This window comes from Thermobia domestica, chromosome 1, assembly GCF_964235325.1.
Source record: "Thermobia domestica chromosome 1, izTheDome1.hap1.1, whole genome shotgun sequence".
NCBI lineage: Eukaryota > Metazoa > Arthropoda > Insecta > Zygentoma > Lepismatidae > Thermobia > Thermobia domestica.
In genome coordinates this window covers 16,219,712-16,291,800 of record NC_137454.1, presented here as the reverse complement: position 1 = coordinate 16,291,800, position 72,089 = coordinate 16,219,712, and the positions used below count along the sequence as shown (strand labels likewise).

The following is a 72,089-nucleotide window of genomic DNA, read 5'->3' as shown; positions in this document are numbered from 1 at the left end:
TCTATTCCAGGCAAAACAGTAGGGTCGTTGCTGTCAGTGTCTCCTACTGATATAGTTACAGCCGTAGATATACTACATCCAGGTGCAACATCCAGTCTTTACTTCTTTCTGGGTAGTTTGCTTGATGTACCGGTACCGAATCGCTGCACTGTGAGCAGAATGGTTTAAGCATCTTCGACACCATGGATGGGATCTTCTGCAGCATGTTGTTCTCTGGGCAATCTGTTAAACACTTGTTCATGATCAATGGGATATATCCTACACGTTCGGAAACTATTGATCAAATTTCTCTTGATTGCTGATGTCATGTTGCAGTTGTGATCATGAGTACGTGTGGCACGTGTTACTACTGCTTCCATCTTCAGGGTTTCCGCCAATACAGTAGAGACCATGTTCTTTGGAACTGAGCTTAATCCTGTATTCTATACTTTGAAATCAGTGAGACATGCGCGCCAGGTTTCCTTCATGGATCTGAAAAATGAAACATCCAGCTGCTGTGGCAGATATGTGGAGTTAGGAACCAGGTAAATAAAATCAATGTTTTGTTTTTCAGGGCAGATTGACAACCCCTCAACATACAAATACCATGAAAAATTATTACTAATTAGGACCTTTCCATCTTCTAAACGTTTCGCGTGTAATAGAAAGATGGTTTTGAACCAGTCACGGAATGTAGCTCCATCTATTCATCCCATCACTTGATCAATGTTACCCCTATTGTGTGATCAAAGTTATCCCTTCAATTTTAATCTTTTCTACAACATACATGAGTACACACATTTTGCATTCATTTTTTTTCTGTGCTCCCAGAGCTACCAAACACAAGTTATACTCAGTTAAATTGATATATATATATTACACTTAACTTTGTAGGTGGAAAGTTTTGCAACGTCCGTGAACTTGCCTCCCCCACTTTGAGAACTAACGATAAAATTAGTGTCAATCGTTACTGCATCGGTAGTGCTTCTTAGTGCACCAACCCCTAACGTTAGTGCTTAATTAGTGTAGGAGTTACAAGTAAAAAACCTTTGGGGGGGCCAAGTTCACGCTGCCCCCCCCCCACTTCAAGCAATAACGAAAAGAATAGTGCCGTTTGTTAGTGCATCGATAGTGCTTCTAGAGGATACTAAAAGTTTCGTTAGTGCCTCACTATTAGGGTAAATATAGACAATTATAAGTCACGAAACTCCCATAAGAAATGAATGGGGAATTTTTCATTGCGTCAAATTACTGCCAAATTTAAAAGCACTATTGACTTCTTCTAGAGCAATCGTTAGTGCATCGTTAGTGCTTCTTACTGCAAAAACCCTGAAACAAAGGAATGAAAATAACGTATCAATGTAGTCAACATAAATTTAGAAACATCCATACTGCCTAACAAGAATAATGACCTGTATTAAGTACTGTTTGGAAACGTAATACCACTCTAAATAACTCGAAAGGTGGATTCTTGTGTGAATTCAAATGAATACATCAAGAAACCAATCAAATTGAATATAAATTCCTTTGATGCTGCAGGTAAATAGCTCCAGGCAAGTGGTTACCGATCTGAACCCAGATATACACATGGTCAATACCGTGCAATGTTTGGTTTATGTTGAATTTTGAATCGGATACCATTGAGTGCCCACATGCAAATTTGTAGTGTTTTAGTACACATATGAGACTACAATCTGGACAATTTTGAACAAATTCAGAGTGACATTTCTATGCGAAATTCAAAATTCAAATTAATTTGAATTTTTGAAGTGTTTTTTTATTTTACAGGTTCTTTGAATATAGTACAACTTGTAGAGCAATCTTTATGCTTTCCAATGGTATTTGTTCCACGTCTCTAGCGCATATATTAACCATTTTATGACAATTTTTAATAATCACTGTAACTGAAAAAAATTCCGTTTTTGGGCATTTTTGAACACCCTGTTTGGGGACACTTTCAGGAGGAGAGAGGTAATATTTGGGATTTTTTCATCTTTCACTGTAGTAAAGCTGTGCACCAATTTTTAGAAAAATCTAAGATCGCCAGGTCGGATTTTGCCATTTCATTGGTTGATTTTACATGGAATGTCCCTCTTACTTATAATAGGAAGAAGAACAACTATCAACTAATTTATTTTAGATTTAATATTCCTCATCCAGATGACAAACAAATTTGACAATGTTAGTTCATTTCCTGGTTTTGAGAAAAAGAAGATATTTAAACAATATAAAAGAAGTTTTGTAGCCCATCTTTACACAAGGTGTTTCAAACCAACACCGCCAACGTTTGAGAGGCTATTTCTGACACGAAGATAAAACAAAAAGTATAGACTAACCTGGGTGCACAAATACTTCCTTTCGGAGTTACAGACTAGCGAAAACATGGACAAATGAACCTTAAAGCTCCAAAGCTCCAATATTATGGAACCTGCAGTAGTCGGTTCAAGACTTCACTTAGAAACTAATATGTATGCTATCCAAAAGTACATGTTTCAGAATCCTAAAATACTCACGCAACAATTTTGATAGAGACAGTTTCGCCATGGGCTAATAATTTGAAGTGATCACCAATTATCTCAATAAGAAATATTGCGTAAGTACCGCAGGATCCTCAAACATGGATATTTAGATAGAGCACACACTAGCTACTAAGTGAAGTCTTGACCCGACCACGGTAAATTTCGTAGTTTTGTAGCTATGGACTTTTTAAAGTTATATTTTTCATGTTTTCGGCAGCTTATAACTTCCAAAGCAAACATTTCTGCACTCAGGTTGATCTACATTTTTTGTCTTATCTTGGTGTCAGGAATAACTTCCCAAACGTTGTCGGTGTTGTTTTGAAACACCCTGTATTAAAAAATGTAAAGTTTAAAATCTTATTCGGTAATTTCGCTAGTTACAAAAGTCAAGGCTCTCGTAAAAGCAGTAATTTGATACACTTAATTGATTTAAGTGTGAAACATTTGAAACGGATCTCCCACATTTGTATGAGTGAATATGCAAAAATAAGATACTTCTATGTATTTTAGAATATAATAAAATAATATTTAGCGCCAGCGAAAAGCAAAGAGATCCCTTTGTACACTGTTAGTCGAAACCGGAAAGAAATGCTGAAAAAGATTTTTAATATCGGTAATTCCCTTCATATATTTAGTCGTTGTTTTCAGTGTCTGCCAAAGGTGTTAGATAGTGGCGTTGTCATGAATCTGTTTAAGGGAAAGTTGTCGACTTAATTTATGAACAAAGAGATCAATCGTTAAACGTTCTTTAGATTCGGAATCAATGCTCTCGATTTACTCACAGTTTTCAAATATACGAGGGAAAGTCAAAAAGTAAATTCACTTTGGGAATTTCTCGCGCAAGGGTTTGGTAACACTGCTAGTATCCAGGAGTGAATTAGTGTCGTTTGCAACACTGTTACACTAAATAACGTGTTACTCTTGTTCCAGTGTTAGTCGTTGGAATGTAGCACACAGTTAAACATTTAAGGTGTACTGTCGATCTGTAACAAGGAGGAAATGAGAGCAGTGATTCGCTTTTGTTTGCGGAAGGTGTTAAACCTGCGGAAATTATTCGTCGAATGCAAGTGCAGGTGACATGTGTTTATTGCGAAGCAAGATCTACGAATGGATAGAACGTTTCAAGCAGGGAAGAACTTTTTTATGTGACAACGAAAGATCAGGCAGACCATCAACGTCAAGGACTGAGGACAATTTGAACGTCGTTGAGGGTATGGTGACAAATCACAGTGGATAAAATTGCAATTTTCCTACGTTTAGACCGTTGAAAGAAGCACTCAAGTGAACAAGATTTGCAACCTATACAGAAGTCATTGATGTGGCGCAAAATTGGATACAGGTGCACCGAAAAAAAAAATTGCAACGGAATCAAAAAACTTGTGAAACTGGGAAAAGTGTGTTGAAGTGCAGGGAGATTGTCTACAAAAATAAGGAATGTATCAGTTTTCTATCATTAGGATAAATGTATCTTTTCTCAAAAGTCCCTCTACTTTCTGACTTCTTCTGGTGTTTATATGTTGATGCATTTCTGTATTATCTCCAGAAAGATGTATTCCCAGCTGGTTTGTATTAAAATAGTGTCAAGAAAGCAAATAAAATAGTTTCCTTCAAGTAATCGACTCGCTTGTTGATTCTACACTATGCTGCACCACCAATTTAAGTGTTAGGGCACGATACATGAATTTACTGTACGTAAAATATGTCACGAAATTACTTCTATTGCTTGTTACGTGTATGAGATACGTTATACTCGTATGTTGTTTGTTCTGTTTATAATTTGTAACTATCACCTCCGCTGCATACCTATGCATTTATGGTAAGAAAAACTGTGTTTGTATTATTTTTATACTGAGTATCGAAGTATTGGCATTAGATTATCGACAGTAGTTCATATAAACATGGCGTATGACATATTCAGAATTTCCCTTGTGATAGTCTTGGAAGGAAGAAAGACAAGTACCTAATGCTTGTTTGTTACCTTATGTGACAAAAAAAATAGCTATTTGTAAACAAAAGTGTCCGGGAAAAAATCAAATGCAAAGAGAAACAATTTATTCTAGAGTTACAAATACCAGATATTAAGACAGTAATAGTTATTCGTAAATGTCATTGTCAACCTGTTTACTAAAGTGTGATTGAGTTGATTAATGAACGATATTGTCCAGTACATATAATTAACCTCCACAAATGACAAAAAGGTCATTTGGGTTACTTTAACACTGAAAGTAATAATAGTGTATTTATATATAAAAATCGTGCTAATCTGGGGGTAACACTAATTTTTAATGGTTAACAAATGTCGCTTCGCTACGTTCGCTCCTCACTTTTAAATGAAAATGCATAATCATAATAGTGGTGGACGTGAATATGCTTTGCTCTTTATTGTTAACCCCTCTAGCCCGGAGATAAATACCATTCAGCCACTGCGAGGGGTGGTAATTTGAAATAACCAAACAGCTATTTTTTTGCATAATATTACAAAATTAACATAATTTCATCCAATAAGGAGGAAAACCAACAGTTAGCAGCAGATTGCAGTCTACTTTTGAGTGACGTACTTTTTCGTTCATATGGTAAAACAACAGATTGCAGAATACTCGTACGCATCATTTTATCACTACCACGCGGGACGTATTCGTGCATGTCGAACAGCCTCTACAACAATTAACAGGGTCCGTACACGTGTACATCGAACCGGAGGTCAAGAAAAGGGTCTATTACATGTAAACATAGTCGCAATTATATTTTTATAAAATACACAAGTATTTAGTTAATACCAGGCAGGATATAATTTATTAACTGGGCAACATATACACAGTATATAAACGACAGATAGTTAATACTGTTTACTCTTAGGATATTGCAAAATTACTGCTTATATGAAACATAATATAATTAACAGGCTGTAACCATATTTAGATTTCAGTATTAATATTGTATAGGAACAAGTTAGTAGAACAAACTAAAAAACTGAAATGTAAATATTAAGAACCTCTATTTATTTTATACTAGATATCTAAGAACAACAACAACAATAATTTAAAGCATTTGAGAAGGTATCGGCTAGAGGCTGTTTATTAGGTACCATCCCGGTATTTGTCTGATAGGACTGAGGAAAACCTTAGAAACTCCAGTCAGGAAGGTCGGCAGCGGAAATCGAACCTACGACTTAACGAATTTGAAGGCAACGCTCTACCACTTGAGGTACTTCGCTTTGTATTAAATGCGATATTAACCCATAACGTACAGTGGGACGAAGACTTTAGGAAGCATTTATTATTATTATTATTATTATTATTATTATTATTATTATTATTATTATTATTATTATTATTATTATTATTATTATTATTATTATTATATTGTCTGTACTTTTTAGAGAAAATAACAAGAAAATAACAATAATATTGGCTTTTTAAAACTAATGTTTTATTTTTTGAAACTTTGTGTCAATACTTTCAGACAGTCAAGGAATTGTAGAATCTCTGTCTTCGTTTCACCAACTTATAAAATATTGGAAATTAAGTAACACATTGCGTTACTTCTATTTCGCAACCGCATGCCTTTGAAGTACATCTCTATTCTCCCTAAAGGTAATTGAACATCTACGTTACTCGATGGCCCGAACAGAACTAATCAACTAGAGCAATCGTGGCTGATTGTGGTTAGAATTGCAGAAAGATGCCCAAGTCCACATGTCCACCCTTTGGGACAAGAAGTTGTTTCACGGGCAAGAAACTATTGCTTATTATAGTTGAGATTCAGCAACGCCCCCGAAGCAATGATCGTTGTGAACATGAAATAGACATACTTCCTACAACTGATATTCGACAGAGCACCGTTATTGTCGCGTTTGTCTGTACACAGGACGTACCAATCTTTTACGAAGACTTACGTCTATTGTTGTTTTGCTATGTTTGAAAAAGCTTGCCCAGTCGTAACCATATCGCTATACCGAGGAAGGACCAAGGAATGTCCGCTTTCATTATACCGAGGAAGGACCAAGGATCAACGCATACTAATATCGTTTTCCTGTAGTAAATCCCTTCTAACCAGCGCCACTGCTTTCCATCCCTAATCATTCTAATCTGTTCCTCAGATTTTAAGTGTTGGGTTTCATTTCTAAGTCCCAAATATAATTTACTATTATTAAGTGTGCTAAAGATATTAGTCAACTTTAATCCAAGATATCGAGTTTTATCTGAGCTTCGAAAACTGATATCCTCGAGCTGTACAATGTGTGGAATAGGCTCTTTCCGAATCGGCTCGCATAATAAGAACGACGTGTGAAAAAAACGACATTTTTATATTGTTAATTAAACGCCGCCAAGTCATTTATTGACATTACAAAAAGTAGCAGTTATAATAAGTTGACACACACACACACACACACACACACACACATATATATATATATATATATATATATATATATATATATATATATATATATATATATATATATATATATATATATATATATAGACAAATTGATATATGTAATTGGCATATATATAGGCAAACAGACAAAATGAGAGAGAGAGAAAAATTGCCAATTGAACCCGTACTGTTCTATGTGTTTGACAAAATAACTAACTGTATGGTCTATTGAACGCGGAGGTTTAATGCCGAATTCACAAGAGCTCTCCCTTAGCCAACTAGATTCAGTTTCTACTTTGTATTACCATTTCTGCGAGATCCATCTTAATATCGTCCTCCGATCTGCGCTTAGGTCGCTTCCTAATGGTCGTTTTCCGATTAGATTTCGAGCTAAAACTTTGAAAGTGTTCCTATGTTCTCCCACTTTGGCTACATTGCCTGCCCACCTGAGCCTCCTAGATTTGATAATCCTAACAATGGCGGTAAACTATGTAAATTATGTAGTTCCTCTTTATGATGTTTCCGCCATTCCCCATTCCCGTTTTTCTTGGGTCCGAATATTCGTCTTAGAATCTTATTCTCAAATACCTTCAGTCTACCTTCTTCCTTCAAAGTAAGCGACCATGTTTCGCAACCATACAAAACAACAGGCATGACTAGTGTTTTATATATTTTAAGCTTCAAATTCCTTGACTGAATTCTGTATAAGAGAAAAATTTGAACAAAATAACACGAATTACCCGCTTTCACTCGATGTTTAATTTTCTTTGTGAATATGGTTTTCGCCTGTTCATATTGATATTATATTTGAAAGTATCTATTTTATCGAAAGTATTCTTTGATATATTAACTCATCCATAATTTACAGGACTAGAATGTCGACGGGAGTCCATGTATTTAGTTTACTCTGCATTTACTTCTAAACCCAAGTCACTGCATGTCCTTAATAAGACCTCTGCATCTCTTTCTACTGTTCTATCATCCCCTATTAAATCCCATTATTAGCATCCGCCATAACGAGATGAAAACCATTTAGCTATAGCCCTTTCCGGTACCCGGCTTTTTGGGCTATTTTTTAGACTTTCAGTCAAGCAGCTGCTGCATCGTCATTAGTTATCCTAGGATCATGGTTCATACCTCATTCTCTTCAAAATAGAGCTGGCTTTCAAATGCTACCACTTGCATGCTCATACCATATACCAGGAGCGGGAAAAATGATGTCAAAGGGAAAATTTCGGAGGGAATTTTTTTCTCGCACTTTGGGCCCCTCTGGAGCGGCCCTGTGTGAACGTAGCCATCTAAAAAAATCTGATCCATAGCACTTGGCATACTGAATTCGTGTGCCAAATTTGAAGTTTATATCTTGAATGCTAAGGGCGGGAGAAATTTTATCAAAAATTCCCACCATGCCCCAAATTACCGTAAAACCCCATGATCTCAGGTAAAAAATTTCCTGAGACATCCCTAATTACCCTAGGGTCATGCTTCGCCCATCATTCCCTTCAGCTTGGAACTACCTTTCAGGTGGTATGACTCACGTGTCTCCATCATGTATCTAAGACGGGAAAATCCCGAAAAAAGGGATTTTTGGGTCAAAATATCCTTTTTCTCAACTTTTAGCCCCTCTGGACCCCCCTGTTTTAACGCAGAGATCTGAAAAAAATCTGATAAATACTACTAGGTGGGCTGAATGTTTATGCAGAATTCCAATTTTCCATTGCGAAAGTAAGCCCGCCAAAAAAATATATACCGACAATGTCTCATATTCCCGTATACAGAGAGAAATTTTTAAACATTCCCTAAGACATCCCTAATTACCCTAGGATCATGGTTTGCAAATCATTCTCTTCAGAATAAAACTGCCTTTCAGGCGGTACCATTCACTAGTCTCCATCATGTATCTAAGGCGAGAAAATCCCGTGAAAGGGATTTTTTGGTAAAAATTTCCCTTTTTCAAAGTTTAGCCCCTCCGCAGCCCCCTGTTTTAACACAGAAGCACGAAAAAAATCTGGCAAATACTCCTCGATGGACTGAATGTTTGTGCACAATTTCAATCTTCTACGTGCAAAAATAAGCCCGCCAAAAAATAATGAACATAGACCGGCCCCGCAATATTAAAAGAAAATATATATTTTAGAAATGCCTCGACGCAGAAAGGTGTGAAACCATACGTAAGGTCTTCTACAATGCCTCGACTTGAAAATCAGAAAAGAAACCCGGACGAAAAAGCTAAAATAGGAGAGTTATAACGCAATGTACCATGAAACACCCCGTATGGTACAAATTGTACCATGGGATCCCCAAAGGGATAGACCCTTGTTGCTATCTTTGATTTTTCTTATAGCATACTCCAGGACAAAGTTCAATAATAACGGCGACAGCGCATCTCCTTGTTTCAGACCACTCTCGACGTGAAAGCTCGGGGACAAAAATTTCCTACTCGGACTTTACTTTGTGATTCATTTTCACATGCCTCAATTATCTAACTTATTTGTCGAATGGTAAAGATTTGGTCGATAGTTGACCGATTTCGTCTAAATCCTCACTGACAATCTCCAATAATTTCATCTGCGTATGGGGTCAATCTTGCTAATAGAATGTTTGAGAGAAATTTATAGGATGTTGACAGAATAGAAATGCCTCAATTATTATTACAATAAGTTTTGTAGCCTCTCTTCTGAATTGAAACAATGATTGATTCTTTCCACTCTTGTGGCAATTCATCCTTGTTCCAGAGAAAGAGAATGAGTTTCTGTATTTTGTTCCACAATTTTTCGCCTCCAGCTAAAAGTAACTCAGACAGGGTTTCGTCTACACCCAGAGCTTTGTGTTCCTTTAACTTCTTTATAGCATCTTCTGTTTCTATTCGGTCAGGCTCTGGAATATACGGTTATGCTGTGTAAATTTCCCTTTCTCCACAAAATTAGCTTTGGCTGCGTGTTAAGCAAATCGTCAAAGAAATCTTTCCATCTATTTAAGACGTTATCCGTATCTGTGAGTGCGGTTATGTCGTTTTCTTTAAAATATATAAGCGTAAGGTTGATAGCATTTCTTAAATTCGTTGAGGCCGTCATGTTCCTAATGTTTTTGTTTTTACTACTATCTCCAGCTTCCTTAATTTTAGCTTTCAAAAAATTGCGTTTCTTTGTTCTAAAAGTTTTGGAAGTTTCCTGCCTGATGTCTACGAAATTTTTTGCTGTGATTTCGTTCGAATTTGTAGCCAATGTAATTTTGCCTGGCTTTCCTTCTCTGCTAAGTTAGTACATTCCTGGTCGAATCATGATTTGTTCCTACGTATTTCCACGTGTCCCAATTTATCTTTTGCTTAAATTTTAATTTTATCTCTGATTTCACCCTAGGTATTCTCAACATTAGTGTACTCCGATATTTCTAAAACCGAGAATCTATTCGAAATTTCAGCCTGGTATTCCCCCTTACCTGCCGCCCCTCTAGTTTCTTTAAATCCTCTCCGTTTTCAGACATTGGATATTTCCTTTATTCAGCAATAATCTCTCTCCTATTATCGCTGCTACCAGGTAGTAATCAGTATCACAGTCAGATCCTCTAAACGACCAAACATCAGTTATGCTAGACTGTATTCTTCTATCTACTAAACGTGATGCATTTGATTGCGTGTTTTTTCGTGTGGTAAGGACAAAATATATTTATTAATGTCGCGATGTGGGATTTTTTATTCCTCATGTTAAGGATATTAGATGTTGCAAAGTTCACGAGTCTAACACCGTTGTCATTATTTTCCATATGCAGATATTTATTTCCTATAATCGGTTTGAAAATATCCTCTCGTCATACCTTTGTATTCAAATCCCATAATAGAATTAGTTTCATTTCCTCCCCACCTAACTTCCTAAAGTCCTACTAGGTCTATCTAGGTATATTTCTCTATCGTCCACGTTACAGATTTTAACGCGCCTGCCCTATAGAAATTTCTAACATTACATGTTTTAAATCTCATGTCGATTTCAGTTCAAACATAAATGTAACTCAGAGAAATACCATTCCTTCACTCCCTCGCCTTCAGACTGAAGTCTCATCCTCAGGGAATGGAATATGGCGAACTTGCAATTCTCAGGAAACATATGAAGCATTATCAAAAAATTCTATCTTCTACAAAAGTCAGCGTAGTGTTGGTAAAAGTAATACTTTGAATAGAATACATAGCAATCAAGATAACACGCAACGAATCCAATTCAAATTTAAAATCAGTCAGTAAAAACTTTAGTGAAGTAAATGGTATAACTGGCATACCAAGTATTAACAAAGATATCGATGCCAAAATTAACAGAATTGCTGTTTCGTCCCAACTTGTAAGATGTTTCGCCTATTTCTATTTTCATAGAGAACACATTGCACCAGGTTTAAGTGTTTGCCGGAAACAAAGAGTTTACCGTTTTAATGCGTCATAAAATATTAAAGGGAATAACCGGAAGTTACTCACAATAAATCAGATAGCTTTGATCAAACTTCCAACAGAAAGACATGTGGGAACTGATTCTTTCAGTTAGTAGCTGATTTCGCATGTGCTGTGATAATTGGGCAGAACTTCCTCATTAAACAACGATCCTTGCTGAACCAAAGCAGTAAAAGATTTAATTAGTAAAGCTCCATATTCTTCCTCACACAGAATTTCCCGCTGATAATGCTGTTGTGTGATATCTAAACAGGTGTAAAATGTTTTTTTGGAAGCACTGTGGCTTTGAGTACTTCTTCTTTAACTTTGATTCATTTTTTTTTTAAATAATGATTTAACAGGTTGTAGGTTTCTTAAATCGTGAATAAGGGAATTAAGTCTCAGGCGGAAATCTTTGTTAATAGTACTATAGTAGATTATGTGAACGTTGACGAAGAAATTTTCGCAAACTTTGATGATTATCCTTGGAATTCAAATAAATCCCATAACAAAAATTTCCGGTTTCTATAACAATTGCAAACGTATTAAAAATACAAACTAAAATCCTTCACGTGGTGTACGATACGAGTCGCTGCTATTTATTTGTAATAATTATTATTTTTATGAATACTTTTAAATGTGCAAAGTACCTGAAAGATATCCATTAACTTATGGTTTCTACTAAGACTCGCATATTCTGATGCTTTCATTCCTGCCTTATCTTTCAATTTATCACATAAAGCTTTTATGTCATGCATCTACAGAAGTAATGTTTATTCCTAACCACTTTCCGTAATGGACCATTAGATAAATATGTTTGATTCGAAACACGTTTTAAAGTATTTGCTGAAGGGCAAACATTGCGTCATCAATACTTTATTGTACAACAGAATAGAAGTGAACACACGCGTGCACGCTCATTGGACTTGATGGCGAAATATCGCTTCTTAATTTCCATTGTTATAATTCAAAGACTATTTTATAATTCAGCAAAGTCTAAAACAAGATTTGAAATTTTGAGTTACCAAATTCGAGGTAACATTGTCTGAATAAGTTGGTACCCGTTACTGATAAACTAATAGGCAATTTTTTTTATAAATTGTAATATCTTTCATTAAAATGTGCTAGATAATTTCACTCATTTCAATAAAGTATCAAGAGCTTATTATTTGAACATGAAACTAGAAAAAATATTTGTCGCAGGTTTTGTGATTATATTTGTACAAACCTCTGTTCAAAATGTATTCTTACATCCTCTGAAAGCACTTTCAATATTCTACCAAGTTTCCACATATGACGAATTTATATTAACAGCTACTTATGCAGAACTTATGCAGAAAATTGTTTTCTAAAGCACGTGTTGTTAGTGTTGTTCATTACGAAGAGGTTACCACTGAATGCAGATTTTCTACAGGTGTTTGGAATGAATATTGTATATACACTTAGTGTTTACAAAGATTGCAATCATTGTGTTTTCACTGGTCAAATTTCTGGTAATTCTCAAATAAGTGATGCCATAGTAATATTTCTGAATAGATTGGAATGTTTCCAACATTTGGTAGAATGTTTCGCTATCTTTGGTCGGTATCGAAAATAATAATTTGTAATAAGTTTTAGATCATTTGATGAAAATAGTTTTGAATCATCAGCACTATTTGAAGCCATGTTACAAAACGTGATATTAAGACTTGCAGTATTATACGATAGAATACAATACGGTATTAGTGAAGAATTCTGGATTTATAATCAAAGAGCTATAATAGTAACACGGAATCCTTTCTCACAACTGACACTCACACACGAAGTACAATTGCAGGACTTGGCTAATGCTTTGGATTTCTTTTCACATGCTTATTCGCTTGAACGTGTTCCCAAACTAAATGGTCAGTCATTACGAGTAAGTACAATGTATAACAGAATTCCACCAGCTTATACGTATATAAAAAGTGAAGATGGGTTCATAAGAAAGGGATATATTCCAAAAATATTTGAATCATTGTCAATGTATATGAAGTACAATATGAATATTGTATTAACTCATGATTTAGGACAGTACGGACATAAGCTTGGGAACGGTACATGGACTGGTGTAATTGGAGATCTTGAAAGTAGAAAAGCTGATTTAGCATATGCAAGTTTATTCCGAAGCTTGGAGCGTTCTCAGGTTGCTGACTTTTCTGATTACTATTCAATTGATGTTTCAAGAGTTATGATTTCCGGTCGGGAAACATTTTTTGTGAGTTCAGACACTCTGTTAAACACACTAGAATATAATTCAGTTTACAAATTTAAAAATGTGAATAGCAATTTTGAGCATGAAATTAGTTTTCATCAAGGTTGGCAGAAACAATAGTTTTTTATTGAAATAAACGTTTTTTGGTTTAAACCCGGTTGTTTAATTTAAACCAGGTTTTTTTGGTTTAAATAATTTGCCCTATGTATTTATATAACATGTGGACAGAAATAAGTTTGTTTCGCCTTGGTGTTATTCTGCAACAACCGGGTTACGCTGGAAGGGTTCACATAAGTTTAAAGCGGAATCCAAACAGCTTCTCGGGTTACATCGAGAGAAATTGCCTTCCATTTGAACTGCAAACCGGGACTAATTGGCCATAAGTGCGATACGTCTGCCGATTCACTCACGAAGGACTCCTGATAAAAATACGTTGTACTGATCTTTACATACTTGTTAATATAATTGTCAAGAATCACTTCAGACGGACAACAAGATAAACAGTTGCACAGGTGAAAACATTATACTGAATTACATATAGACAATTTCAAAACTCTGCAGACTACAGAAGAATTAATTTAATCCAAGTTAACTGACTACGACTTTTATTAGTCAAAGTTAAGGAAATACAATGACTTAAGTTGCATATCAGTAAGAAAAGAGAATAAAGATACGAATTATTTGAGTCCACTTTGGCTGTGACCCATTTATACATAAGTATATACCAAAGATACTTCTGATTTCAATAAATGCCTTTCCTGGGGTTTGAATGACCCCTCCCCCCAAAAAAACTTCGATGCATTTTATCAATAGTAAACATTATTAAAACGAAGCAATATTTGGAATTTTTCTTTGATTGAAGTTGCATAACAATAATAACAAACTTTAAAAAAATCACAAAAGATACATTCATAACCTTATTCAAAAACTTGCTATTGTAGTATAATCTCTTTGAGTAATGAGTGGTAAATTAACGGAAACGTGATAACCCACAATTGTGTGTTCATCAAACTTTTACGAACATTTTTAGTTTTTTTTTTTTTTTTTTTTGGTTTAAATCTTTTTGTTTTTAAAGAGCTGGTTTTAATGTTAATAATAGATCATTGTTTACAGAATGTATTCTTTCGTTAGTGTTATACCTAGCCAATATATTTCAAATAGGAAACTTGTTGACAGCTTTCTTAACGTTCCTTTACGCGAGTTTTATGGGCAACAATTAAATCTGTGCATATAGATAGAAAGTCTTGTTCCAAGTAAGCTCGTATATAAAACGACACTTACTGAATTTTTAATTTATGGATAAGTAATAATGTTAGTTTTGTTTCAGTAAGTATAACAATTACTTTTTCAGAGTAGTTCTTATTAACACTATTAAAGTTACAGGAAAACATTTTTTGTCGTTGAACACTACCCTAACGCCCCTACAAACAATTCATTGGAACTAGTGATTTTTTTGTGTCTCTTCTCATTTTCTATTCAGTGACTAATTATCCTTGCTTGATTTTTAAACTTCTCTTATTTTTCTTCAGAGTGTTGTTATTATTATTACTATTACTTGTGTTATAATCAGAAATCAAAGGTTGAAAGTACCGTTATTTCTTTACTAAAATTGTCACGTTCAAAAAAAGCCAAATCTTCTGCATGTAAAAAGGTTGTTTTCTTTCGAAGCCTTCCATCGGTACAAATACTGGGATATCTGTTAAACATGCAAGCACTCTTCTGCAAATGCTTATGGATAACAAGTAACTTCAATAAAGGGGTAGCGATGGCTCAGAGTTGTTTACCGGTAAGACCTGAGTGGTCTCATGCGTTCGACCCAACGCCACGAAGTATAATTGATCGAAGATTCGAATCCCTCCAAAGGTCATAGGTGTTTCCAAACGCTTTCGTTATTTTGTGTATCTGTCCTTGTCAATTCTAATAGTCATGAAAACTTCAAGAAATGAAACTGAAGTAAGAAAATAATTTTAGAAGTAGTACAGCCGTCATCTCTGGTGCTGTGGGCCTCTGCTGCATCCCATTCCACGTGAAGTTTTGGTGGATAATGTAACGTCTGTAAGCTTTCTCCGAATTTTTTTGATTTCCTATATTCTTATTCCATTATTTATATATTAATCGTTAACTTCCATCATACTTTCACCCCATTTATCCTAAATATCATAACTGCGGGACGCGGAATTAGAGATTCCATTTCGTTTTATTTCACACTCTTCGACTGCATGTGACAACAGGTCCAATCCGTGGTAAAAGCGTGCAAAATTTTGCAAAGAAGTGAGTAATGCCTCAGGTCATATTACAATATGAAAATCCCTGTTCCATATTTTTGGAGTTGCGTAAGCAACAGTAAACAATATGAATGTCGCAAGAACACAGTTCACCTCCATCCTTAACTCTCTACTGAAACCGAAACTCTCTACGACTACCGGTCTCAATATTTACATATTTACAGGAAAATCGATAAGATATATGTAGAAGCATTTTCCTGGAAATGACTTCTTGTTCTAAGAATGGTTTACATATTTTCTCTTAACCCCGTATTCAAGTCGGAAATGGCAGATATCAAGCACTTCCGGTTTCAAAGTTAAGTGCGTATAATAAAAATGGTAAATCATGAGAAAACTGGTTGTCTCTAATATATGTTCGCATTTCCACAATTGCGTTTCTAGTAAAACCAAGAGTGAAAAAATCAACAACTTGCGGCATTAACATTAATTGCTACAGAGTAAATACGGTAGCAGATAGATAGAAGCGTATTCTTGCTGTCGACTAAGCGTCACAAGAAACATTTAAGATATGTTTTTAACTCTGTAATAAAACTGAACTAGTAGAAATGCCAATTCAATTGATTGTACATAGAACAGAAACGATTAGAGATATTGAATTGACTCTTTTTCTAATCGAGTTATCGTTCTAAGCAATGCTCTCTCTTCACCCCTCTTAAACAGTTAGTGGGAAAAATCGATCACTCCTGGTTTAAAAGTTGATCGTTATGGAGTCAAAGCGGTAACATATTCTGTGGAAGCAATTAAATAAGCGTTCCAAACGTATTTCATCTCCACTCTAATCGCTGTACTAAAATTGGTACTGGTATTCTTACACTAAAAATTTCTGTTTCAATATTAATTGGAAAGATTTTACGCCATATAAACCAAACTCCTTAACGGAGTGTACACGTGACAGAGCTACTTGTTCGTAATACATATTGTTTTCATGAGCACCTTTATAGAGTGCATAAGAAAATGTCAAACGCACGAGAAACATATCGATCTGGTTGTGCCTTCTATTACCACACGTATTTTGCGATGCATTTATTTCTGCCTAATCTTTGCATTTATCACATAAACATTTTTCACCATTAAGCCATGCGACAATAGAAGTAATTTGGGCTTCTAAGTGCTTTGTGTTATAGACCATTAGATAAATACATTTGCTATGAAACATGTTTTAAGTATATGCCGAAATGGCAACTTTACATTAAATATACTTCATTGTATGTACACGAGAAAAAGGGCATCCACACTACCAATTTTCATATCCTGCAACGTTAGACAACCAGCAATAGTACTACGTTTTGTTGGTTGAGAACTACACAAGGCGTTCTACAAGCGTACTAGATTGTTTGAAAAATGTAGGTGTAGCAAACAGCAAAAGATATAAAAATATCAATGCCTCTGCAACGAATAAAAACAGTTAGAAGACACCGTTCAGTATCTACAGAGCGATTCGTTTCATTTCACAGGCTACAATACTTTGTAAAATCTCTGAATGTTTTACATTATTCGTTTCAACGTTATCTTCACTTTTGTTAGTTATCAGCTTTAAGATCTCTACCAACACTGTCCTTAACCAAGCAAGAAATCGATCACTGACTCACTGATCAAATTAATTAGGTACTTCCCAATGAGATAGAGACGTGAAACTTTGCATAGAGGTATTATATAGTAACCTGAGTATGGAAAAAGTCCGAAATGGGACGAATGTGGTATGGGAATTTTTTATGGGTAAAAAACTGTCCTTATCCAAGCAAGAAATCGTTTCACTGTCTCACTCATCAAATTGATTAGGTATTTTCCAGTGGGATAGAGACGTGAAACTTTGCATAAATGTACCCTATAACTACTTGAGTATGGAAAATTCCGAAATTTGAGGAATGTACTATGGGAATTTTTTATGGGCAATAAACTGTCTTCCGCCAAGCAAGAAATCGTTTCAGTCACTCACTCATCAAATTGATTAGGCATTTTCCAGTGCGATAGGGACGAACCTTTGCTTAAAGGTACCCTATAATGACAAGTATGGAAAAAGTCCGAAATGTGCGGAATGGGTTATGGGAATTTTTATAGGGAAAAAACTGTCCTTAGACAAGCAAGAAATCGTTTCACTGACTCACTCATCAAATTGATTAGGTACTTCCCAATGAGATAGAGACGAAATTTTGCATAAAGGTACCCTATAGTGACTTGAATATTCAAAAAGTTTGAAATGTGAGGCATGTGCTATGAGATTTTTTATAGGCAAGAAACTGTCCTCAGCCAAGCAAGAAATCGTTTCACTCACTCACTCATCAAATTGATTAGGTATTTTCCAGTGGATAGAGACGTGAAATATTGCATAAAGACACCCTATAATGACTGGAATATGCAAAAGGTCCGAAATGTGAGGAATGTGCTACGGGAATTTTTTATAGGCAAAAAGCTGTCTTTAGCCAACCAAGAAATCGTTTCACTGACTCACTCATCAAATTGACTAGGTACTTCTCAATGAGATAGAGACGTGAGACTTTGCATAAATGTGTCCTATAATATTGGGGCATAGAAAAATTCCGAAATGTGTAGCATGTGTTATGAGAATTTTTTATGGGCAAAAAGCTGTTTCTAGGCAAGCAGAAATCGATTCATTCTCTCACTCATGAAATTGATTAGATATTTCCCAATGAGATAGAAATGTGAAACTTTGCATAGAGGCACTCTATAATTACTCGAGTACAGAAAAAATCCGAAATGTGAGGAATGTGCTATGGGAATTTTTTATGGGCGAGAAACTGCCCTTAGCCAAACATAAATAGGTTCGTCCTCTCACTCATCAAATTGACTGTGTGCTTCTCAATCAGATAGAGACGTGAAGCTCTGCATAAATGTACCTTATAATGACTAGAGTGTGAAAAAGGTCCGTAATGTGAGGGAATGTGCTATGGGAAATTTTTCATGGATGAAAACTGTCGTTAGCAAAGTAGAAATCGGTTCATTCATTCACTCGTCACATTGATTTGCTAGTTTCTAATGAGATAGAGACGTGTAACTCTGTATAAAGGTACCTTGTAATGATTTGAGTGTAAAAGAGTCCGAAATGTGAGGAATGTGCTGTGATTTTTTATGGGTGAAAAACTGTTTTTAGCCAAGCAGAAATTGGTTCATTCACTCATTCGTCAAAGCGGTTAAGTACTTGCTTATGTAATATTGACGTAAAAGTCTGTATATTGGTACCTTATAATGACTTCTTGAGTACGAAAAGGGTCTGAAATTTAAGGAATGTGCTAAGGGGAATTTTTATGGGTGAAAACTGCCATTAGCCAGGCAGAAACTGGTTCACTCACTCATAACATTATCTCGCTTTCCAATGAGATAGAAGCATTAATCTTTGCATAAATGTACCTTGAAATGACTTGAGTATGGAAAATGTCCGGAATTTAAGGAAAATTTTTTATATGTGAAAACTCTCCTTAGTCAAGCAGAAATCGGTCCAATCGCTCACTCATCACATTGTTGTGGTACTTCCCAATGAGATAAGATGTGAAACTCTGCATAAAGGTATCTTATAATGACCTCAGTATGGGAAAGGTCCAAAATGTGAGGAATGTGTTATAGGAAGTTTCTTATAGGCGAAAAATTGTCCGTAGCCATTAGGTACTTCCCAATGAGATGAAGACATGAATGTCTACACAAAGGTAGCTTATAATGGCTTGAATACGAAAAATGTCCGAAATTTAAGGAATGTGCTATGGAATTTTCTATGGGCGAAAAACTGTTCTTACTCAGAGGTTGGTTCATATACTCACTTCTCAATGATTAGGTGCTTCCAAATGTGATAGAGATTTGAAACTCTCCATAATGGTACCTACCTTACGTAATGACTTGTGTAAGTAAGAGGTTCCAAATTTACTATGGGAATTTTATGGGCGAAAAATTGTCCATAGCCATTAGGTACTTCTTAATGAGAAAAAGATACAAAACTCTCCATGAAGGTAGCCTATAACGGATTGAGAATGAAATGTGAGGAATTTGCTAAGGAAAATTTTTCATTGGCAAGAAAAGAACTGTCCTTAAATCAGAAATCGATGAACGAGTCCGTTATCCAACACATTATGTGCATAGTGATAATGTTGTCAGTCGTCCGAGTGGTCGAGTTGATGCCCTATTCGCTGGCTATCACGTGCGCCTTTGGAGTATGGGGTCCTGAGTTCGATTTTCGGTGGAAAAGCCTTTGGAATCTTAACTCTCCTCGACGTTTCTGTGTTCGTGTCCCTGTCGTTCTAGGTTAATAGAAAAACGAGCTAAGGTCTCTGAGGAAAATCCATTATCCGGACAGTAGTATATTGTACATATATACGGGATCTTTATGTTTACTACAGAAATCAATACCTAACATACGTTACCCATATGCTACATACGTACTGGCCTTTTTCCCGCTTAGATGTTACACAGTATCGTTACAGGATGTCTGACATTTAACAGTCTTCCGTACATTACGTACGTCAGCTGTAAGTTACAAACGGCCATCTGTATATGAGATCCTGAATGCGTACATACAGTTCTTTCCTTCGTGCGGAAAGTACGTGTATTCGGAACACTTATACGGACATTGTGTAAGCTAGTGGTCTACTATGCCACGCTTAATTGCATGCATGGAGAGCATGCCCGCGACCGTTCGGTCTATTTAATGGACGGGTTCCGCCTACAATGCACCCCGCCCGTAGTTGCACAATATACGCTAATTGCTCGTGCACTAAGTGCACCGTCAAGATTTGTCCCGTAACCTTGACAACTAAGTGTGTCACCCCCATTCACTGAGGGAGTGGGATACGCCCACTGCGCGGCCAGACCGAAGTCCTGAGTGCCTACCAGTAAACCTATTGGTTGAGGCAGACTGCTAGCGAGTCAGTCCTACCATGCTCTGCAGGCATGGCGCCCGAGCGCTATAAGGCAAGCTCACCTCCCGCCCGTGTTCACCGTTACCCAGATTCCTGGGATTGGCTCCCACAAGCTACCGAATCCCACGGTATGACCACAGCCCGGCAGTCCAACCCAATCCGGGGCCCCAGGCAATGCCCGAGGGGGCTTGTTCAATCCCGGCCCTGCCTACCTCTATCGTTCAACTGGCAACCGCCTTGTCGTGTAGAGGTACCACGCACACGTCGAGATACTCCCGTATCCTATCCCGGACCCAATGGTACGTGTTAAGTCACCATATGGGTTTGGTGCCGGCCCATGTCCCACAGAACTTCCTCCCTTTAACAGGATCAAGACCGTTACCCAGATTCATGGGATTGGCCCTCCCCCATCTCCGGTTGGTCCTCCCGCAGGCTGGAATCCGATACTCCCCCCCGGTAGGGTCGTCCGAACAATACGGGACTTCCTCTAGTTACGGTAGAGGTACACCGTACATTACCAGAGCCAATGACTGATGTAGACCGTTTGCTCAAGGCAGACATTGTCATTTGGGAGCCGTGTCTCCCCTGGTAGGCCGGCCCAAACAATAAGGGGCTACCTATCTTTAACGTGTTTAGGTACCACGTACACGTTGTAGCGAAGCTACCTGTCCGAATCCCAATGGTACGTGTAAGCCACCATTAGAAGGGACACCCACACCCTTCCTTCGGTAGGGTCGTTCAAACAATCCGGAACTACCTGTTCTTCCGGGAGAGGTGAACCGTACATTACCAGACCCAATGGCTGATGTAGACTGTCTACCTTTAAAGACAATGGCCATTTGGGAGCGGCGGCTCCCCTGGTAGGGTTGTGGCTCCTGCACCCAGCTCACACTACTGGGACGAAGGAGGGACCCACTTCCTCAGCGCTCCTGAGGTACGAGTATGCGTTAGGATACTGAGTATCCCATCCCGGACCCAAGACAACGCATTACACTCTCTTTGAGGGCAGTACCTACATCATCCTCCCGGTAGGGCGTTGGATCCGCCCACCCAGGGCACACCAACTACCCACTCTTTTTAGCGTGTTGGGGTACCACGCAGCCTTATCTCCCGGACCCAAGGGCACGGCTTAGTTGCCCATTTCGGGGATATCCAAGGGCTCACCCCCGCCGGTAGGTGCGGCAGCAAGCTACCTACCCCATTGAGGACGTGATGGGGTCACACGTACTCTCCCAGATCGAATGGCACGAGTTAGTCGCCCATTTCAGAGGATGCCCCCCGAAGGCTCACCTCTGCCGGTAGGTTGTTGACACCGCGTGCTAACCCACTACCATATGACAGTTAATGTACCGGTAGTGAGTCCGGGCACCACTGCCAACCTATCTCCCCCTGACGAGAACCGAGCCACCACAAGGCATGTGACCCGGGACATACACAGGGGGTCCCTCCCCCTTTCTCAGCACGGGCTTGGGACCGGCCACGGCGAGACAGTATGTTTAAAGTATACTTTTTCAATTATACGTTTATTGTGCGTTAAGTCCAAAACTACATCATTTACACATGTAACCTACGTACGCCACATACATTTTTCTCAGTGTGCGAGTAAAATAAGTGAAAACTAGTAATAAATAGTAAAGCAAGTTAATGAGACACATTCTGAGAATCAGTTAAATTTTAAAAACGTGGGCTAAGACACGTATATACTGCCGTAAATTTCGTAAGATTTTTTTTTTCCTTTATCGTAGTCATTGGTATTAAATAGGTATTGAAAATAATTTGATAATTAAGAGAATGTAGAGCCGAGGATATTTAGAATTAATGAAGTTTCCGAAGAAATTAGAAATTTAATTGTTCGAGTTTATGTGACACTAGCAACAAAATGTAACCGATTTCGTAAATATATTGGTACCACGAGTTATATTATGATTACCTCAGTCATTATGTAGAAATGTTCTTGATGCTTCGTTTCTCTATCTGTGAACAGTGTGCGAATCTCTTACGTATCAGCCTTTTCATCAACAGTGAATTTCGTGCCTTTGCTCTTCATTTTTCCTGAATTTACCTACCTGGGGGTTCGCCGCTACGCGCCCGCCTTTGATCGGCCTACTTTCTCACACCTCATAAGCTCACAATTCTACCGAATTTCAATTTTTTTTCCTATTTCAACTATCTAAAACATAAGATTTTGTATCCAGGAAAACATCTTTTAAAATAACATGGGGATTTCATCATCTCCCTTTAGATTCCTTAAAAATTAAAAATATTCACTTTTAGCATTTTTCCTGTAGGTTAGTCCCGGGAGCCTACAATCTTGTCAAATATCATCATTCTAATCCTGCCGGAAGTGCCTAAACATTTTGGGGTGTAGAAGACGTCCAATATAAATAACATGGAAAATGTTTTTCTGTTCCCCATAAAACAACTCTAAAGTTGGAATTGTTTATTTTTACTGATTTAATAGGTAATGCTAACGGAAACGTTCAAGCATACCGAATTTCAAGTTTTTATACAAATTCCAAGTTCCTAAAACATGATATTATAAGTCAAAAAAAAAACATTTAAATAACATTGCGAAATTCATCCCCCTTCTTCATTTCAACTTTCCACTTCAACCGGAAGCACCACTTTAATTTATGTCAGTTCATTTAATTTTATATAGTTAGAATGTGTTGATGGCAAATATAATTAATATTACAAGCTATTTGAAAGGTGTATATCATATCAAGGAAAACCAGAGGCAGTATGGAACTGTGCAATATGCGCGTCATGTAATGAACTCCGTAATTTCACAATGTGGAAAGGTAGAGAACAATTAAGTAGATTCAAACACCAGTCATGTCTAGTGATGTAGCAGCGAGGATTCTGCATTAATTGTTTTGGTCCTGTTGATACTCTTCGTATTTAGGTAATGAAAAATGAGATGTTAGCGATCGTGATTATACAGTTCTGGTAAATGAATTAGAATCTCGTTTGGACATAACTCTCTGATAGATATTTAATAGAATAAATCCTCCCCGATGTTCTAGTAGCTAGTATGTGCGCCTTTCTTGTACAGGGTCCTGGGTTCGATTCCCGCTGGGAGAGCCCTTGGGAACTAATGTTGCATGTGACACATTATGATTCCTTTAAAAATGTACAATTTTAAATTTAAATCCATCAATATGCTACAATTGAGAACCCAATATACGATATTGACATGGTGAACTACAAAAAGAAGTGAAATATGAACAAAAATACCAGAGGTGCAAAAGGTGAAGCCAAGTTCGTCTGCCTCAAAAAGTGTTGAGATGAGGATGGATGAGCCAAGTTCCTTGGCTCTGCATTTGAAACGAACACTGAAACTTGGCGCGAGGTGACAAGGAAAATGATGTTGGGGAATCTTAGGAATAGTGGTGGTGGGTGTGGTGGATTTGGGACCATCGCCAACCTTAGGAATATCAACTTCGCTAAGGCGCTAAAGCATATATACAGTATACTGTAGTAAGATTGGTGGTTCGAAACCCAGACAAGGAAAACTTATATTCCTCCACGAAGTGTCAAGATAAAGGAGTCGACGCATCTTAGGGATGGTGTTTGCGAGCGTGGTGGGTTTGGATGTAACCACTAGCCTGAGAGCTGAAATGTTCCGGCCGTGAAACTAGGAACAGACATCTTAATGTATTCGAATATGTTAGATACCTCGCGCCTCTTCCAGTGTTAGTTTCAGATGCAGGGCCAAAGAACTTGGCTCATCCATCCTCATCTCAACACTTTTTGAGGCTGACGAACTTGGCTGCACGTTTTGCATCTCTAGTGTTTTTGTTCAAATACATTTAATACGAAAACAAAACCTGTGACACTTTCGATAACGTCAACTAAATCAGAGAAGACAGAAGTTGAAGAAGAAATTGTTATCTATACCTAAAATGTTTCGTAAAAGATCTGAGTCACTAATGCATAGAATGAAACATGATGATAATATCACGTGGGATAATAAAGGAACTGTTTATATCAAAGGTGACAAACTAGAAGAAATCTCACATTGTAGATTTAATTTGTTATGTATCTTGACCGCGGAAACACACAATTCCACCCGGATGGGAAGAATTTTGTAATTATTTATCTTTTAATAACACACCTCAAAATTTACTGGAAATCCAAAACGTTTGTTATATATTTTACAACGAACCACAACATCACCAGTAGCATAATAATCGTCAACGGAAAACCTCTGAAATCGTTTGTAGAAGAAGAAGAAGCAGAAGAAATAGAAGAAGAAAAGGAAAAAGTAATATCTCCGATATGGAAAAGGAAACGTGCGTGCAAACGTCCAGTATGGTGAAGATGGAAACCATACACAAACAGTTAAGCAAAATTTATTACAATCCTTCACATCCTGCTTCGCTTTCAACTGCTAAAAAATTGTGGATAGCTACAAAGAAGAAAGTCGTATACACTGTATAAGAAAATGGTTACTGAAGCAATCATCATATACGTTACACAAACCTGTATGTCGTCGTTTTAAAAGATTTCTATGTAGTGCATAACATTGGTGATGATTTTGAAAGTGATATTAATGATCTTCAATCTCTTCATAAACTTAATGACGGATATAATTATATTCTTACAGTGATAGATGTGTTCAGTCGTTATGCCTGGGCTATACCATTAAAATCTAAAAGTACAAATGATGTCTTAAAAGCATTAAAAAGTTTTCAATGACCCAAAACGAATTACATTCCGAACGGATAAACAAAAGAGAAAGAAGAGAAAATTTAAAAGTAAACAATAACAATAGTATACTTATATATGCATAAAATATGTAGCATATTTACAGAGACTTTAACTTGTTTTTAAAATCATATTCAGAGTCAAAATGTCAACATCTGACGATAGATTATTATCCAATGATGCCAACCTAAAGTATAAGGAACGTTGTATAATTAATAGTTTGGGTGTTTCATTTGTTAGTAGCGTATGACTGCGCGTAAGGCGATAAGGTACGCGAAACTCTTTTCATTAATAATTTTATGGAGAAACAGCAAGTCTGGCACCATACGTCGAGTCAGTGGAGTCCGAATCTTGAGTTTGCTTAGGAACTCTGTTTTATTAACACTACGGACTGAAGGAACTCTTTGTTCGACAATAGCAAGAAGAAGTTAAGGACAGAACCAAAACGGGATAAGTTTGAAGCACAACCCATATTCCATATCGGTGTGCAATTTCAATTTTTGGAGAAATCTAAGTATATTATATCTAGTTGAGGAGTTTCTGAAATACAATTTGTGGCATGAATAAGAAATTCTGATAAGTTGGTGAGACATGATTTCTCTTGTATAAAGCATTGCTGTACAATATTCAAATAAGGGACTATGAACTTGTCAAGTCTGTCTTTAATGATTTTCTCACAAAGAATTGACAACGGAGAGAGAAATGTTTCTATAGGAAGACACAAACACACACACACACACACACGCACATATATATAGATATATATATAGATATATATATAGATATATATATATGCCCAGAAGTAGGTATACAGTCCCGTACTGATCAGCTCACCGTATTTCATATATTATATCACTTTTATTGTTATCCATCAGTTTCTTTATTTTTGTTCTTAAATCCGTTTTACTTATACCTTAAGCTCGAAACAGCCGAAGCAAATAAACCCATAAGCTAGAATGTTATACTTGATCAATTGCAGGGGTATATACCTACTTTTGGATATATATTCTTCAAAAGACATTCAACAAACAGTTAAAGGGAATGATGGATATTTCAAAACTGAATTGTGATTAATTAATGAATTCTTTATCTGTAAAACTGCTATGTAATTCCGTCTGTGAAATCGTTGCCAAGCACTGAAGTCTGCTAGCTTTCACAATTCAACATGTAAGATCCATGCATTGAAAAATATGATGACAGAAATGAATTTCAGATGTTCACGTATTTACGTATTTCACCACGAGTACAGGAAGTTCCATAACCTCGTGTCGAGTCGAGTAACAAAACTACTAGGCTTTTCCGAAATCAGGGCAGTAGTAGCTTCGAAGTCCTATCAGAAGGAAGACCTTGTTACTAGTGTGGATCATAGTTTCATCTAGACGACATCAATAAGAAAATGTATGTACCTGTTTCATATTTGTTAATGCCTAGTCGCGAGTCAATGCTTGGGAAGATTCAAATAGACACTAGTGATCAAAATTACACACATTAAAAAACATACCCCACAGATCCTATTTTATTTCACCGAAATGATTTTCACGAAGATATTAGTGTACATACCTATCGATGTCTAGATTATTAAGAAAGGTTTGGTTATAGCTATGACTCCTCTTGCATACGTCCCGTTCTATGTAGATCATAGATAACTCATATCATAACCTCATGGTGGAGGCGCCGGTTATGTCCCATCCGACGATGATTTCCCACCAGAACCACGTGCTGTTAAGTATCCACTTTTGAAGATTTGTCAAAACAAACTTTTTATGTTACCAGAACATTTGAAGAACAGTTTAAGCTATAAGCAACTTCGTTCTCAGGATGAGAATGCTCCAGAACATCATCGACTGGAATGTTCGTCTTCTCCTCTGTGCCCAGCTGCGCACCGCAGAAATTTGATTTGTGCAGCCGAGTTAGCTTGCTACAGATGATGTTATTTTCAGTGTTTCGTTTTTTTAAATTTCCAAGTGGTGTCCAGGTGAGGGAAGTTTTAGACTTCTAGATTTACCACAGGGATATCTATTAGAGCCCGCTGTTTACACAAGAATAATATCCATTATTTAGCAATGGATGATGTATTCATTTTTGGGAACGATCAACTTTAAATGGTAGGTATTCTGGGCACTGTACTTCAAAGATTAAGAAATGCAGATTTGAAATTGTCAGTACAGAAGTGCAAAAATTTTACAACAACAAATACTTGCGTTAGGACATATAGTTAGTTCCGTTGGTTACCAAGCCTTAATAAAACAATAAACAGAATTAAGGCTTTTAAGTCACTTAAACATCTCAAATCTTTCTTTGGTCTCACAAATTACATCCGGAAGTTCTTCAAGGACTACGCTACTTTAGTCCAGCCGCTGCAATTGATGACCCGGAGAGGCAAAAATTTCCAGTGGACTGAATAACATGAAGCTGCTTTTCTAAAACTTGACGCTTTGATAAAAGCACCCATTTTATCGCCCTATGTACCAAATAGAACTCCAAGATTAGCGACAGACACTTCGAGTCTTTCGACAGACAGTTGTTCGTTGCAAAAAGAGGAAAATGGACGCCGTTAGGTTATTACAGTCATTTGTTAAGATCGTCGGAAAGTTCGCGCCATATTGTAAAACTAGAATTATTAAAACTAGAATTACTACGGTATGTGTTGGAATTACAGGAATATAATTACATTCCAATTCACGTAAACTGAGAAAATAATCCCAGTGACATTCTCAGCAGAGACACAGATATTCAGCCAACAAAGGAAGAATAAGATATGGAAGACCTAAGAGCGTTTTTTTTTCGTTTGAAGAGAGAGTAGATGTAGCCGAACTGCATATAAGTGGCGCCAATGTCGGTCCAATTTTGAATGCATTAGAAAATCCAGAAAAATGCAATGGTAAAATGGAGAGATAAGCTTCAACTTTTGAAATAGATGGCAGATATATCGTAAACACCGGCTCGCAAATAACACTAAATATATACTCTGTATTCCATATTTGCTTCGTGAATGTGTTTTAACAATTACATACTGAACAATACGGAGGTGGTCATTTTTCATTTTCTAAGTGTTACAGAAATGCACTAAAGAAAATATACATGTCAAATAAGAAGAATTTTTTACATGAGAAATGTAGCACGTGTATCACTTGTCAGGTCAATAAAACACGTGTGGGAAAAACACCTTTACGTCCGCAGACCTACCCACAATACGAACCCATGGAGCCGCTCGTTTTGGATCAATTTGGTCGTTTGCCTTTGTCTAGAACATATAGACATAAATATGTATGCATTATAGTTGTTATGTTTACTAGGTATGTAATACCAAAACTATACCGGACCTCAGGGCCGATACAATAAGTTACGTACTTTATGAAGAGGTAATTTTAAAATACAGTGTGCAGAAACAAATAGTGTTAGATCGCTTAGCAGCACATCAGGATAAATTAATGGCGGAGATGGCAGAAAAGTTTGGTTTTCAATTAAATTTTGCAAATACTGGAGGCCACTGTACTCCGGACCTAGAGAAGAAAGTTAACGATATAGTTCAGAACAGTAGTGCGTAAATTCCCGGGAAGATATTTTTGGGGAATGCTCCCTGGGAAAATTTCAGGGAAGATTCCTAAAAGTGGGAATATTCCGGCAATTTATGTACAAAGAAAATTTAATTCTATTGCTGTATTATGATTTCAGAGATAAATTCGTTTTTTATTACCGTATATTATTCTGTTATGTCAGTCATGACAAAGGATTCATTACAATGTATATACTGAACGGTATAATGTTATTTTATTATATTTAGAGAGTACGCATAAATGTATGTTTACTTACAATATGTTCATTTGCAAGTAAATGTGTGGAAAAATTTGTAGAGTATGTCCACATATATTTACACCGCTTAACAGTTTAAATTTATATGTAGGTAGATTTTCTAAACTTGTCTCTACTACCGATATAATAAACATATTAAATTTTAAATTAGAAAAAAATTAGATTTCGTAACTGTCAGGACACACATGTCTCAGATGACACATTTGCGCCTAGTTATTTATGTTCACAATATTTGCAAGATACTGACTTAGTTTTATAATTTTGGGCGTAAACATTGATACAAACGACCTTTCTTCCAACCCATTTCTCGAAGTTCGAGACAGAGACAGGAGCAGGTCGACGTCTATTTCTAATTGATTCGGGGTGAATTGATAGTACTTCATCTCTATTTCTACATGATTTCTACATTACTTTACAAACTGGTATTTTTCATCATTTGTAAATTAGTACTTTGCTACTTTTTAACGCAAATGGAGATGGCACTTAAAATACCGTATTATTAGTTATATAAAGTACTGTCAACGAAGTTAATTTTTTAACTTCCAAATTATTTAAAATTTAGAAGTAGTTAATAATAAAAGAAAATAAAGTAATTAGCCACATGGTTCTTATAATTTTGAAGATAAAGTAATGAAATGGAAATAAATTCCTTCCCGGGAATTTATATGCCAGGAGAAAAGAACGGGAATAATCCCATTTTTATTTTCCTTTCCAACGGGAACATTCCCACTGCCCATCACTAGCTCAGAACAGTCTGAAGCATTATGTAGACAATGAAATGACGAATTGGGATTCGATTCTTGAATCGATAGCATTTACGACTAACGCACATATACATGAGGGGTCAAGACATAGTTCTTATTATTTTCTCCACGGATTCAGCCACCAGAACAAATCTAGGCGCATTGCTAGTCTTACTCTGTGACTACGAAGAAAACGAATCACGTTTATAGAGTTAAAAGAAGTACGTGTTATAGCGTATAAAAATCTTCAGCAAAAATACAAATTTCATAAGAAATATATGGAAGAGAAATTTAGGTCACAACAGTTTGGACGCGGTCAGCAAGCCTTGATACAAGATATAGCTCAAAAACCAGTAATTCCAGCTTGTTTTAGTCAAAAATTTAAAATGAAAGAAGAAATTTTAGAACAAAAAATGAGAGTCCGTATCTCATTAAGTATGTCAAGCACAAAAATGAAGAGAAGTTGGATACGTTTGACATCTGGAGGTTAATCAGATTATATTTTAAGAAAAGACATAGGAACATTCTAAATACATTTTTGATTTCATTGCAGAATGCATTCTTATACAGCACTGATTTTTCTGACAACTTTCGTAACACACACTTATTCTATTTCTCCAAAACTAACAATGGAGAAATTGGGAATAGCTATTTCTGAGAATTCAATTGCCGTACATCCGACTGAAGACATTTACACAACATTGAAAATACACATAAATTTTCTTCAGGCAATTCCTATAATTTGGAAATGTCCAGGACTTCGAAATATTCAGGAAGGCATTCGACCAAACGAATTGTTTGGACAAAATATAGTTAATACCATTATTGTGCTTTCAATTTCAAAATGACAAGGCATTTTGCATTTCAGCAAATCTGAATAAACGTTCTGTTTTTTTTTTTAGATTAATTTATATAGGTTTTTCGACTTATAACTTAATTCAACAACAAAAACTTTCGCATTCAATCAGAGAATTAGAGAAATATGATCAACTTTTCACTGCAGAATTCAAAGAACTCAAATCCCGTTTCAATCAGGAAATAAAAATAATCAACGATGTAGTTGTTACAGTAAAACATGTATTTGCTAAATTTAGAAGTCAATTAGATTACATATTTTGTAGAATTAGTTCACTCGAAAAAGACCTCCTGTCTAATTTCTTGTTGCATTCAGCGCAACAACGTATTTTAGAAATGATTTCAAACGTCATGGCAAACGTATTCACTTTTCATATACTGAATAATGGTCAGGAAAGTTAGTTTATCTAAGAACACGATATTTTGAAAACAACACTTTACATTAATGATTTGGGAATTTTCTATAAATTATGAAATATGCATCTAATAAGGTTTGATTTAGAATCCAATAATGTCGACTTATTATTGAAATACCGATCATTTATTCTCATAGTGTATCTAAAATGTATGAGGTGAAATCTCTAGGATTTTTGAGAAAAATATATCGTTATGATTTACCAACAACAGTTTACATGGCAGATTACAAATTTCATAATTTAGCTAAAAACTCCTGTGAATGGAGATCGTTTTTTAATTTTTGTCACACAACCACGATTACCATAACATGACAGTCGGAATGTTTAAAAGACATTACTTTTAGTAATACCTTAAAAGGCTGTACGCTACTTTCGGTAAAATATAGAGCAAACTTAATTTTTTGGATACACAAATGCAGGCATTCGGTATTCTTTACATCTTCCAGGCGTTAGAACTATAAGATCTCCAAATAACCTTTCAGAATGTAAACCTTTAGGATTTGGAAAAAATTGGTCATACTTCGCCGAGTATGCTGATTTTGATAGTATTTTTGACACTATCATTTCGTAAATTGGTAAAAGTAGAGAATGACAAAATAGATTTAGTGCGAAATTGGACACTATTCCACTTAAATTTGACGAATCCTACTTATGTACTGGATAAGCTAGGTGATGGTTTGTTAAATCTTACACTCACGGCATCACAAACCTCAAATTCGAATATTACGTTTACTATTGTTCCCATTTTAATATTGCTAATACTTATTATAGTGGGTTCTATTGTTACATATATCAAGGTAGTAAAATTAAATAAATACAACTTCCGACGCGAAAACTAGGACAGAAATGGTTTTAAGTGGAGAACGAAATCAAAACTTGATACTTTGTTTTATCCGAGCGAATTCGATATTTTTTCTCATTCATTCTGGTATGATATTTTTAACTGCGAGCAAGTCCGCAGAATAACAACGAAAGACTTCTAAGGAAGAGGGAAATGCCTTTCTTTTAGGTACCATGAAAAATATAAAGGTAATATGAACCCGGTTTAAGTAAGAAATACTGTTATCTTCAGTATAGTGGCGATCTTGGTTTTAAAAAAAAATAATCCTTTCTCCACAGTGATACCATGTACATTTCATGTAACAATGAATTTAATAATTTCTTAGCTCGTCTGTATCCATCTTTCTGTTCGACCCTCAATATTCAACTTAAAGAAGTTCACAAGTTTTTGTCGTGTATGCGATTCGTCTATTTTAAATTACAAGTTTCACTTTCGTACGAGTAATATTGATATAGATAGAGGAAGTTGCAAGTATTTATATAATTTCGTTACTTTTCTCGTTTAATTCTTTCAACTTACATTCGAGACCAGTTAACATTTCATGTGGTACAAACACCGCGATTCAAAAGATCAGCATATGTGTTGCCACATACTGTTGGAAATTTCATAGATATGGATAAATGAATCGACTCAAAAAATTAAAATGGTTTTCCTTATCAATTTGGTTCGTAAGGTTCTTTCCTTTGCATAAAGTCACTTAAAAAGCGACTATAGGTAAGCCTAATTTTACTAGTGAACTGTTGCTTATTTATGCTATTCTACCTTCTTATACGTTTTTCTAAATTCCTTTCCGGAATGGAGTTGGGTATTTTGTTATTTTTTGACTTACTCTTCATAGCATTATTATATTCCCACTCCAACATTCCCATTTACAACAAACATCGCTTAACCAGTATGGATTAAGAAAGAAGACAAACGAAAATCTTTGGATCTATCAACAAACGCAAATGATAAAACGTTTCCACCCTATCTGACATTCCAACCCTTGACCTACACTTACTCTTTTTGACTAAATCCCTTTCCATACTTTTCGCATGCATGTTGTTTTCCCAATGTATGTATTAGCATGTGTGTTGTCAAATATGATTTTGAAGTGAATCCGTTTCCACAAATTTGGGATGCGCTTGGTTTCTCATATGCAAGTAATAAACATGTGTTGTCAAAATCTGATTTATATGTAAATCCCTGCCACACCTTTCGCATGTGTGTGACGTTCCTCCCTTATGTATCAACACGTTAATTCTCAACCTTGATTTCTGAGTAAATCCTCTTCCACTGATTTCGCATGATTGTGATTTCTCCCCCGTATGTATCAAGTTGTGTGTTGTCAAATTTGATTTTTGAGCAAATCAATTTTAACACTCCTTGTTATATGTAGCTATTCTCGTGTATGTATTAACATGTGAATTCCCAAACTTGTCTTCGCAGAAAACCCCTTTACACACTTTTCGCATGAGTGCGGCTTTTGCCTTCATGTTTGAATATGTGTGATACCAAATCTGATTTATTTGTAAACCCCTTTCCACACTTTTCGCATCTATGTGGTTTTGCACCTGTATGTATGAACATGTGTCTCCTCAAATTGGCCATCTTAGAAAATTGTCTACCACAACTTTCGCATGTGTGTGTCCTTTCTCCTGTATGTATTAACATGTGAACTCTCAAACATGATCTCTGAGTAAAGCCCATTTTACACGTATCGCATGTAAATGGTTTTTCACCTGTATGAATGAACATGTGTGTTTTCAAATTTGATTTCAAGGGAAACCCCCTTCCACACTTTTCGCATCTGTATGGCTTTTCCCGTGTATGTATTAACATGTGAATTTTCAAACTTGACTTTGCAGTAAACCCCTTACCACACGTTTCACATGAGTACGGTCTTTCGCCTTTATGTTTGAATAGGTGTGATACCAAATCTGACTTATTTGTAAATCCCTTTCCACACTTTTCGCATCTATGCGGTTTTGCACCTGTATGTATGAACATGTGTCTCCTCAAATTGTCCATCTTAGAAAATTGTTTACCACAACTTTCGCATGTGAGTGCCCTTTCACCAGTATGTATTAACTTGTGAATTTTCAAACGTGATTTCAGCCTAAACACCTCGCCACACCATTCGCATGTATATGGTTTTGCATCTATATGGATGAACATATGTGTTGTCAAATTTGATCTTGTAGTAAATTTCTTACCACACTGTTCACATGTCAGAGGTTTTTCTCCTGTATGTGTCATTATGTGAATTCTTAAACTTGATTTCTGTGTAAATCCCATTCCACACTTTTCGCATGTATACGATCTTGCACCTGTATGTATGAGCATGTGAGTTGTCAAATTTGATTTTTGTGTAAATCTTTTTCCACATTTTTCGCATTTATGTGACTTTTCTTGTGTGTGCATTAACATGTGAACTCTCAAATGTGACTTTTTAGTAAACACCTTTCCACATTTGTCACAAGTGTACGGTGTTTTGCCAGCATGTATGAATATGTGTGATACCAAATCTGATTTCTCAGCAAATCCCTCACCAAATTTTACGCATGTATGAGATTTTTCACCAGTTTGTATTAAGAAGTGTCTTGCCAAATTTGAACTTTGACTAAATTCCTTTCCACAATCCGGGGACGTGTATCGTTGTCCACCTGTATGTATTAACACATGCCTTGCCACATCTGATGGAGTTAATTCTTTGGAAGTCTTTTTGCAAATATGAGATCTCTCATTTGAATGGGAATTTATCTCCTTTCCTGTAATAAAAATATTCACGTTTCTCGAAGCAGTACTTTTGTTGAATCTGTAACAAAAATCGTGATAAATAATATCAAATTCCAAAGAAATACAAACGCTTGCATGTAAAAATACGGCAACAATGGAAATACCTTTCTTTCATATTATGATTGCTTTTGCATCTTAAATATGAGGCGTTCCCAGGCATTCATAACTATATTAAGTAAAAATGAACTCAATAAAACTGAAATCTGATATTATAGTTCTATTTCATTAAATCTTGTACAAATATGGAACGCGCAAAATCGAGATGTTTCGATATCATTCATAATCACCTAAGAAAGGAATGTTCTATACGATCTCAGAACATAATCCCAAGTGCATAACAAGGTATACTACGGAACAAACACTCATTGTTACAGATGGAAATGCAGGCACGAATGCACTGAAGCTGATTATGCATTACATCATAATTTTTATGGTAAAAAAATTAGTAATTGCTTCTTGCTGAAAATCTAACTGTATGAGAAAGAAATTGAAGGAAATTTTTGGGCTAAAGAGGGGTACTTGAGTTACATTGTGTTTTGCTATAGACAGTGGGACGCTCATCACAGCAAGAATATTAAAACGTTTATTTTATTAGTTTTCCCAACCAATTTTAGTGAAAAGGACATGAGTTGGAAAAAGTGAAACGAGTCTCATCATCAGTCTTAACTTAAAGACGCAAAAATTAAGTTTGTCTTTATATGATTGTGTGCGTAAAAGAATAATTCTTTGTTGGAAAAGTCACTGAAAAACTCTTTAAACTTAAGTTCCCATTAGAACGAAAATAAGAGAGTCACCCCAGTTGCCTAAGTGACATCTAAATTAATTTTTAATTGGACAATTTTTGGTTATTATCCAATAGTGGACAATGTTATATTCAATGAGTTGTTGCTAGTCATGTGACCACGGGTGACAAGAGAACCGCAAATCAGTCGGACAACGGACATCGAAACCCCCAACACGGATGGGAACTCGGACAGAGAGCTCGAAGAAGCAGTTATCCGGCAATAGGACCAGTGTACAAAATTCAAGCCAACCCTTTCTACGTAACACCGGAAGGATTGTTTCACGGACTTCTCATAGCACTGGAGGACGATAAGTTCTGCCACAAATCGCGATACGGAAGAAAATTGTAAGTAGCTATAAAATTGCACTCTCTATAACAGACGAAGAATCCAGTGTTCGGATCGCCAGAAGAGCGTCGTTTGAAAAATACTAGTGCAACAATAATTTAATATGTTCACTTAGCACGCTAGCTAATAAATTGCTTACGCACAACTCATTTTTAACAAGCCACTTACATATAAATAAATGTGCACAACCTATTGTTAATGTAAAAGAGAAAAAGAGAAGTAGTTAGTTGAAATTCTCAAAAGTTAACATCTGATATTACATTTTAACGGCCGTATATTGTGTAAGGATTGTCAATATTATTCTTTTCTTATGTAGTGTTCTTACATACTTTGAAGGTTATTAAGTTGTGATAATCAAAGTGTAACTTTAAATGTAGTAACAATCTTAAAGTGAAAATATGAAGAGTTAAACGTAATCACTATTTGAAAAATCATTTTGTTTTTAAATTCAATTCCTTCATTAACGCGAGGGTGTAGGTTACGGGATGTGCTTCGCATCCAATATTGAAGTAGTGAGTTATTCCTCGCAATATGTAGGAATAGGAGAAAAGAAAAAAACATATAATTAGACCAATTTTGATACTTTGATAGCTCGTGCGTAACCGACCACTCCCGAGTTTAAATAAGAATTGACAGACATGATATGCGTCCTAGTGGGGGAGATGAGTGGGAACTTTACATTTTTCGATACCTCTCGGCTGTGAGTGCAAGTATAGAGAGACGTGATCTCCAACACTAGCGATAACATATTTAATTGGTGCACGAAACCCGCGATCATAGTAAAATATTTTACTTAATCGGTGTCGTAACACCGACGAGAAAATTAACTAGTCAACATTTAAATAGTCCTCGTATAATTGCTCATTTTCTTAATAGGCTGCATACTATCCGCGTAAACGCGAAAATTTGTTCCAGTTTAATACCGGCTTTGAAAAAAAAAGAAGAAAGAAAGTAAGTAAATGTAGGTCAATGCGTACGATGATTTGTGCATTACAATTGTAGAGTGCATGTTTATTATTGTATTTATATGTGTGTATTAGAGGTATTAGTTGCAATTCAGAGAATCTTTAGATACTTTTAGACATATTATTGGCCTATAAAGGAGACAGTCAATAGATATAAGCAGACAAAATGTCAGACCCCGCAGAGTTTAAGGAAATGCTCACTGCATTGCTTGAGGAATATCAGAAAACGTCCGAAAAATTAGAAAGTATGTTTCAGACCAATACTACTTTAAGGAAAGTCATGGACAGTAAATTTGAAAAATTAGACAGAAATTCTAAAGAAAACATTAATGAATGACGGGAAGAAATGGGCAGTAAATTTAATGAAAGTATTACCAGCTTAAGAGAAAAATTTTAAAGTAAATTACAGCAAGTTAGTAAAGATGTTCTGCATACTACTAATTCTGTCGTGACTATTACATTTCACATACAGGCCAAAGAGGAGATAATAGAGGAAAATAGAGAAGAATGTAAGAGAAATTTAGAGTTCGCGAAGGAAGAGATTGAGGATGGTAGGGTCGAAATTACACACGATCGCGAAGAAAATCAAGAGAGACTAAAATCAAAATGGACTAAAAGATAGACAAGCTGTGTTTGAATTTAGTGTTAACTAACACCCAAAGCAAACCGAAAATCAGATTTTCGATTGTCAGGCAACACTAAACGCACAAAATATGCACAAACGGGAGACTATGTCAGGTTTAGGTGAACAGTGTTGAAAAGTAAGCGATATTCAGAATGACATTGTCGAAATTAAAAATGTAGCTTTACAAAATACCACCAATAACACAGTTAACTACATAATTTGATAGGTTAGAGAAACATACGTCACAATCTGTTCAAAACATTATACACCTAGTACGAGACATTCCAGTACGATCAGGTGTTAAGTGAGAGGGGGATCAGGAAGTCAGAAGTATGGTCTTTAATTTGGAGCAAGAAATAGGTAACTTACAAAACAACATTAGCCAGATGTGTGATCAAAAGATTAATCAAAATTCTAGTACTTTCACGTAGGAAGTCAACGATTGTAGCAAACAAGATGATAGAAGTGAAGGTTACGACTCTGGTCATTCTTAAACTAGATTAAAGAGTAGCCAGTTTTTCATTAAAACGCGGAAAACCTTTCTACGCACCACAGTACAATATTCGTGATTTGTCTACATACAGCGGAATGGCAGGTAACGAAACAGCTCGCTCGTATTTGCGTAATCTCCAACATGAACTAGATTTATTAAACGTGTATGAAAGATCATTTTTGGCGGTTCTCCCTAGCTTATTACAGAACCCGTGTTTGGAGTGGTTCAGAACGCGCCAGCACTTCTTTACAACTTTCACACAGTTCAGTAATGCTTTGGTCGATGCATTTGAATCGGAAGCTTTTGTATTAAGTAGGCTGACCTTTCTTAGAAATACATCATTTGATGCTCAAGTACATAGTTCAGTTCTAGAGTTTGCGACCACACAATACCGCGCGTTGAGTGATTTGAACCTGGAAAGCTCACCCGCGAAGATACTAGCAGCATCGTGCCTACACTCTCGTATAAGTATAGGGAAATGTTGGCGTTTTATCCGTGCACTGATTTTGTGCAGTTTATTGCTAGTGTCAAGCGTCTTGAATCTTTAAGGCGCGAAAGAAATAATTACGATAACCGAAACAAACCGTACCAGCCTGTCAGAGTTCAGTATAGTACGTCAGCCAGAGGTAAGCCTCGCAATAACAATTTACAAGAAAACAGTAATTCGAACCAAGTTAACAATGGGAAAAATAACTGAGAGAATTTCATGGGCAAAATCCAGGCAGCCAACGAACATTCAGACAATCGTCCAAGGCAACAACGTAATGATAATAATAACAATTCGGCAAACCGGAACGATTGGCGGAGAGGAAATATTAGTAGTAGCGGAAGGAGAAATTTTAGGTCACATCCACGTAACAAACGCCAGAATTGGCGAGGAAGTACGTTCGAACGAGACGGAAGGCACACTTCTAACCGAAGTCAGCAGGGAAACTAAATTCCGATGTGCACGAATTAGTCGCGTCCATCGAATGTAGTTCTTTTGGAAATTCCAAAATTTCATAGTGATAGAAATTATACTTTTGTTTCGGATGATACCGTCGATAGCGACGAAAGGAGTGACGTGGAGGAAGATCGTGAAGAAAAAGAATTTGTTACCGTATATGATCGAGATTATCCCGCGTATATAGGGACTAAACTAAATGACATCCCAGTTAAAATGATACTCGATACGGGAGCTGATGTCTTATTAATTTCGTACGAATTTCGGAAAAAAATCACTCAAGATATCACCGCACCCAGGTTACAATCAACTGATGATGTTCTCTTAGTAAATTATAGTGGTCGTTTTAAACGAAAGTGTAAGAGCAAAACAATAGTCCCAGTTAAGATTGACACGTTAACGTCTTTGGTTGAACTGTATGTTGTCCAAGACTTCAACGAACGATTCATTCATGGTGTGAATGCACTGTCACAGTTACAAAGCATTATTGATTTCATTAAGGGACATTTTCTTTACATCATAAGAATGTTAGCGTCATCGTATCTTTACTTCCTGTTCCTTCCTGCAGTCCACTTCAGATCACTGAACAAACAGATAGTGGTGACGTTACAGAACACCAACACGTAATCGCGTAGGAATTAGCGAACTAGACGTTTTTCTGATTACAGTATGCCAGAGACGAACAAATTATTTCTGCAGTTCAGAAAGGTGACGACCTCAATCAGCATCAGCGAAATCAGCTGTTAGACTTATTGTTTCCATATCGGGAAATATTTACTAATTACCCAGGGAAATGCAAAGGTTTTTTTTATATAAAGCAGAAATTAATATAACTCACCCGTTACTAAGAAAACTATATTCCACCCCATATAAGGCCATTCCATTTGTTCGAGACAAACTTCAAAAATTATTAGTTGCACATTCTAAAACCGAGTCAAAGAATACATAGTAATCCGATATTGGTGGTACCGAAAAAGAATAACCAATTTTACTTCTGCATCGATATACGTATGGCAAATACACTCCGCATTACGTCAGATTAAACCCGAATGAATTGAGGATTTAATTGCGAAAATGCAAGGGACAAAGTTTACCACAGTCCTTGATTTACAACAGTTCTCTACAAACCGAGCTACATCCTGGTTCTGAACCGTATCTTGCTTTTAATTTTGAAGGTTTATGTTATCAGTACCAACGAGTGGCGTTTGGGTACCGTAACGGATCATCTGCATTGAACGCAATGATAGCATAGGTTTTGGGACCAGAATTACACAGCAAAATTATCCGATATGTAGAGGATCATTTGGTAATGACGAGTAATTTTGAGGAACACTTGGAATTGTTAGAAGAAACTTTTGGAAAATTTAAGAACATGGTAAGAACATGGCACTCTGAACATTAACAAGTGTCTGTTTTGTGCCAAAGAAGTTCCATTCCTAGCGTACTTAGTTAGCAAAGAAGGGATACGTAATATGAACGTAGTATAACATCTGTCTGAGAATTGCCTAAACCCACTAATATTAAAACTTTAAATTCAGTGCTAGGATTATTTTCGTGGTCTAGGTAGTTCGTACCGGACTTTGCTATGAAAGAGCCCCTTTGTATAATTTATTGAAGGGGAAAAAGGAATGAGAGTAGGACGAACAATTCGAAACAGCTTTCAATCAAATAAAGCAGGATATTTGTAATAACATTATGCTAACTAATCCGGATTTCACGAAACACTTTTACGTCCAATCGGATGCCGCGCAATGTGGATTGCAAAGTGTTCCATGGCAAAAACACGGTGATGAGAAACGTATAATACAGTGTATTAGTAGAACGTTAACGCCTACAGAACAGAGATACTCTACTACTGAAGCCGAATGTCTTGGAGTCAATTTTTGCGATAAAAGTGGAAATCAATCTTGTTAGGCAATCACGTGATTATCGCACTAACCATCACGCTCTATTTACTTAGATCGGGTAAAACCCTGCAACAGTAGGTTACTCAGATAGGCCGTTAAATTACAGGAGCTGGACTATCAAGTACAATTCATACCATGCTCCGAGAATACTTTAAGTGACACCTTAAGTAGGCTATTCCCCACCCGCGAAAACCGGCTGCTGATAGTCCACACCTTTCAGGCATTACAGGAAGAAATCATGAACGTTACACCAGAAAGATTTGCCTCGCTTCAATGTGAATATCCCGATTACATTAACGTAATTAACGTTTTGGAAGGTAGGGTAGATGAAGCTGAGTTTAAAAATGATAGGTCGTAGAAAAAGTTCTATAAGTTAGACAACAATATCTTGTTAGAGATTTTTACCAACCAGACCAGTGGAAGATTTGTGTTCACCCAACACCCATACACAACATATTGATTGCACACCACACGGATATTCACCATCGAGGTGTTGAACGAACGTTGTCTATAATCTCTAAAGCATTCCATTGGAAAGGTTTAAGAACATCTGTTCAGAATTTCATTCGTGATTTTATTGTACAGCGTATGAAACCTGACCAACATCCACCTACCAAATTAATGGATACTATCTCTGTAAACGCAAGACAATATGCAATTAGCATAGATTTGTTAGGAAGTTATCCCACGGGCAAACTGAGAAAAGGTTAGCCTTAGTAATAATGGATCTTTATACACGTTATTGTACGGCGTTTGAATTAAGTACTTCAACGGTGAGAGCTGTAGTCAGGTGTTTAGAAAAATTCTATTTCCCATGCTGGGATTAGTTCGTGTCATTATCACTGACAATGCTCCCATATTCCACTCGAAAGAGCTTTTGAAAGCCGAGAAAACGTATAATGTAATTGTACGTCACACTATCCCATACCACCCTATGGCGTCACTGGTAGAAAATGTCAACAAAAATTTAGTACAGACACTTAGGACGTTGTGCTCTTCGTCACATAAAGAATGAGCAGAATATTTAACCCAAGCAGTACTTTTACAAATATTCTATTTCTCAGTCTTGGTGTCTCACCTGCCAGTCTGCATTTGAATATTAATTCGTCAAGGCCTATATTCACTCATTTTGGCATAAACGTTCAAAAAGTAATCACGTCGGAAGATTCTATGGACTGGAGTAATAAAGTCGTTATGGCTGATTTCGTAGTAGAAAAAGGAAAATCGCAGCCCTTAATAAAAAGTGGAATCAAGCCCAGCAAGGAAAAAGAACTGGTTCAAAGGGAGATTTAGTGTTTGTTCGACAACGAAATGTGAACAGTCTCTCATCAAAAATGAAATCCCAAAATTCTTTTGAGATTTTTCGCGCGCCGTGCGTTTACACTTCTGTTACCGAAAACAACCGTGCAGTTGCATTATGGAACCCTTTGAATGGTCAGAGTATGGAATAGGGTAAGAATTTGGAATCCCACCACAAAGACCTACAACACTTGGGTTATTATGGCTAGGAAATATTTGCATGAACAGCAGATAGCTAAACTCGAAAATATTGCTTATCAACGATAGACACATGAAATATCATTGCCTCTGTTCTACCCAGAAGTAGAAATTGCCAACCAACCATAAAAACTTACAGTACAGAGGGGCAAGAAAACAGAGAACAGTACAGAAACGCTAATAAAACAGGCTCGCGTTAAAGTACAACATTATGATCGTTTGGAATACTTTCTACAGAAATTAGGAGATTTGTATATTACACACCATTTCAGAAATTCCACGGAATGGTCTGACGAGTGTCTCAAAGTAATAATGACGAATTTCTCCAGTGGATTACAGTTACTCCATTGAAAAATCCCCACCAATCCGTTTGATTAGGGACTTCTATTACAGCATATCCAAGAAGACTCTCCGGCAGCCCTATCCCAAATCACAACATGAGGTACGTAAACAATGTATATGTTTAATTAAAATTTATTTCAGGATTACCCAGGACTGAGGATGTTTGGAAGGAGGAAAGGATCTAGGAGAAACAAATAAAAGTAACAAAAAGGTAAAAGTGGTTTAAATTAGATCGAGGAGTTTTTCAAATTTGAAATTTTATGGCCCCTTGACCCATTTTGGTTACAACCATGATTCTTCTAAATATGTGGACCTAACCACACTTTTGTAGTTTTCAATTTCTTGTATGTTTACTGCTTTTATTTCAGGAGAAAGAAGCAGAAGGATACCTGAATGAAAATTAAACCCACAACATCAGGTGTAGTTTTATTATTAGAATATTTAAATGTGTAAATTTTAAAATCCTTCAATAACCTTATTTGAAGTTGTTTTAGGAACCTTAGAGATTATATGCTATATGCATATATATATATATATATATATATATATATATATATATATATATATATATATGTGTGTGTGTGTGTGTGTCTGATGTTCATAAATATATTGTTTGTTTTGATCAAGTCAGAAAATAGAAAAAGTAGCATTAAAAATCTCTGTTAATAATGTTGCTTTAGCAATTTATGAATCTGTTCGATATGTTAAAAGTATTTGAGAACAAAGTGCTGAGACGCATATTCGGACCCAAGAGGAACGGGAATGGGGAATGGCGGAAACCTCATAACGAGGAAATACATAATTTATATGGTTTACCCAACATTGTTAGGGTCGTCAAGTCTAGGAGGCTTAGGTGGGCGGGTCATGTACCTAGAATGGAAGAAAGTAGAAACGCTTTCAAAGTCTTGACTGGATGACCAATCGGAAAACGACCATTAGGAAGACCAAGGCGCAGATGGGAGGACAATATTAAGATGGATCTCGCAGAGATTGGAATACAAGGTAGAAACTGGATGCAGTTAGCTAAGGATAGAAGTTAGTGGAGAGCTTTTGTGAACGCGGCATTGAACCTCCGGGTTCCATAGGCTATAGACTTAGTTAGTTAGTTAGTTAGTTCGATATGTTAAAATTAAATTTCAATAATGAGAGAAAATTTTCACAGTACTTACAAAAAATATTATGGTTCCGCATTTTGATTTTTTTTTCGAATCATGACGTTTTGTATTTGATATCAATATTTTTCCGATGAGATATTACAAAATTATATGCAAGTAAATGTAAATATAATGTAGTATGCATTCTTTTGGTGCAAGAGTAAATCAACGTTTGTAACGGTCATGGCAAACAATAAGTTAGTGTCACTTGTTATGTTATTGCAAGATAAAAAGAAGACACTATATTACTAATATCATTGTAAGGTTAGAACCTTATAGGTACCCATTAAGGAAAGGATCGATCAGCATTTGGTCGTCTGATCAGGTCCTAAGACCATGACGAGAATTTGGCTTTATAACTCGTCAATCTAAATTATCTAAATTCTAAAAAAATTTACTTTTTTCGGTTATAATTATTTTTGGCAAATGTAAACTAAATTTTGTTACATTAAAGAACTCAATGGAAGAAATATGATCACGAAAAAAATGTTAATATATATATATATATATGTAATGTGAAAATAATTTTGAAATGTATAGACAAAAGTCGTAATGGTTTAATAGAAATACTAGATTCAGACGCAATTAAATGAATTCGAATAAGACTTATCGAGGAAAGAAAATGTACGTTTATATACTAGTGTCCAATTTTATACACTTACTATTGTAATAGTACAAACGTGCAAACATTTAATTGCGTTCGCACGTATGGACAAGTCACCTACCTTATTTCTTTGTAAGAAGTTGGTTATTTCAAGAACGAACAATTATTAGCTTTGGAGTTGTTATTAATTACCCACCATTTGAAAGTGTATCGCACACATTTAAGGGAAAAATATCTACATTTTTTAATAACGTCCTCTTATATTTTTTATTATGATGTCATCGACTAACGATGTTTCGTTAACAGCTCATATACGAAGGTACCGATCTATGACTATAAGGGAAAGGGAATTCTAGGATTTATTGTAGAAGTCACTCAATTCCTATGAGTGTCAGTAAAGATCAGCGTTTACTGCAAAACTCCAGCTATGGGTATATCGAGTCTGTTGTGCCTATTGACTTTACAATGATCAATCAGTTTAGAATGAATTAAAAGATTTTATTTTGTGTTATTAGTATGTTTACATACATATGTTGAATTATTATTTGTACGCATATTCTTCAAGTAACTTTTAGTCAATATTAAATACTGTTTGTCATAATCATGTGAAAAGAAAAATAAGTCAAGGTAAGGAATGTTAATGATCAAGGACGAGAAAAGAAATAATAATAGAAAAAATTATTTCAATTTCGTATGGATAGTCATTTCATTTAGTTTTGCATTTTGAATTGATTTCCTTTGAAGGATGAAAGGAATTAGATACCAAGAATGAAAGAAAAAATAAAGAAAGGTAACAGAGACTTTTAAGTAAATATTTTCAATTTTTATTATTAACGTTACATCTATGTTGGAATGAAACTAATTATTCGATAACGATTTAAGGTCTAATAGCAAAATGCTAGTACGTTATGGAGGTTCTTCAGAGGACAACATGCCCAGAGATATATGAATATGAATCTCTGGGTTTCAGCCATAACATATGAAGCAGAGGATTTCTTATGGCCCACAGTCAGTGAAATTGCAGGTGTTTCTAAAATAGATTATTAATGTAAATTAATTTTTTGAAATAACGTTGTTTTTTTTAAAAAAGAAAAAGTTAGAAGGGAAGAATAAATAAATAAAATAAACTAAGCGAACAGTCATTATAACGAGTTAATTAACGAAATGAGTTTTACTTTACAGCATATTAATTGATTAATAATAGTAAGAACTTTTAATAAGTGTCTAAAATTTGAAAGTTTAGGTCTTTCCAGTATTTTAGCGACTATCTAATCTAATTAGAAGCGATATAGTCATGTGTTTTAAATCAAGGTCAGTAGCCGAGATTTATGATTTGTATAACAGCAATAAAGGAAGAAAATGTATGTTTTTATGAAAAGGAGAGGTTAAGAAAGGAGATCATATAAGGCAAAAAAGGCTGTTAAAAGATAACATGTATTCATGAATGAGTTAAAAGGAATATTGCGTATATACCAGAGATGGCCATTTTGCACTGGGCACACGCTTTACTTGTCTCAACTGGGCTCCGCTAGCGCTCACTTCTCTCAACTGAGCTCGCACTCACGGGCTCGCGCTCATCTCTTTCGACTGGGCTCGCACTCACTCGGGCTTGCGCTCACTTCTGTCCACTTGGCTTGCACTACTCACTCGGGCTCGCGCTCACTTGTCTCAACTGGACTCGCGATCACTAGCGCTCGCGATCATTTCTCCCAACTGGGCTCGCGCTCGCACTCACTTTTCTTCACTAGGCTTGCACTCACTCGGGCTCGCGCTTAGTTTTCTCAGCTGAGCTCGCACTTCTCAACTAGGCTCTCGCTCACTTGGGCTTACGCTCTCTTCTCTTGATTGCGCTCGCGCTCGGGCTCATTTCTATAAATTGGGCTCGCGCTCACTCGTGCTTGTGCTCAGTTCCCTCAATTGGGCTTGCGCTCACATATTTCATTGGGGCTTGAGCTCACTTGCACTCGGGCTCACTACTCTGAGTTGGGCTCGCACTGACTTGTTTCATTGAGGCTCCGGCTCAGTTATTGAATCCGAGCCCAGTTGAGCGCAAGAGCCATGCTCGTGAGCTTGTACACCTTAATGGGCTGATTAATGGCGTATGCTCCTCCAACTTCAACCACTGATGGAGTTGTTACAATTAATCAGTGTTTTCTAACTTTTCCTATTTTTGCGGCAGCCCAAACTATTATCTACATCGATTTTTGTTAAAATAATGTGAGTCACTTTTATATCGATTTTGATTGTTTCTGTTTGCAGAATCTACGTGGATAGAGCTATCATTTAGTTACAAAATAATGTTTTTTCTTATCTCATAGAAATACCTGACACGTTAATACTAAATTTCGTTAAAGCAGCTGCTTTAACAAAATGAACTAGTCCTACAAGTCATAGGTTGTTTATGCAGCTGAAATTTGAAATACTGTTGACTGATTAATTGATTATCTTTCACCGTCTCCTTCATCAGCGAGGCTATATGAGACATGGACTTGACGTTCAATTAAGTTTTCAGTTTTAACGTGGAATCTGAACCACTGCCGTTCAATACTTTCCCACAGGGAATCGATCATCAAAGTCGCGCGTGCAAGCCACTAGACCAGTGGGAGGCTTGCAATACTGCTGTCCAATGATTTTTATTAGGAATAAATTATAGGTGATATTTTATCGTTTAGTCAGCGTAAGGAAGATGTCCAAATTACAGTATAATATACTGATTGTGAATGTGAAAGTGCAAGTATTGAACCATTGTATGGGCCACAATGCAGTATACGCCTTCTGCCTTGCCTGTCACCAAGGCATTTAAAGTGAAAGTGTTAGTGCTCTGAAGAATGTTAACACTCCCTCCGTCCCATCCCTATTGTTAAGAAACCAACTATCCAACCACGAGTCAGTGAAGTGAAAATCGACCTTGGCCGATGATAATTTTTTTGTTGAGGAACTGCATGAATTAGTAAGTACAACAAAATTAGTAAATCCCAGGTATGTTAAAAGCAGACCTTCACCTTTAAGTTTTATTGTATTGCCAAGTCTCAAGGCTCATTCATTGTCGTGCACTGTAGATAGTAGCTATGTATCCGAGACCAAGCTTCAAAACCATACACTAAAAAAAAAGTGTACGTGTCGTACATAAAATCGTATGTTACATTTGTAAAACCTGTAGTTTTTGGAATGCAAACGTTCTACAAACGTATAACTGAAAATGCATGTTTTATAATACTTTCTGTAAGTGTTCCATGTGTACGTACTTTCCGTGTGAAAATATATGAGCGGTCAGGATCTCATATACAAATGGACGTATACAACATACACATATGTACAGGGCCGGATTTAGGAGAGTAAACCGGTGCACGTGCACCGCCTTCGTCGTAAATATACACTATCTAAAATGAAAAACCACCAGTGAAAATAGCAAGACTTTCCGAAACTTTCTGCCGTCATGTTTCCGTTTGGGGATTAAAAGAAAGAGGAGTTTTGCAAAAGCAATAATTTAAGTTGATTTTCTGAATGTTCAAGGAAACGGATTCACCAAGCAAAGCAATATAACATTTGTCAAGTAGGGAAGAAACAAGCCAGGAAGAGAGAAGAATTTTTCCTGCATATCGTTTGCGACCCTCTTTAAATGTCGCGGACATAAGCTCACCGGACATAAGCTCATCTATGTTAATGCAAAAACGGACATAAGCTCACCACTAATAACATAATTGTGTTATAAGATAGTTAATGCAATAAAGAATACAATAATGATAACTAACTAGATTTATAGGTTAATTAATTTAATTGGAAAGGAAAATAAACCTGAATAAAATAAATAGAAGTAAGCAATGACAAAATGGAAAACGGAAAATATGACAAAAATGAAAACTAGACTTTGAAAATTAACTCATTAGTGCCCAGAATTCCCCACTGATATTCTGAAAGATTTTTCTCTCCTATTTGGTCCTAATAGTACTCTAAAATAGATATTAGAATATTTTTGAAAAATATTTATTTTTCTTGTCTTTCTAGCCTGGCAACTTAAGTTACCAACAGAAAGATACATATTCAAAAAAGGGAACATTTGGAAAAGTTACAATTTTGAGGGAGAAAATATACTGCTAAAACATAACTACTAAAATCGAATCAATCCTTCCTTTACAGACCTTGAATTCTTCCTTCTGGAGTCTTTCAAATCAATCCAATTGAGCCTTTCTCCTAAAAACACATTGCACCCAAACAAAGAGTGCTAACCTCGCGTCAATCTATCATACAAAGAAAATACAACAATATTATGAAGAAACAGACTCCAAAGTCACATCACGGTCAAAACCAGCAATGCCAATTCATGAGTTTTTACGTTATGACGAAAAATTGCCAGTTGCCAAGGGGATGAAATGGGCTAATATGAAGTAGAGTTTGTATATTAAAATATAAATTGAAAACGGATTTGGACAAACAAAAGAATACTACTTCCTTTTACTGAAGAAAGCAATCCAACCCCCTCCCCTATGCTGAAACTTTCGATGCAACAAATTTTGCAGCACAGAAATATCGCAAAACGATTTTGGGGAAAGGGTATCTTTCTTTTTCTCGCTATGGCTGAAAGTCTCTGAGATATATTTCATTTTGCTTTAGAAAAACGTATGATGAATATAAAGAGGTATTAAAATCTAGACTTTGATTAGCAGTAGGCTTAATTCAGTAGAAAATTGAGCTATTGATGCTATATATCAGTTGTCAGATATAAAAATAAAATAATAAGGATGTTGCAGGGTTTAATGTATTAAACGTGGGCAGACTTTAAGGAACTTGAAATAAAATGTTCCTGATATTAAAATCTGGCCTTTGACTACTAGTAGGCCTAGTTCCTCAATAGAAAATAGGCTATATGACTAAAGTCATATAGGAGCTATCAGACATTAGAATATCAAAACTGTAAATTTGAAAGTATGCGTTGACAACACCAAAGAAAATTAGAAGTTAAGGAAAGCTCAATAAAGATATTTATGAATGAAATTTACGTCATAACATCAGTTTGGGTCGAGAAGTTACGTGTAATACTTTCGAAAATGGTAAGCATACTGTGGTTCTAGTTTTCAATTCATCTTTAGATTTCCTTATGTATATTAAAAGCCGGTTCTTTGATGGCGTCACATAGCGGAAAAATAGTACTTATATAAAATGAGGTAATATTAAGGACTACGTTAAAAGAGGAAATGTAATTATGTCAATTTACTAAGCTATCGTGAAATTTAGAATGTTTTGTGTTTCTTTGTTTGGAGCTTAATATTCTTTTTCATCAGTGAGGTTATATGAGATTTCGCTCGTCCGGAAGATGAGAATACTTACCAGTTATTCACAGTGAATCAATATGAATAAGTGTTGGCAACCCTTAGCTATTTCGTGAGGTATGTGCTAATCTTCACGGTAATAAGATCTGATCAATTCGCAATGAAAATATTGTGTCAAACATCAAAATCGAGTTGTAACCAGAGGTAAAAATGGATATGAAAAGATTGGGGAAGTCATGACGTCATGCCGTCCCCTGTGCCTATTTTGTCCACTATATTTTTTAGGAAGTGGAGGGACGTCATAGATATTTTTGGAAGTGGGGGATAACGTCCCCGTGTTTTCCCTCACTTTTAACTCTGTGTGTAATAAACACGCCATCGTTTCAGGGTAGCTAACGAAAAAAAGACTTTAATGAAAGGATGTGTTTGTGTGTGTGTGTGTGTCTTATTTTTTTGGATGTTGAATTGCTATCTTTCTTTTTTTAATAGCCCATTGACTTATATGAGGAAGTATTTTCTTTTAAATAGACGAGATTTTAATAATTCATTTTTAATAATTTCTTCTTTTGGCCTATTTAAGAGTTCCTGGCTTTAAAAATATTCAATGCTATAAAGTTCTAGTTTTCATTTATACCGGTATATATTAAAATTACATAATACAGTAGTTAAATTTCGCACAGAATACATTTAAAGATCTCAGGAAGATGTAGTCAGTAAAATTAATAGGCTAAAACTCTTTTACTTCAAAAAATTAAAACAATGTTTCCTCATATAAATTAATGGGCTGAATAACCATTATGGTGCAAGTTATCAACATTCTTAAGAGCTACTCTTGTTTATTGGGATTTAAAGAAGCTAGAACTAAATAATACATAATTATTTCCCTCGACTTTTCTATGAATGCATCATACTCTACGATCTCACACAAAAAAAGCTTGGGTCATGGAAGTTGTTACTAAAACAACAAAAACAAATACCTGCCTCAAAAAAATAGCATCCTCTCATAATAACCATGAAAAAGTCGGTTCTTTATCGAGAGGTGTTTTAAGTCCTCTGGACAATAAAATGACAGCTCAGACCTCAAGAATGTGCTTTTTCTTTTTGTACAGTTATTTCATTCTTCCTTTACAATTCTGCACATGGAATGAGTTTATTATTTTTTGACTCTAAAGCAAATAAGTGCACGTGAGTGTGGAGTGAGTGCGGGCTCGCACTCAATTTAACGAGCGCTAGCTCGGGCTCACTTTCACTTCTCTGAACTGAGCTTGCACTCACTCGGGCTCGCGCTCACTTGAGCTCGCGATCATTTCTCCCAACTGGGCTGGCGCTCACTCGGGCTCGCGAATACTTCTGTTAACTGGGCTCGCGCTCACTTATTTGATTCGGGCTCGAGCTCACTCGGGCTCGCGCTTAATTATTGAGCCCGAGCCCGGTTGAGCATGAGTGCCGAGCTCACGAGCGTCGGGCTCGCGAGTTTGGACACCTATGGTATATACACCGTTGACAATGTATGTCCGGTGGAATGCGTTGTGAAAAGGTTAACATTAAGCTATGCTCAGATAGCAGTAGCGAATAAATGTCTTTGTGAAGACAATGAATTCCGAGGTACTTGTTGTGAACTCCATGTAATTAGACGAAATCCGAGTTGGATGTTATGCCCTCGATGTAGTTGTGTGTGCTAATAGTATAAAGGTTTTTAAGAGAAAAGTATTTGTTGCGCATAATATTTTCTGGATACCCATATGAATGATGTAGATGTTTATGAAGCTTTGTGCAGGTGCTGTTAAATAATTTAAACAATTGTGTTTCAGATTAATCTCGAAGTAACCAAATCACATGACAATAAAAAGAAATTATGCTGTAGTATGAAGGGAAGAGTAATTTGTGGAATTGTTATGAGTTTCATTGAAAGTAGTAAAAATTGAAATGCTTGAAGATGAGTAGTTTCAAATCTGTGGAAAAATGAGATTTGTTTGTAAAATACTGGAGATGACTCTTGTTTTAATTATATTGGTTATCTAAAAGAAAAGGATAAATGATAAAAGGTTTCTTGTCTTATTAGATGTTATATGAAATTTATTTTGGTTATTCAATGTGAAATTTCATGTCACTATTACAAAGTAATGCACAAATCCTGCGATTCCGTTCCGCTTCCAGTCCGAAAAATATTTTTACTTACATCCGTCCGTCTACATATTATTTCTTTGTGAATTCTAAAAACGTTTGATTTTTGTTCGTTAATTACTTGCCCTAACAAGATTACTTACATATATCTAACGGTATTTTGTAATATTATTGTAAACTTTGTTACTGTCATTAATTAGAAAAATTTGAAGATTGTGTACCCCATGGGAAATCATAAAGAATGATACCAAATGAGAAACAGTAAGAAAGGAAATATATATATATAAAAGAAGAAATAATATAAATGAAAGGACATTTGAAAGACAGAACAAAATTTTATATATATATATAAGGGCTTAAAAAAAGAGTCGCCTTCAACTTAGTTGGCTTAACATACAGGTGTAAAGACCAGCGGGCTAAATAAAGAAAGAGGCTATAAATAAGGCATGAAATAATGGTGAAAGCTGGCATCAATAGTATTTCATAAGAAGTTCAAAGTGAATAATTTTTCTCACATACACGTATATACATATATACCCATATTTTCAGTGCTTCGAATTCAGTATTCTTATTCCCAAAAGTGTTGCAGTGGCGAATCCTTCAACAAACTAGTGTTGTATCCCAATGTTCATCAATGTGATTGAAGTGAATTATATACATGGTGTACTCAAATTCATGGACATTCAGTAACGGTCCAGGATCCTTTGACAATATCGCCACTGTAATATTGCCAATTCTCTGTGGAACCCATTTGCTATAGATACCGGGATGCTCATCGAGGCAAGAAAATTAAAACGTTTATTAGTTTTCCCAACCAATTTTAGGGAAAAGGACACGAGTTGGTAACAGTGAAATCAGTCTTATCATCAGTTATCATCGATTTAAAAATGCCAAAATTAAATTTGTTTTTATATGTGTGTGTGCGTAGAAAAATAACTCTTTGTTCGAAAAGTCAGTAAGAGACTTCCACTTTAGTTCTCATGAGTACGAAAATTAGCAAGTCACCCCAGTTGCCTAAGTGACATCTAAACTAATATTTAATTGGTCAATTTTTGGTCATCATCCAATAGTGGACAATGTTATATTCAGTGAGTTGTTGCTAGTCATGTTACCCACGGTGGCAAGAGAACCGCAAATCAGTCGTACGACAAACATCGAAACCCCCATCACGGGAGGGAAGTCGCAAAGCGAACCTCAAATCCTCCATCACGGAGAAAAATTCGTACAACGATTACAAATCGTGTATGTGAAATCGCCCACCCCGACAGAGGGCTCGAAGAAGCAACTATCCGCCAACATGGCCAGATCGCAACATGGAAAAAAAACCGTAACTAGCTATATAATTGCATTCTCGATAGCAGACTTATCCAGTGTTAGGATCGCCAGAGGAGCGTCGTTTGAAAAATACTAGTGCAACAACAATATAATATGTTCATTTACCACGCCAACTAGTAAAGTGCCATTGTAGAAAATAATGAAACAGCGCGTAATTGCTTACGCACAACTCATTCTTAACAAGCCACTTACATATAAATAAATGTGCACAACCTATTGTTAATGTAAAAGAGAAAAAGAGAAGTAGAGATCTTCCCAAGTTTAAATAACAATTCACAAAGCATGGTATGTGTCCTAGTGAGGGAGATGATTGGAAACTACTTTTTTCGATACCTCCAAGCTGTGAGTGCAAGGGTAGAGAGACGTGACCTCCACCACTAGCGATAACAGTTTATTGTTATTGAATCTGGCAGTAGTCAGCTTAGTGACCATGAAAATTATGGATTCAAAACTAATATCGGTCCTAATCGATGATTTTCACATCTTTTCCTTTCTTAACCTTTATGTCATCTTCTTAGAAATGAGTTTAAGAATCGACATTCATATTTCTAACTTGATGAATTTCAGATAGTATATATATATATATATATATATCATTGACGTTTTCCTCTCTCCACCTAATATAAACCAAACAATTGAAGTGCTCACTTTCAAAGTAGCCTAAGTCAAAAAAGTAAGTTTTTCAGGGGACGCGTTTTTTATGTGTTTCCATTGTTCTATTTCTGTGAAAGAAAAGTAATCTACATAAAACAAAATTGTAATTGAGTACTTTCCGAAAGATAACGGTGAAATTATCTCTAGCAAGCGTTTTATAAGTGTTTTTACGTACGAGTCAGAAAATAACTTCATATAATATTATTGACTAAGGACACTTTGGAAAACAACGCTGTTTTCTTTTACATACAATTAATTTGATTTATAGACTTTTGGCATGAAATCCTGTTCAATATATTGAGATGCTGAAATGAAACTTAATAGAATCAATATCTCAAAATTTACAAAAATTGACTTAGATCGATTTGAAATCCACCATTTCAATTATATATAGCATAAATTTCTTCCAAACTAAGATATCTTCGAAAAAACTAGTTTAAACTAATATAAAAACTGTACGGTGTGAATTTGGTACCAGAGCCACAAACACGCGAATATTCACTAGCAGTTTTACACTAAAATTTACAGAACAAATTCTTAAGTATATTTTAATAGTCTAATATGGATCATATGCACGGATTCACAGACAAAGTAGATAGTCACCATTTAACTGAAATAGTGTCAGAAGTCAATGCTAACTGATGACATGGAAATATAGAAACGTCCAAGAGTTAACGAACGCCAATAATTGAGAAATGTGCGTTAATAATGTGTTATGTCACTTTCGAACATAAACATGTAAGCAATGAAAACATTTCGGGATGTTACCTATAAGATCATTAGTAGCGTAGATTTAAATAATTCAACACATAAGAAAAGTAATTTTATGGCGTGCACAGTGCTATGCGATATCCTCTTTAATATGTATACTCAACTTTGGCTATGTTCCTGCCTCCAAAATAAACATTTCCCTGATGCGCTCCTGCCGTAACTTAGTTAGATAGCACTTGTGCTTTTCTGGCGGCCATCTAATTTTTTAGTGTCTTTTGCACAATAGTTACTGGAGCCCTTCATCCTATAGTGAACCTATATGGAGGAATGCAAGTTAACACCCTAAAAACGGCTGTTTAAAATACAAAAAGTGATTTCCTGAAAAGAAATGAAATCTTTGAGTTTTACGTCCCACGTTTATGCCGGTTAGGCTAAAGGAGACGGTGATTATGAGAAATGAATGAAATGGTGGAATGAAGAAACTGGGAGGAAACGGGAGAACCCCGAGAAAACCCACGCACACGGTGTTTGTCCACCACAAAGTTCACTTGGCGGGGGCTGGGATCGAACCCGGGACCCCAAGCACCAGAGGTGAACGCTCTACCACTGAGCCACAATTTCCTGAAAAGAATATACAACAAATTTATGTACGGAACCTTAGAAAAAACGAGCACCTATTTTTCGTTAGAATTCAGTTTCATGCCTTTTGTTAAAGTTTTAGAAGCACTCCCAAAAAAAAAACAGCTTGGCCTATGCGAGCTTAATCGAAGATAAAATCACAAACATCCATACTTTTTGTAGAAACATATTTAACTATTGAATTTCGGAAATTTTTGGAATTCACTTTAGTCTTTCTACCTGTTCTTTTACAGAAGTCTCTATACATGAAACACTAACGTAGAGTAGCAATATTATAAGTACGTAAAAGAACGGTGAGGAATGTGTAATCAATAATGTATTTGTTTACACTTGGAACACCACTAGAAAAATTGTTAAAGTATTATAATTGTTTCACTAATTCCCTTCATATTATGCCCTGAAGGATCTCAACTGGGTGATATGAAAATATATCGCTTGGAATAGCAAAGAACACACAAGAAGTATTTGATGAAAATGTACAGTTCCTTACGACTTGCATATAAATACGTATAAAAACTAAAGTGCAAAAAGCACTAACCTATCTCTGCTACGTGGGAACTTGAAAGTTCGAATGCTGTTTAAACGGCTTTTAGCACGGCGAAGCTGGTGGCTAATGCGGTAACATCTCCGATGGGCATTGATGTATGCGTATGCTACCACAGTGAAAAGAAGTGAGTTTTTACAGTGACACGTGTTCCAATTCCACTAGTCATGGTTTCATAATACTAAAGTAACACTTCTAAACATAAATTCCAGGTTCTGTATACCGTGCAAAAATATATCGCCGGTGGAAAACATCATTTAATTGTCAGTTTTCATATTCACTCACTTCTTAATTCCGTCATAAATCACTTGTAATGATTTTACACTATTAACCCTACACTTGTATACATAAAAAACAGATGTATTACTTTGTTGTTAATTCAGTAGCGTGAGGAAACCGCTTAGCTGCATAAAGCGTTGAAAGATACTTTTACACAGATTGCTGTGATACTTACACCAAACGTACATCATATCGTATGAGAACTTTGGCCATAAAATGAAATTCAAGTACCCTCGAATTTCGAAGTTTTTGTTGAAAACTCGAAAATAAAAAATAAGTGTTCATATCTCGAAAATGATTTAAGTTATGTGTGAAACACAATGTCAATACTTTATGTGAAACGATTTAGCGGACACAAGAAAGTGGATTTTAACCCTTCATGTTTTGAATCCAAATATTTTTGCTTTCTGTTTGTGTGACCACCTATTTCCCATAAAGGAAGCAGTACAAGACCGGCTAAAATATATTTTTGCCATGGTTTGGTATTCGTGGTATAACTTACTGTAAAATTAGGAAAACCAATATCAGACTCGCCCGGAAAATATACAACCCCCGTTACCCAATAAATGTTTTTTCTGACACGAATACCTTCACATGTAAAGGTTGCTTGAGTTTCTGACTCTTCATGAATTGTTGTACGTGAGAATATAACTCTCATAATAGTAAATCTGCCAGAAACAGCGTGAGAGAATAGTGCCACTGATTTTCAGTCTCTATCAGTAGAATACAGTTTTGGGAAAAAACATGGTTTTTATTTAAAAAAAACAACAAAAAAACGTTTTTTTTTTGTTTAAACCAGGTTTATTTGGTTTAAATACCTTGCTCTATATATTCATATCATATACAGACAGAAATAAGTTTGTTTCGCCTTGATGTTATTTTGCAACAGCCGGGTTATGCTGGAAGGTGTCACATAAGCTTAAAGCGGAATAAAAACTGCTTCTCGAGTTACATCCGAGAGAAATTGTCCTCCATTTGAACTCGGAACCAGGACTTATTGGCCACAAATGCGATACGTATGCCGACTCACTCACGAAGGAATCCTGATAAAAATACGTTGTACTGATCTTTACATGATTCTTAATATAACTGTTAAGAGTCATTTCAGAAGGACAAAAAGATAAACAGCTGCACAAGTGAAACCATTATACAGAATTACATATGGACAATTTCAAAGTACTACGGAGTACACAAGAACTAATTTAGTTCAAGTTAGTTAACAACAACTTTTACTGGTCCAAATTAAAGAAATGCAACGACTTAATTTGAATAACAGTAAGAAAAGTGAATAAAGATACGAATTATTTGAGACCACTTTGCTCAGACTCATTCATACATAAATAGATACCAAACATACTTCTCATTTCACTAAATGCCTCTCGTGGGGACTCTATGACCCCCCCCCACACACACACACACAAAAAGAACGGCATTTCGATGTAATTTATCAATGGTAAACATTGAAACGAAACAACATTTAGAATTTTTCTTTGATTGCAATTACATAATAATAACAACTACAAAAAAATCACAAAACAAATATTTATAAACATATTTAAAAAAGGTAGCTTTTGTAGTATAATCTTTTTGAGTAATGAATGGGAAATTTAGGTCTGAATATAATACGAATAATATACGGGAGTGAAATGTGATAACCCACAAATGTGTATTCGTCAAGATTTTACAAACACTTATACTTTTACGAACATTTTTGGTTTTTTGGTTTAAACCAGTTGTTTTTTTTTTAAAAAAAAACAGGTGGTTTAAACCTTGGTTTAAACTGGTTTAAACCAGCCAACCCTGGTAGAATACCTATATGAGATCATGATTTACACAAAACAACCTTTCTGATTATTCCTAAATATAATGTACAATATTTTCTAATGCCCAAGATGATAATACAAAAATATTTACAATGTATTCACAATTCACATCTTTCGCGAGTTAGTAAACATTGCCAGGAAAATGAAAGACGCGGTATGTGGAATCTGCAACCTCCAAGCTATGTGCATTTATTACTGAAGTGATTACGTAGACCATTAACACACACTTTTCTCAAAGTGCCTCTAGGCCGAATAACCTTCGAAAAGTAATAAATGTTTGCAACGATATATAAAGAGCATCAAACTGGGTTTTCCATGTGCATACAATAGTAAGACTTTAGACCCTAAGGTCCTATTGTGTTTTGATCTGTTTAAGTCTATCTGTACCAACTGTAGCAAATCCAGGATGTTCGCAGGGGCAACTTTTGGGAAAGAGCGTGGACACCTGTCGTAACCGTGCTCTTTTACTTGTAATGCTGATGTGTTCCTTGCGATGTGCTGTCATTCCATTTGTTAAACTGCCTCGTCGAGGAAACAGCCAGAAGTAAGACGATTGCCAAAAGTGTTATGTAAAAAACAAGCTACACGGCAATACAACTTGAGGAACCAACTAGTTGTCCAGTTGGTGACGTAAAAGTCAAAACTTGTCTAAGAATACTATGAACAGCTACAACAATGCAGAAAAGTTTTGTAACATAGCGAAAAATGTTTTAGCCGTTCCATATGAAATCAACCGTTAAAAAAAAAAAAAAAAAAAAAAAAAAAAAACTCGCTGTCTACAATATTGGATGAAATTTGATGTACTTGAAGACCAATACACAGATGATCATGCACCAAATTTTACCTTCGTACCGCTGTATTTCCAAAGTAGAGGGTGGTAAAAATAATATAAAAAATTGATGTTTCCTGAAGAACCTAGAGAGAAAAATATAATTTTCAAGTGGAAAGAATAGGCTACAATATACGTCAGGAACATTTATATGAAAATTAAACATCATTTCCCGAGAAAATTTTGGTAAGTGATGTCTCAGAAACTGCTCATTTTATTTCCTTGAAATAGCCCTATATGTCCGGCATAAGGATACCACATGCCAACTTGGGCCAAGAATGTGCCTGGAGTCCACAATTATTTTTGTGTGACCATCTCGGAAGATATACCTGCGGTGCCAATGTGACAACATGCCAATTTGTCAGTACGGTGAAGTACGGCGTAACAACTATGCCGGACATATAGGGCTTTCTTGGCACCCAATTTAAAGGAAATCTAATAGGTACATTTTGAGATAACTGATTAAAATTTTTCGGGACTTTCCAGAAAATATATCTAATTTTCAAAACAAGGTTGGTGACATCTTCTAGCCTATCCTTTTCTCTTCAAAGTGGTATATTATATATCTTTCTGTGTTGATATTTACAAGAGATATGACCAACTGAAGCTAAGAAAGTTCCACAAAAAACATCAAATTTTTCTGTTTTTACCAAAATATACTCTAAAACGATACAGAGTACAGGGCTACAAGTTAGTGCATGATCATCTGTCAAAGGGACTAACATGTACACCACTTTCCATCGCAATCGGACACCATGAGATTTTGGGCATGATTGATTTTATATGGAATGGCCTGTTCGCCTTAGCCGTAATCAATTGCTTGTGTTTACCTTTTGGTGTAAGCACTAAAACAATAAGTCCTCTTTCTTCCAAATATTCAGTTGTATCCCGAAAGCAGTAATTCACACAATAAATATCACCTTGTGCCATGAGAATAGCTAGCCCGTTTGGATGTTAAAACACACATTTAGTAATGGCGTGTCGTTTGTGATTGTAGTATATGACCCAAGTATATCTGCAATATAACCAGTCGTAGTATAAATATAAAATGGCTTGCATAGCGGTAACTTTTTCTTTTTTTGTACAAGGTACAATTTTCGTAAACACTCACTTCTCGACCTGTTGGCGTGTCGAATACTATATCTTTAATAAAAGATTAGTACCACATGTTTAACAGTATTGTAAAGTTTCATTCCCTTAATTGTTGTGAGTACTTTTCGCGGATAGGTTGCGTATCCGAACTTATAGGGTAAAATGAATTTCTTCATAGAACGTCACGATAGGTACGTACATATACTAACATGCTGTTCCTTTTCCAGCCCTAGAATTGCAGCACTAACACTTCGAATTGCCAGAGTACTGTCGTACAAAAGCGCAACAGTAAATGATATTCCAATTCTTAATGCTGTCACGCGGATTCTCGAAGAGGTCTAGTTATGAGAGTTCCATGTCGAGCCATTCATGTCATGTCGAATTCAAGCTCGACAATCTCTGATTTCTGACAGTATTTCAACCGGGTAAGACATTTGTAGCACAAAGTGAGTTGCATATCTTCCAGGCGTATTTTCTTCATTATACACCAAACACCACCGAGGGTGTGAAACCATGGTCAAAATATGTTACAAGCAAGTTGGTGCTGCTTCTATTGGTGAAGAATAGAAGGTAGTCACTCAGACAAAAAGCAAAAATATTTGAGCGAAATACATCGGTAGGACCCTTTAAGCAAACTTTATTCATATTGCGTTTCACCCTCGCAATTTGAGTCGTTTCTGAGACGTAAATACTTTTTTATTTTCGCGTTCTAAACAAAAAAATTCGAAGGAATTTGAAGTTGATTTTCTGACCACAGCTATTCTCTGCAAATGAGGTAGGCCGAATATATAGCATAAATATCATAACAATCCGTATAATGGTATTTATAACCAACTTATCCAGCTACATTCTTTAACCTTAGAAATATGCTTCTTTATGCAAAAGTGTTTATTTTTACTTACAAATCTTCCAAAATGTGATATTAGCCACAGTATCACCGGATATTTTTTTTTTTTTTTTTTTAAATTTACAAGATGAGTTGAAGAATTTATTTTGGCTTGTGAGTAAGAGCGAATGAATGTCAGGAATAGTTGAAGTTAAGAAAATACTTGTTGTTAGATGTTTTAGATGTTGAAAGCGGTACTATGTGTGAAGGAAGAAAGGACTATATGATGGAGAGGTAAACTAGTTATGATTTAAGGGAAAACAGTGCGAAAATCACAAGATTGCCACATATCGTGTTTGAGTTTTTCCGGGATGTACAAAAATTAGGAGTGGTCAGTTGTTAAAATATGTGTAATAAGCATGGTCTACTAAGCAGGCAGAAGGTTTGTCGTAAGTGCAGAAATCAATTGAGACTACAGAAACGAAGAACATCTAACCAAACCCAATCGAATCTAACCTAATTTAGATTTTGGTTCTTTTTTGGGTTGCAAAGCTGTTGCAACAGATAAGACATATCCTCGTTTATGCGTATACATACCAGCGCTCACGTGCCTGATTCCTACGGACGCCCTCGCTAACAACTCCGATTCACCTGCTGCGCTCTTGTCGTGATTCGTTTACGTCGCAACCATGGGGTTTAGTAGCCACCTAGCACAAACCTGTTCGTCGTATTTTACGTAGTAGTTTTTATGCCGGGTTCACTCGACCACGCGGTTGTACCAATTAGAAAATCTACAGGTAAAATACAATCTAAAATATTTTTTGTGAGGAATGAGAGTGTGAATAAGTAATTATTGTCGGTGCACAGCATATTGAAACGAATTTTGAGTGACAGTGAAGGTATTGTATGTGCAAGTGCGCTCATGCGGATACGCCACACCACTTAAATGCCTACTCCCTACCGATGCATCCCCGCGCTCTCGCACGCGCCCAACTGCTGCGCTCCTGCACTAACTCGGATAACATTCGTGCTTTTTAGTGGTCACCTAGCACAAGGTGCTTCATGTTTTATGCACTGGAGTTTTCACGCCATACGTACACCCTTTATTTAAATTGAGGCCTCCTGAAGTTAATTTGGCTAGTAGTAATGGAGTTTCACATTTAGTGCATGTCCTGCAAACGACATATATATTTCTAACCTAACGTAAAAGTGTAAGAAATGTGTCAAAATTTGGTAGAACGGTCTGCTCGAGTAATGCCTTTATGACATACGTCCGCATTGCATTTCGAACAATAACCACTGCCAAGTCAGCCAGGGGACAACCTAGTATTTTGGAGGAGAAACTAAATAGTAATTCCTTTTTCTCTGATTTTCATGTGGTCCGGCGATACAGTAGTAATGACAAAATGTGTAGCACGAATACTATACCAGCACTACCAATAATCATTACTTTATCGAGGTACAAGCTACAGTATATTTCTATGGGTGATATCGTTCGCTTGTGATTTTGTCTACAGCTAATTTATGTGTGCCCTGCCACTTCCAAACTGAAGAATATTAATTTACGTTCGAGTTATCTCCCATAGTTCTATTTCTCGCAGAGTATTCCTTTCTACCTATAAAATTTCGGAACCTAAGTAACTGTGTTACCAATCTGAACCAATTACTACACAAAAAAATTTAACATTACCTTTCAGGCCCAACTGAATTTAAACTTTTTGTTGTTAATTGTTTGTAGTCGTTGGAGTACGACGTGGAGGTCTCCTCAATCTCTATTTTCCTTAGCGTTTCGATATTACTTTCAAATACTGTATCTTCTATTCCAAATTCAGATTTCACCGTATCAACGTTCAATTTCACACGCGAAGAAACCAAAGGTATATCCTTCATTGTTTGCTCTCCTTCCGTTGTAGATAATATTATTTCTTTCCTGTCATTCATCAGGTCGTATGGCCACCTTTTCTCTTGAAGTGGATCTTCCTGTGGAAAACCATTCTCGATTTCCTCTTTGCAAATCAATTCCGACTTAACAGACGCCTCACCAGCCATTATGAATTCACGTTTATAGCAAATTTACAATTGTGTTTGTACTTGCTATTTATTTACGCTGCCGCCAGTGTTAATAAAATGAGTATGCTGCAAGAACGTTCTCATAGAGGAAACCTTATACTTATAATGAAAAATACTATCAGATTTTAAGAAAAAGCAGAATAATTACTTGAAAACAACACGCAATCATTGTTTGCTTCTATGACCAAGTCTTCTCTTCATAAGACTATTATCAGTCAAATAGGTAGGTGCACCAACTTGCTAGTCAAATGTGCTACTACTGCTTATTGGTCAAATGTGTACCTCAAACAGAGGATTTATGATTGAAAAACAAAATAGAATAAGATACAGGACACAATCGGGAAGAATTGACACAAGTCGGGAAAAAAGTCAAAATCAGGAAAAAGGCTTAGTCAAAGTCGGGAAAGGAGTTCAGACAGGAAAAGAGGGCGAAAAGCCAACGTGAACAGGGCAAAAAAGTAGAGGAAAGTGGGTAGTGTATAGTGAAAATAGAAAAGAGAAAGAGCATAAAAAGAAGGGAATGTATGTACGTGTAAATGGAACAGAAAGTGTAAGCGTAGTGTGGGTGTATCACTGGGTCCACCTACCCTGCTTCCTCTTGGAGCTGCACGCACTAGCACAGCCGCTGACCGACCAAGTCAATGTTTTCCTCCTCCTCTTCTTCTTCTTAATTTACATCGATGCATGCGAAGATCAAAAGTAGCCTGAATGTTCTCCAAATGTAGTGGATCTGAATTGTTTGTAGTCCAATTATACAGGTATGATTTATCTTTTCGTTTCTTTCCTTTTTTCTTATCTTTTTTTTTCTTCGCAAGTAATGACTTGAACGAAAGAAATAACTTTCAACATGCGCTGAATATGTTAGAAGAAGAAATTATGAACGATTGACGAACACAATCCTACACTACATATCAAGAGAAAAAATAGCCCAGGAGACGTCCGCATAGAAGAAGTTCTGACAAAATCAAGGACCACTAGAGATTAACCTATAAAAGAATTCATAGGTAGTTATTGAAAAGAATTTTAAAGATCTACATCCAGCACTGGATTGATAATGTTTGATTTGATACTGGTTAGGAATTTATAATATCTGGACCGCAAAGATAAACTAAACCAAGTTATAATGTCGTAATTTTACAGGAGAAGCGAAAAACCAGATTCCTAAGTAAAACGTATAGTACTGTTTTTCAAATTATACTAAGGAGTTGCAAATTAGTAGTATGCTTTTAACCTTACATTATTACACCACTCAAAAGAACAGCCTATTTAAATTATTCTTAACCAAAAAAGTGACTGAACATAATCTATGTCTAAATTTAATTATATATATATATTGTTAAAGAATCTTGATAGTTCATTTAAAAAATTATTAATTTTAATTTTAAATTGTAATAATTAGCAAAGATTAATTGTTTTCATTATGATATGTGTGATGTCTGAAAACATTGTCCGCGAATGTAAATGATGTAAATTGTCTATGTGATTGTAAGCATTTTTGTATTTTCATGTTTAACAGCAACACATTGCATCCGACAGCGTTACGTAAGTTATGTAAATGCAGAGTGCTGACATGACTCTCCATTTTAAGAGGAATTGGTTAATGAAAATTTCTTCAGAGAATCTCATACGCACGTACATGATTTTGACCCTAATTTTGAAAGCCATGTGCTGTAATGCCAGCATCTTTGGTTGTATAAATAACCCAGTCTTTTTAGTCAAGAGTCAGTGTTTGAGAGTCTGTGAGTGAGGAGTTAAGCGTTAGAAAAAAACAGCAGAGATAACCGTAATAATCGAACAAGTAGTATTACGTAGTGAGATATTGGAACTTCAAGAATAACTTAACAATCGTGTCGTCGACAATTTAGTAGACTGGATTTAGTTTTAAAATACTCCAAAGACTGCAGCATTACGGAGAGTGGATCTTTCGTAAATTGGAGGTCAAATTCATCAAGTTGCGGATATGAACCAGTTAACCATTTCCTACTTATACATTGAGAATTGCTCACACACCTAAATTTACATAACATAGAATGGCGCTACAGAAACACACACTCTACATATTGAATTTTAAAGAGAATACATGTAATCTATTGTGATAACAAGATTCTCTTATATTTACATCTACGGTTCTGTTTTGCCGTCTCAAAATAGTGGAGAAACTTCAAGCTCTACACTATAAGCATATCATGGGTGTGTTCTTAGAAACATTCGTAAGATAAGGTAATTTAGAATGCACCTTAGGCTAATGTCAACAACCTGGGTTAACTCAAATTCGCTCTACCAAAATTAAGACTACATTCCACTCACGATTTTTAAATGTCAACCCTGGTTGACTACCTATATATATATATATATACACAGAGGGTTGATCAATTCGTGTGTGAATTTCATTTGTTCACTGTGCAAAAGTGATATGAGTTAAAGCCGTGCAATTTGGTGTAACTTTAGAAGAAGGACATAAGTTTTGTTTCATCATAGGAGCATGTTACTTGTACTAAAGATTGAAGATATATATAGGGTCAAAGATCAAATTTCGATTTTTCCTTATGGGATTCGAATGGTAAATTCTGAAAGAGCCTCCAAAAACGTAAATCGGAGTGATAACAAAGAAAATGCTGTATGGTATGATTCTATGTCGCAAGCCAACCAAATATGCGTCAATCAAGTGTCCAGGTCAGAGGTCATGGTCAAATCAAGGTCATTTTGAGAACCCATATGACATGATGAGGTACGAACATTGGGTTGTTTTCAGAGTATTCAAATGGGTTCTCATGGTGACCTTCATCTGACCGTGACCTCTGACCTTGACACTTGATTGACGCATATTTGGTCGGCTTCCGACAAAGAACCATACCATACAGCATTTTCTTTGTTATCACTTCGATTTATGTTTTATCAGGCTCTTTCAGAATTTACCATTGCAGTCCCATAAGGAAAAAATCGAAATTTGACCTTTTATCCTATATCTCTTCAATCTTTAGTACAAGTGGCATGCTTCTATGACGAAACAAAACTTATGTCCTTCGTCTAAAGTTACACCAAATTGCACGGCTTTACCTCATACCACTTTTGCACACTGAGCAAATGAAATTGACACACAAATTAATCAACCCTCTGTATATATATATATATATATATATATATATATATATATATATATATATATATATATATATATATATATATATATATATCGGGTGTTGCAAAATAACTGTTATAACTCTTGGGAGGTGACTCCTGCCACTCAGATAAGAAAAAAGGGTTCTCTTGAACTTGCGGCTCTCGGACACAGTTTCGGATCTACAAGGTGCCGAAAGCGTGGGAAAATGACTTTCAGACTCCAATAGTTCGGAAACTATCCAACGTAAAGAGAGCGAGTAAAAAATTCCCTGAAGAAGTCATACCTGCTGTATTGAATTTTGCATGTTTCACAATCCTACCATGCACGCGCAAGGGATTCCCCAAAGGAACGTAGGGATAGATAAATTTTAATTTAGCGTCCCTTTCAACAGTGAGGCTATATGACACGTGCACCTACTGATTAACGTGGAATCCGAACCACATGAGCTCCCGCTGAGAATCGAACCCGGGTCTCCCACGCCAAAGGCACGTACGCTAACCGCTTAGCCACGAAGGAGCTCCAAGGAACATAGGGAGTCCCGGATAATTTGCCAAATGAAACTTGGTCTAAATGGATATGAATTGAAGGGTTTGTACCAGGTGATTATTCGTTTGTATTAAGTCGATATCTGGAACAAATATAAAATGCCTGACACCTTCATGTCCGTTGTGTGTGCTTGCATAATCGCCAGTTGTCCCAGCAGTAGTGGGACATGTTGAGATTTGTCCATTAGCTACATGTTGATATCAACACACTATTGGCCACATTTTAATATCGATCATGCGATCACACTAGTGACATTCCTTTAGTTTACCCAGTCCCCTTGCACAATTTCAACTTGGCCTTAGTTGTTGCATCCTTATTGTATGCAACCGTGCACATCATATTGCATCGGTTTGAGGGAATATTATTGGTGAATTGGCAATGGCTTTCATGTTCTTGATGCTATTCCTTATTTCCGACGCTTTGAACTCACGTTTACTGAGTATGAGTGCATTTCTGGAAATTTTTCGTTACGTGTTTCCACACATGTGAATCACCCAGCTTCATCTGTTGTTCTCTACCGACACTCCAGATGTCTTTCTAGTGCATTTGAGTACAAATTCGCTACACGCAATACTCAGAACGTTACTGCTCGCCAGCATCTATACCTCGCGATTATGCAACCACTCACAACGGGCATGAAGGTGCCGCCATTTTGTATTTGTTCCAGACATTGACTTAATACTAACGAATTATTGTTACCTGGTAGAAACCCTATCAATTCATATCCATCCTGACCAATTTTCGTTTGGCACATTATCCGGGACTCCCTACGTTCCTTTGGGGAATCCCTTGCGCGTGCATGGTAGGATTGTGAAACATGCAAAATTCAATGCAGCAGGTATAACTTCTTCAGTGAATTTTCTACCCGCCCTCTTTACGTTGATTAGTTTCCGAACTATTGGAGTCCGAAAGTCATTTTTTTTTCTTGTCTCACTGGCAGGAGTCACCTCCCAAGGGTTGTAACACTTATTTTGCAACACCCGATATATATATATATATATATATATATATATATATATATATATATATATATATATATATATATATATATATATATATATATATATATATATATATATTCCCGAACTAAAGTAGTAAACTGTATCCGCCTTATGCAGAGCCTTTTTGACTACAATTAGCGTAATACTAAAGTTCTGACTACTGCACGGATTATATGTTAGTCGAACTTTTTAGTATGGTACTTATAACACGACAGACGACTCTGCATAAGGCCTTATATTTTTTATTCCAATCGCTAAACAGAACATAATATTGAACCCTTCGTAATTGAATTATCACCAAAAACAACGTCTGGTATAAATGGATTATCAGCAAGTGTATTGAAACAGACGAAATCAAAAATAATAAAAACCTTTGCAGTATATCTGTAACCTAAGCTTAGAAACATGTGGATTAACTGATGATTTCAAGACTGCTGTAATAAAACCTATATATAAAAAAGTCTCAAAGGCTGACACTAATAACTATAGGCCTGTACCAATTCTCAGTAACTGTGCTAAACTGTTAGAAAAATGTATAAAGGGAAGATGGGTAAATTTTCTAGAACGATATAAATTCTTTTCTTCAAATGAATATGGAATTCAAAAAGGTAAAAGTACATCAGATGCGGTATACAATTTAACAGAGATCGTTTGTAAAAATGTTGATAAAGCTGGAAAATAATTGCTGTTTTCCTAGTCCTATACAAAGCATTCGACACACTATCACACAAAATTGTCTTAAATAAACTAGAAAGATGTGGAATAAGGTGTATATCACTATCTTGGTTTAGCAGTTATTTGAGACAGAAAACAATTCGTCCAAATAGGTAATTTTGAAAGCAATTATTCATATATATATATATATAAGTCCAATATTATTAATATATGAGTGATTTGTGTAATTTAAAAATGCATGGGCATATTACAGGGGCGGATCCAGGGGGAAGCGATCGGGGCGATCGCCCCCCAGAAGAGGAAATTTTCTTATTTTTTATATATAAATAAAACCCATCCCAAAGTTTGGAGCCCTTAAAAGTAGCAGTATGACAACCCACCGCCCCCCCCCCCAGAAGTCGGTTCTGGATCCGCCCCTGGGCATATACAATCATTTGCTGATGACTCCTCACTTATATTTACTTGTAAAACATGGGCAGAGATATTCAAGAAAACTGAAACAGAAATGAAGAGAGTAAAACCAGGGCTTGATAATCATCAGTTAGTATTAAATACGGAAAAAAACAGTTATATAAGTTTTCGCCGACTTTAATAGGACAGCCGGAAAACATGCCACTAAAATTGTATTATCAAAATACTGAAAAATGTAATTGTAGTCTTCTTATTAGTGAAAATAAAGTGAAATACTTTGGTATATTTATTGATAAGCATCTAAAATGGTCTTTTCACATTACACATATCGCCACAATAGTAAGAAAACTATTATAAAAATTTATTTAATTACGATACACTGTAAGCATAAAAATATTACGTAAGGTATATTATGCTCTTGTAAATAGTATACTTACATACGGTATATTAATTTGGGGTGCTGCTTACCCTACACTTTTAAAACCTTTGATGATTCAACAAAATAATATTGTAAGAATATGTTTAAAAAGGATTTGACAGTATACTAGATAGACTATGTCCAATTTTCAATGTTACCACTTTTAAAATCATATTTGCAGAAGGAGGTTTATGCTTATGTTCTTAAATGTTCGCGATTTATTTAACTGGTAATGGACTGTCTTCTAACAATGGAAACTTTTAATATTTATTTTTAGTTTTTATTGTACCTTACTAATCGCTGGTTTTCAACTAACACTTCAAATAAACCACAAAGTACATATAATAACTGCACTCTGTTCATTGCACTTAAATAACAAACTTAACTTAAAATTCTGGAAGAAATGTTCGTGCCTCGCGCACCGTCTCTCTTCAAAACTTTCCGTCTTGAATAACAAATGAAATCTAAATTTCGTAGAAACAGTGTTTCCAGTTCGTAAAAAAATATTACTACATAATATAAGACTTAACATGCCACCCGCCAAAAAAGAGCCAGTGACCTTTATTAAAAAAAGAAAACAAAGCAAACTTTACATAACAACAACAAAAATAGACTAAAACAGGGAGTAAATATACTTTAACATGAATGACATTACGATTCATCATTATTTGGAAAAACACAAAGTTCTCTAATTGAGGTTTATATAAACCATTGGAAGTTTTAACAGTAGCCACTCGAACCAAACCGTCAGGTCCAGAATGCACTTCAGTGATAACTCCCAATTTCCACGATAAAGGAGGTAGCTTATCTTCTTTGAGAACCACCAATTGACCTGGCTGTATGTTTGCACAGCTTCTCTTCCACTTATTTCTTCCTTGTAGTTGTGACAAATATTCCATATACCATCTTTGAATTGAACTAATCTTCTCCTGATGTAAGTCAGGTTTTGGTAGTGTTGTCAATGGTTGGCCAATAAGAAAATGACTAGGAGTTAATGCTACTGGATCATTAGCATCATTGGATAATGCTACAAGATGTCTCGAATTTAAGCAAGCTTCTACTTGTGTGATTAATATTGTTAATTCTTCAAACGTCAGGTATGACATTGCCATGACTCTTCTTAAGTGGTATTTAAAGCACTTAACTACAGCCTCCCAAAGACCACCGAAGTTGGGCGGATATGACGGAAAAATGCCATTGGATCCCTTCAGTAGTTGCAAAATTCTTAATCGTTTCTTGATGATCAGCTGTATGCAACAACTTTGCAACTTCTTGAAGTTCCTTGTTGGTGTTCTGATTTGTGTAATGACACGCAAGAATTAAACCACAGAACCTTTATTGATCACCATAAATTTGTGCAAGCCAGGAGCAAGTAGAATAGCGATCACAGAATAAAAACTTTTTCTACTGACAACAGTTGCCATAACATGTATTTCGAAAAACCCAACATATCCCCTCCCCAATGTTGCAATTTTGATTTTAACACAAATTCAACATTGTACAAAACTGTTTTATTTTTACGCCTTGGAGTGGTTTTGTTAACATATCAGCTATCATTACATCACTTGGTCAATATTGGAATTTCACCTCTTGTTTACATTCCAAATCACGAATAAAATGAAATTTTATCTCTATGTGCTTAGTTCTGGGATTTATTTTGTCATTACTTATTAGTTTTAAACAGCTTCGATTATCTTCATTAATTACAATTGGTTCACAAAAGCTTTCATGCAAATCACTCAACAGATTTTTAAGCCATTTTGCCTCCTGAGAAGCTTCAGACATTGCAACATATTTTGCTTTACTAGATGATAAGGTAACACATGACTGTTTACGACTTACACAACTAATAATATCTCCGGCATATTTAAAAATATAACCACTGTTTGAATTTCTGTAAGTTAAATCGCCTGCCCAATTTGCATCTACAAATCCTATAAGTTTGCTGTTACATTCTTTCTTATTACCCAACTGGAATTTGTAACATTTGGTCCCTTTCAATTATCTGAGAATTCTTTTACTTCAATTCAATCTGGTTGAGAAGGATTATTAGTTTTTTACTTAATATGGAAACACTGGCAGCAATATCTGAACTACTATTATTGCTTATATACAGTAATGCGCCAACAGCCTTTTGATACAAATTTGCAACAACTTTACTTAATGATTCTACACATGAGACATTTCTAATATAACCAGGATCTAATGGAAATTTTGCCGTTTTTGCATTTTCTAGCCTAACTCTTTTTAGCACTTTATCCATATAACTTTCTTGCGAAATCACAAAATATCCATCAACATTTCTGCTGATTTCGAGCCCTAAGTACCTGCTCAAATCACCAAGACAATGAATCTGAAACTCTTTTGCAAGCAACTACTGAGTTTCATCAATAATTCTAATATCGGTACAAGCTATAACTACATCGTCAACATATATTAACATATACAATATTATTTACTTCCTTAGAATATAAACAAAGATCTGACTTTCCCCTCCTCAACCCATTATTTACGAGGAAATCATTTATCTTTTTATTCCAAGATCGAGCAGCCTGTTTAAGACCATATATGCTCTTCTTCAACTTACATACAAGGTTTTCTTTACCTGGTTGCTCAAAACCTTCAGGTTGTTTCATGTAAATTTCTTCTTGTAAGTCGCCATACAAAAAAGCTGTCTTTATGTCATAATGTTTCACTTTCATATTTCCTTTTCCTGCTACAGTAAGTAACACACGCAAAGTGGTTTGTTTAACAACCGGTGCAAAAACCTCATCATAGTCTTCCCCCAAGACTTGATAAAACCCCTGCGCAACAAGTCTAACCTTATACTGTGAACCTTTGCCGTCAGTATTTTCTTTTAATTTATAAACCCATTTGCTACCTAATGTTGTTTTTCCTTCTGGTAATATCACCAAATCCCAAGTTTGATTTTTGTGCATAGAACTAATCTCTTCTTTCATTGCCATCTTCCAGTTTTCTTTGTCCGGTCTACTCATAGCTTCCTGAAAGATTCTTGGTTCTTCTTGTTTCATTACCACCACCTTCTCTGCATACCTGGCAGGTAGTTTTCCTTTGGTGAAACGCGATGATCTTCTCACTGTCTCTGCTTCTAAATTGTTACCGGTACAAATTTCATCTTGAGCTCTTTCTTCATGGTAGCTACCGGTACTTCCTGAGATTTCCAGAGTTTCACATGCTTCACCGTTATTTAAACTTAGGGGTACAAGGGCATCATTTTC

General features: G+C 35.9%; 1 protein-coding gene across 1 annotated transcript; it reads right to left on the bottom strand.

Annotated features, from left to right (window-relative positions):
- Nucleotides 1-33,353: 33,353 nt before the first annotated feature.
- On the bottom strand, nucleotides 33,354-63,229 carry LOC145683536 (uncharacterized). The gene is made up of 2 exons (XM_081754883.1): nucleotides 62,299-63,229; nucleotides 33,354-34,844 (listed from the first exon to the last, which is right to left on the bottom strand). Exons 1-2 carry the CDS (start codon nucleotides 62,655-62,657, stop codon nucleotides 33,485-33,487), a joined length of 1,719 nt encoding a protein of 572 aa, XP_081611009.1. The 5' UTR covers nucleotides 62,658-63,229; the 3' UTR covers nucleotides 33,354-33,484.
- Nucleotides 63,230-72,089: the final 8,860 nt, after the last annotated feature.

Bases quoted from the DNA above. Each gene is read 5' to 3' on its own strand.
- LOC145683536 (XM_081754883.1), bottom strand. From the start codon at position 62,657: ATGGCTGGTGAGGCGTCTGTTAAGTCGGAATTGATTTGCAAAGAGGAA. The intron at 34,845-62,298 runs GTAATGTTAAAT...TTTTTGTTACAG, and splicing joins AATTCAGTTGGGCCTGAAAG to ATTCAACAAAAGTACTGCTT.